Source organism: Rhinichthys klamathensis, unplaced genomic scaffold (genome assembly GCF_029890125.1).
Source record: "Rhinichthys klamathensis goyatoka isolate OS25496 unplaced genomic scaffold, OSU_Roscu_1.1 h1tg000651l_1, whole genome shotgun sequence".
Lineage (NCBI taxonomy): Eukaryota > Metazoa > Chordata > Actinopteri > Cypriniformes > Leuciscidae > Rhinichthys > Rhinichthys klamathensis.
Window position 1 is genome coordinate 69,145 of NW_026607095.1, and position 70,268 is coordinate 139,412.

General features: G+C 39.8%; 2 protein-coding genes and 1 long non-coding RNA gene across 4 annotated transcripts; 1 reads left to right on the plus strand and 2 right to left on the minus strand.

Annotated features, from left to right (window-relative positions):
• Positions 1-963: 963 nt before the first annotated feature.
• Positions 964-11,521, minus strand: LOC130076437 (uncharacterized). Its single transcript, XR_008805648.1, has 4 exons — positions 11,440-11,521; positions 11,185-11,213; positions 1,369-1,437; positions 964-1,225 (listed from the first exon to the last, which is right to left on the minus strand). It is a non-coding gene; the product is annotated as an uncharacterized LOC130076437 (long non-coding RNA).
• Positions 11,522-15,891: 4,370 nt separating this feature from the next.
• On the minus strand, positions 15,892-27,431 carry LOC130076436 (uncharacterized). Of its 2 annotated transcripts, none has more exons than XM_056241514.1 (4): positions 27,242-27,431; positions 17,070-17,396; positions 16,623-16,973; positions 15,892-16,132 (listed from the first exon to the last, which is right to left on the minus strand). In XM_056241514.1, the coding sequence occupies exons 1-4, from the start codon at positions 27,300-27,302 to the stop codon at positions 16,035-16,037; spliced, it is 837 nt and encodes a 278-aa protein (XP_056097489.1). In that variant the 5' UTR covers positions 27,303-27,431; the 3' UTR covers positions 15,892-16,034. The 2 variants fall into 2 exon arrangements, with proteins under 2 accessions (XP_056097489.1, XP_056097488.1); XM_056241513.1 differs by having other exon boundaries at positions 15,893-16,162; positions 27,242-27,430.
• Positions 27,432-41,898: 14,467 nt separating this feature from the next.
• Positions 41,899-54,176, plus strand: LOC130076439 (zinc finger protein 239-like). The gene is made up of 2 exons (XM_056241517.1): positions 41,899-42,847; positions 53,657-54,176. The coding sequence occupies exon 1, from the start codon at positions 41,902-41,904 to the stop codon at positions 42,817-42,819; it is 918 nt and encodes a 305-aa protein (XP_056097492.1). The 5' UTR covers positions 41,899-41,901; the 3' UTR covers positions 42,820-42,847; positions 53,657-54,176.
• Positions 54,177-70,268: the final 16,092 nt, after the last annotated feature.

The window sequence follows — 70,268 nt, forward strand, 5'->3', positions numbered from 1 at the left end:
TGATTAATATAATATAATATTACAAGCATTGCTGAAAGCCATGAATTAATAATAAAGACATATTATTTCCCCTTATTTCAAATCTTTTTGTGAACAGTGTGTTTGAAAACTCTATCAATAGAGTTTTTAAGGGTAGATAATCATTTTACTAGGAAAATGCACAAGAAAAATGGGCTCTTTGTAAACAATGTTTTATGACTTCTTTTTTTATTTTGGTCCATAGGGTTAGAAAAAAACAAAAGCTCAAAACAAACTGTAGGCCTATATATATTCATCTAATATAAGTGATCAGGACAACTCGCAGTGACCCAAAAGGAGTAGACAGAAGCGATTGCTTATTACTCATACTGTACATTTCTCACAATTTCAATATTTATGTTCATTCAGCTTCAATTCAGTCTTTTTTCCCACCCATTATCATATTAAACAACAGAATACGGCCATTCAACAGTCTCCTATCAACGGCCTCTTAACAAATAATTATTTTAACAAAATGTAAAGAATAGCATTAATTGGGCATTAAAAAGACATGTTAAGGAATAAATAAAGCATCTGCAATATATGGAAGTTAATTAATTTACTCTTGCGATATTAATAGGGTTATTAATGCGATAATGTACAAATACCTAGCATCAAATAAAAGGTACCAGACGAATACTTGTATTTATCCATTAAATAAGTTATTTTAGTTTTACCAGGTTCAGATCAAACTGGGTTCAGAGATGATCAGTTCTGTGTGAGTAAAGATGTCAGTTCCTCTTCTTTCTTTTTTCTTTAACCACACGTGTTTCTCTAATAGCATGTGTGGTTAAACTAACTGAGTTCTCACACTCATCAGTAACATGTTCCCAAACCTCAACAGTGAGTTCATCGCTCTGAAAATACTGCTGAAAATGTGAAGTCACACTAGTTCCACATTGCTAAATTAAAACTAGACCAAAGGTTATTAAAACAGCACTAGAACTCAAAGCCAGAACACCAAGAGGACAAAAGACAACAATCCATTACAATTTGTTTGTTAACATGTAAAAGACATTGAAAGTATTAACAATGAATGAACCCATTAGTTATATTAGATTGATATTGCTCTGCTCATGTGTGTTTTGTATAATTATTTGACTGATGTGTTCTTGTTCACAGAGGCATAAAGTTCACTGCAGTTCTCCTGAGCTCCAGCTTTTGCTCCTCTGATGGAAGCATACGTCACTCTATCATCACAGCGAACCTGAATGAACATCACAGTTGTTTCAACCCACAATTATTACAGCATGTTGTCTGAGCTCAATTCATGAAGAACTGCATATAAGAAGAAAACACAAACTATCATGTTGAGTGAAGCTGGACAACATCAAGGAAGCGTTTGCTCACCTTGTTCTTTTTGCCTCGTTTTTTACTGTACGCAGTGACTTCAGTATAAGTCACATCATCTGTCTGCTCCTAAACATCAATGGAAATATGGAAAAAATCAATATTCATCCATCAATAATATTTTACTCAGGTTCTGCAAATGTTCAGGTAATATATGTGTGAAATGTGTGTCCTGGCAATTTCCCATAAATGTTTTGTGAAAATCTATTATACAGACATAATGTTATGATGACAGATCCTATTGTAACATGACAGGATGTTTGACTTGACCCACACAACAGGAACAACACATGATGAAATCCAGGGCAATTAGTAACTGTAGCACAACACACTCGTACGTTTACACGACAACAATATGCTTAAAAAGAAGAAGTCTTTCCATTGAATTTTCCGCGTACAGACGACACTATTGTCAAAATTATCCCCATTCACACAGATCCACAAAAACAACTAAAAACACTGTATTCTTCTGCCAGGCCACTAGATGGCGATGAAACACTATAGACTGAACACGTAATACGCATGTGCATCGCCTTATCTCTTCGCGTTTTTGTTGTTTACACAGAGATCGTTTTTAAAAACTTGCACTTTGAAACCCGTTTTCAAACTTTGTGATTTCAGGCACGCAAAACGCCGTTGTCGTGTAAAATGAACGGCCAAAACGCATAAAAAGTTTTATGTTTTTGGTTGAAAACGGTGTCGAGTAAACAGCCCCTGAATTACAACGAACTGGCAATACATGAGGGAAAGAAAACACAATGGCTGCATTCGAAAACGTAGGCAGTGACTAGGTGCCTCGCTGTCCTATCAGACAATGACTTTGCAGGCAGCATTTGCACACGAGAGTTCCTTGTAGCGACAACGAGAATGCAACCCACACGAGTGAAGCGTTCGTACATAATCAAACACAAAGGGGCTGCATATTCCAGATCACCCGAGGCTATGAGCCAAGAAGACCTTTTGTCGTTTAACTAAAGGAAGGATGTTGTCAATGTTTTATAACTTGGCAAGAACAGATCTGTTCAGAAATGGTGAAACAAGAGGCCCTAACAAGAAGTCACCTGACCCCTGCGACTAAACAGACTGAACCATTCAGGGTCCCGAGCTAGTTTTCCCCTCATCAATTATTATATCTCCTTAAGGCTGAAAAAGTGGACTTGCATACAAAATACCCTTTGTCTTGAAGACAACCATTTGCAAACTAAACCCTCACGTGGTACACACCACGGATGAGACAAATGCTGCCCATAAGGATACACACACACACACACACACACACACACACACACACACACACATAAGGACTTTCCTCCAATTCTCCAATACCAATAAAACTCATCCCAGAACAAATCTTGACTGACCCATAATCAAAATCATGTAACATAACATAATTATATATTGTGTTTACAACCCCTGTATGTGTCTATTCTGCTTAGATCACATCTAAGTCATGTAATTGTTTTAAATATTAGAGATACTGGAATGAAAGTGTCGTGTTTCCTATCATTATGCTCGTATGTGTTTAATTCAAAAGATGGCTCGATTGAAATCTGTGTAAAAATGTTTATGTTCTTAAAATGGAAATTATGTCTAAACTGAATCCTATGTTCAAGCTGATGACTAAGCAGACCACAGAGAACACATGATTCACGAAGAGAGAGGGGGGGGGGGGGGGATAGGAAAGACCCCCTTCTCAAATAACCATATAGTATCTTATTGTCCGAATTCCAAATTCCTCCAGGAGGCGGGAAAAAACATTTTGAGTTTAAAATCTTAGACCCGAACACAGAATCCTGCTCTTGTGATCCGCTCTCTTGTGATGCTCTTGCCCTCTGCTCTCTTGTGATGCTCTCTTTCGGCAGAACAAGCCGGGTGGAGCCGACGATGGTTATAGTAACCATGTAGACGCAGAGACAAATGACCCAAATCAAGATATGGGTTAAAACAGATTTAATTCAAGCCATCTCGTCACACTTTTCTTTCTTTTCTTAGTTTGTTTCTTTTCCGTTAAAAGTCTCGGTTCTAAGTTAAGTGTTGCTGCAAAGTTTAGTTTAAAACGTTTCAACTGCAAAACCAGCTTCCAACTTCAAAGACTTTCATCCATCCGCCAACACACCACGTGACTGGCTGCCCAAGATCTATCAAGCACGAGGAGACCGCCAGCCAAACCACGGACCCGGGAACCCCCGTCACGACAAAAGGGAACCCCAAAGCAAGGACAAGCAAGTACCTCCAGACTTTTAGCTGAAACTGCAGGTGCATTTTAATATCAAATTGAATTACCCGCCTAAGAAACGATACAAGGGTGAAATTAATTATTGATGGTTCGTTCAGGTCATGTCTTTTAAGTGCATATAGAAACTTGGGATCTCACCATCTAACTCCTAAAACTCATTCTTCCTCACTCTCTGTCTTTCTTCAACTTGTATGAATGCGTGTGCGTGTGTTTGTGTTATATTAGTTTTATGTGTGTTAGTCATAGGCTTATAATCAATCAAGTATTATTTGTATTTGAAAAGAGAAGCATTACTTGTGTTATGTGCTTACAGATTTATTGTCTTGAACTTCGATCTAAGTTACCTATGCTTTGACCCTTGATTTATTTCTTAATTTAGCTGTTAGCTGGGAATTATTCTTTCTTGGCCAAGAAGATATTATATTTCCTAGAATTAATAATTGTTTATGCTTTCCGTTCATTGGATGAACTGATAAACTGATTATACTATTGATTTTGCTACAGTAAATTCTGAAAATAATTCAATTATTAATTATTGATCATAATCCGTTATGAATAATAATTAATTATATTTATACGTGCGTATAATCGCTACATCCTCACGAAACTGATTTCAGACTTCTGCTATGGTTTAATGATCTACAGAAAAATAGAGCGAGCTTTGGTGAAAACTAAGTGAATATTTAATGACTACAATACTAATTTCTCGCTAGAAATGACATCACAAGTGGAAACCGTTGATCAAAAATTTACATTTACACACAAACAGCCGCAACTTTCAGACGCCATCTTAATTAGTCTAGCTCAACTGTCACAGAATGGAAAGCACAGGATTGTGGGATATCAAAGGCAGTGAAGGATAGATCTGTGCTGCCTTCAAAACTCGATCGTCGATCGGCTGAGTCTGATCCTATACCCTAGTGCGTCACACATCGACAGCGGCTGAGTCTAATCCTATACCCTAGTGCGTCTACACATCGACGGCGGCTGAGTCTGATCCTATACTCTAGTGCGTCTTCACATCGACGGCGGCTGAGTCTAATCCTATACCCTAGTGCGTCTACACATCGACAGCGGCTGAGTCTAATCCTATACCCTAGTGCGTCTACACATCGACAGCGGCTGAGTCTAATCCTATACCCTAGTGCGTCTACACATCGACAGCGGCTGAGTCTAATCCTATACCCTAGTGCGTCTTCACATCGACGGCGGCTGAGTCTAATCCTATACCCTAGTGCGTCTACACATCGACAGCGGCTGAGTCTAATCCTATACCCTAGTGCGTCACACATCGACAGCGGCTGAGTCTAATCCTATACCCTAGTGCGTCTACACATCGACGGCGGCTGAGTCTAATCCTATACCCTAGTGCGTCTACACATCGACGGCGGCTGAGTCTAATCCTATACCCTAGTGAGTCTACACAACGACGGCGGCTGAGTCTGATCCTATACCCTAGTGCGTCTTCACATCGACGGCGGCTGAGTCTAATCCTATACCCTAGTGCGTCTACACATCGACAGCGGCTGAGTCTAATCCTATACCCTAGTGCGTCTACACATCGACGGCGGCTGAGTCTAATCCTATACCCTAGTGCGTCTACACATCGACGGCGGCTGAGTCTAATCCTATACCCTAGTGAGTCTACACAACGACGGCGGCTGAGTCTGATCCTATACCCTAGTGCGTCTTCACATCGACGGCGGCTGAGTCTGATCCTATACCCTAGTGCGTCTACACATCGACGGCGGCTGAGTCTAATCCTATACCCTAGTGCGTCTACACATCGATAGTGGCTGAGTCTGATCCTATACCCTAGTGCGTCTTCACATCGACGGCGGCTGAGTCTAATCCTATACCCTAGTGAGTCTACACATTGACGGCGGCTGAGTCTAATCCTATACCCTAGTGCGTCTACACATCAACGGCGGCTGAGTCTAATCCTATACCCTAGTGCGTCTACACATCGATGGCGGCTGAGTCTAATCCTATACCCTAGTGCGTCTACACATCAATGGTGGCTGAGTCTAATCCTATACCCTAGTGCGTCTACACATCGACGGCTGAGTCTAATCCTATACCCTAGTGCGTCTACACATCAACGGCTGAGTCTAATCCTATACCCTAGTGCGTCTACACATCAACGGCTGAGTCTAATCCTATACCCTAGTGCGTCTACACATCAACGGCGGCTGAGTCTAATCCTATACCCTAGTGCGTCTACACATCGATGGCGGCTGAGTCTAATCCTATACCCTAGTGCGTCTACACATCAATGGTGGCTGAGTCTAATCCTATACCCTAGTGCGTCTACACATCGACGGCTGAGTCTAATCCTATACCCTAGTGCGTCTACACATCGATGGCAGCTGAGTCTAATCCTATACCCTAGTGCCTCCACACATCGACGGCTGAGTCTAATCCTATACCCTAGTGCGTCTACACATCGACGGCGGCTGAGTCTAATCCTATACCCTAGTGCGTCACACATCGACAGCGGCTGAGTCTAATCCTATACCCTAGTGCGTCTACACATCGACGGCGGCTGAGTCTAATCCTATACCCTAGTGCGTCTACACATCGACGGCGGCTGAGTCTAATCCTATACCCTAGTGCATCTACACATCGATGGCAGCTGAGTCTGATCCTATACCCTAGTGCATCTACACATCGACGGCGGCTGAGTCTGATCCTATACCCTAGTGCGTCTACACATCGACGGCGGCTGAGTCTAATCCTATACCCTAGTGCATCTACACATCGATGGCAGCTGAGTCTGATCCTATACCCTAGTGCATCTACACATCGACGGCGGCTGAGTCTGATCCTATACCCTAGTGCGTCTACACATCGACGGCGGCTGAGTCTAATCCTATACCCTAGTGCGTCTACACATCGACGGCGGCTGAGTCTAATCCTATACCCTAGTGCGTCTACACATCGACGGCGGCTGAGTCTAATCCTATACCCTAGTGCATCTACACATCGATGGCAGCTGAGTCTGATCCTATACCCTAGTGCATCTACACATCGACGGCGGCTGAGTCTGATCCTATACCCTAGTGCATCTACACATCGATGGCAGCTGAGTCTGATCCTATACCCTAGTGCGTCAACACATCGACGGCGGCTGAGTCTGATCCTATACCCTAGTGCGTCTACACATCGATGGCGGCTGAGTCTAATCCTATACTCTAGTGCGTCTACACATCGATGGCGGCTGAGTCTGATCCTATACCCTAGTGCGTCTACACATCGATGGCGGCTGAGTCTGATCCTATACCCTAGTGCGTCTACACATCGATGGCGGCTGAGTCTGATCCTATACCCTAGTGCGTCTACACATCGATGGCGGCTGAGTCTGATCCTATACCCTAGTACGTCTACACATCGATGGCGGCTGAGTCTAATCCTATACCCTAGTGCGTCTACACATCGATGGCGGCTGAGTCTGATCCTATACCCTAGTGCGTCTACACATCGACGGCGGCTGAGTCTGATCCTATACCCTAGTGTGTCTACACATCGACGGCGGCTGAGTCTGATCCTATACCCTAGTGCGTCTACACATCGATGGCGGCTGAGTCTAATCCTATACCCTAGTGCGTCTACACATCGACGGCGGCTGAGTCTAATCCTATACCCTAGTGCGTCTACACATCGATGGCGGCTGAGTCTGATCCTATACCCTAGTGCGTCTACACATCGACGGTGGCTGAGTCTGATCCTATACCCTAGTGCATCTACACATCGACGGTGGCTGAGTCTGATCCTATACCCTAGTGCATCTACACATCGATTGCGGCTGAGTCTGATCCTATACCCTAGTGCGTCTACACATTGACGGTGGCTGAGTCTAATCCTATACCCTAGTGCGTCTACACATCGATGGCGGCTGAGTCTGATCCTATACCCTAGTGCGTCTACACATCGATGGCGGCTGAGTCTGATCCTATACCCTAGTACGTCTACACATCGATGGCGGCTGAGTCTAATCCTATACCCTAGTGCGTCTACACATCGACGGCGGCTGAGTCTAATCCTATACCCTAGTACGCTGAAGCGCCCAGCGTTTTTTACTAGTCTGATCCTATACCCTAGTGTGTCTACACATCGACGGCGGCTGAGTCTGATCCTATACCCTAGTGCGTCTACACATCGATGGCGGCTGAGTCTAATCCTATACCCTAGTGCGTCTACACATCGATGGCGGCTGAGTCTAATCCTATACCCTAGTGCGTCTACACATCGACGGCGGCTGAGTCTAATCCTATACCCTAGTGCGTCTACACATCGATGGCGGCTGAGTCTGATCCTATACCCTAGTGCATCTACACATCGACGGTGGCTGAGTCTGATCCTATACCCTAGTTCGTCTACACATCGATGGCGGCTGAGTCTAATCCTATACCCTAGTGCGTCTACACATCGACGGCGGCTGAGTCTAATCCTATACCCTAGTGCGTCTACACATCGATGGCGGCTGAGTCTAATCCTATACCCTAGTGCGTCTACACATCGACGGCGGCTGAGTCTAATCCTATACCCTAGTGCGTCTACACATCGATGGCGGCTGAGTCTGATCCTATACCCTAGTGCATCTACACATCGACGGTGGCTGAGTCTGATCCTATACCCTAGTGCATCTACACATCGATGGCGGCTGAGTCTGATCCTATACCCTAGTGCGTCTACACATTGACGGTGGCTGAGTCTAATCCTATACCCTAGTGCGTCTACACATCAATGGCGGCTGAGTCACGGCTAAGGCCGTGTGTCCACCATAGCGTTTTTTCACGCAGATGGCATATTTTTTCAATTGTTTTCAATGGGAGCGCCCCGTTTTTTAAACGCCATGAGCGTAACGAGGCGCTGATCTTTTTTTTCACGCTGAAGCGCCCAGCGTTTTTTACTAGTCGCCGAGAGTTGAAGAAGTTTCAACTTTGGGTAAAACGCAGTGCTCATCACTGTCACTTTTTACCCAGCCGTCCAATCACAATGGAGGAGGGGCGGTACAAATACCACACTGACCAACCGCCACATTCTGCTTGTACAACGTCAACAGATGACAACAACAAGCACAAAAACGGAACCAAATATTTTAAAACAAGAAATATGTGTGAAATTAGATACTAGTAAGTAGTAACACTCTCAAGCGCCCATAGCTAGGCATTTTCAGCAGAGCGCCTAGTGTTTTCAGCTGGCTAAAAACGCTTTGCTGGATACGCGGCCTAATGCTCTACTTTACTTTTTACTTTACTTTATCAACTTTATTAATCCCACAAGGGGCAATTAGTTAAGAGCAGCATGTATACAACAGTACATAACACAGATCACACACATTTCTCACAACATACAAGCAGTCTATATGTCCACTTTTAAAAACCCCAAAGAACCCTACACAGAGTTTAAAAGTTTGATCGCAGAAGGGTTGAAAGATTTGGAGTGGCGGTTTGTCTTACACACAGGAAGCGCATAACGACGCCCAGAAGGCAACAGAGAAAATTCACCTGCCAAAGCATGTCCCGGAGAGGCTAAGATACTCGCTGCCTTCCGAACTATTTGTTGGTTACAGAAGACATTACGGTATCTCTGTTTCACACCGATAATTTTAGAACAGATTTTTACAATGTTGTTCAGGCTATTCCTGTCTTTAACTGTCAGATTGTGAAACCAACAGATAGAAGAAAAACTTAAAAGACTCTCAATAAAAGACTGGTAAAATCTACACAGGATGACCGGCGTGACAGAAGGAGTTTAGTTTGCGGAGGAGATAAATTCTCTGTTGCCCCCGCTTCACGATGGCAGTGCTGTTTATATCAAACTTAAGATGGTCATCAAAAACAGTGCCCAAATATTTATATGATGAAACAATTTCCACCTTTACATTATGTATGATGCTCTCTGAAGCAGTATCTCTATTTCACCCAAAGTCAATAATTAATTATTTGGTTTTAGATACATTTAAGTCAAGGAAATGGTTATCACACCATGAGATACAGTCAATCAGAGCATTCCCATGGTCAGATACTGGATCTTGGAGGAGTGACAACAACGCAGTGTCATCGGAAAACTTGACCAAATAGCTGCTCTCCTGGGCGCTTCTGCATCCATTTGTGTACATGATAAAAAAAAGCGGTGAAAGGACACACCCCTGAGGTGATCCTGTAGAGAGCAATAAGGGGTCTGATAAATGACCATTTACAGATACCCTCTGCTCTCTAACAGTTAAAAAATATAAAATCCATAAAACAAGTTGGTGAGGCAAGTTAAAATCACACAGCAGCTTGTCTATTAAAATATGTGGTTGCAATGTATTAAAAGCTGAAGAAAAGTCTGCAAACAGAACTATACCCCAGTCGCCCACTGCTATACCCCAACACGTCTCGCCGGCTGTGTCCTGATACTTGTTCCCCTAACTAACTTGCTTCCCTATCTAACTTGCTGCGCAGCAATAATAAACAAACACACTTCAGCAAATGTCCTTTGAATGCTTTAATCACGGCCCAGAGATCTTCCTGAGCAGTTCTCCGAGATTAATCTGTGAGTCTAGCGATCTACTACTGGTGCGTCCATCCGCTCGTGAGCGGTTCGTCTCAGTGGACTGCGGGGCAAATGCTCCCCAGACAACGTTGTGAGACTGCACTGTTTGTTCTGCTGTCATTTTTTTTATATGTCCCTTCTGATTTGTTTTTCTTTTGGTTGTTTTGTATTTGTAGATAGCTTTACACTAATGCTGGTGTCTAGGTGTAGAGTGGCTAATCTCAGAGCTGTCACTTAACGTGAGACGTGCTGTTAATGGTGTACATTAGCCCCACCTTTTGTTATATCGCCACCAGCAGTTTGTTTGCACTGTTTGTGTTTTTACTGGCAATTTGGTGTAAACCTCTTGGGCTACACCAGTCTATCTAACTTCTGTGGCCAGTAACTCGCCAATTGTTGACCTTCTTTATGGTTTGAACTTGTTCTATTATAATTTGTTGATAAATGTGTGTCTGTTGGCTAATTGCGAAATATATAGTGTTTTTGTTTCAGGAGCTGAAGGCCCCCGGTGTAGGGAAGCTAGCTGTCCTTGCCCTTTTTCTGTGGTGTTTCCTTCACCGAGTGTTTTGCCGTTGGCACCTGCGTTTCCCTCACTTGTGTGTTTTACAGTTATATACAATTGTGTGAGTGTGAGTGTGTTTGTGTAGAGTATAATTGGGTGAGTGGTGTGGTCTTAGGATACTCACTGCTCAGCTAGTGGTAAGCTAAAAAACCTACTGGTAAGCCTCAGCCTGAAATGTTTTTTTTTTCTTCTTTATTTTCATTTTTGGTCTGGTGCACACTGAAGTCAACAGCTTTTAAAAAAAAAAAACATTTTATATGGTTATTGTTTTGAAAATAAAAGTGTTTTGTATTCAAATCCACGTCTCCTGTCTTCCGTGGAAGCGAACCTGTGTGCCTTGTGAAATTTCCCCGTTCACGTAAATGGGGTGGTGTAGTCTGCTCTTTATCTTGCTCCATTTTGTACATTAGTGTAATTTTTGCCCTTCCCCGCCATATGAACATTAATAACTCATGGTTAAACCTGCAATACTTACCACAGAGTCACCAGTCCCTCTTCTGTTGCCTGAAACATAATGTCACGTTAAAGTTTATGATCAAACAGTCTCTTAATGCAGATGACAATCAGTTTTTAAAAGAGTCAAAATAGTTTTTAAATGAATGGAGACATTATTTTTGTTAACTCGTGGATTTCTCTTCACTTTTAGAGAAATAAATTTGTCCAAATTACATAATTGTTTTATCAGATGTTTTTGTCTGTAAAAAAAATAAAAAAAATATGAAAGACTCACCTGCTCTTTTTTTACGAATCACCCAGAGAAAAAGAGCCAGAAGGAGAACAGCGAATGAAGCGGCAACAGCAATCCCACCCACAAGCCCTGAGTCTGAGAGAGAGAGAGTAAACAGAGAGACACCATTAGCAGGACTATATTACTGTTTAACCAAATACATAAAAACAACAACATTTAATAGCATAATTATCCTTATTTATCATGAAGTAAATTGATGCTTGTGATGATGATTTCATATATAGTTCAGTAAGTTTCTGTCAGAGATTATTACAGTGATGGTCCTCTGAGATACTGTTGTCACTTCATAGTTCAGCAGCTATAAAGTGTTTATTATATTAAAGCTTCAACTAAAAATACAGCAACGACACAAACAATATCAGTATATATAGATGCTCTCTGCACACACAAGATCTCTCGCTCACTTTCCCTCTCGCGGTTTGGAGCACAGTCTCTGTCTCGCTCTAGATTCCCGGAGATTTTAACTAATTTGCGGCATGACTAGTCGATCACGAGTGGCTCAACACGTAGATATATAGATAAAATCATCTTTCAGGCATTTGACCGACCAGGTTGACACTTCAGCGTGAGAAATCGTGGCGTGTGAGCGTGTGAAACCAATCAAATGAGTGTGTCTCACGGCCAATGCGTGAGAGTTGGCAGCTCTGTTATTTTAGAGAGTCAATTATAGAGAGTCTGGGCCAGATGTACTAACGCTTTTGCGCCCACTTCAGGCGTATTTCAGTGCGCATAAAACCATGGCGAGGTGTGTACGAACGGGACGCACCGAGATGAAAGCGCAGACTGCCTGTCTCGGGAACTGAAAATGGCAAAATGTGCTTTTCGTGTCATGCACATGCATTCATGGGATGGTCAAGGGGAAAGTGGGAGAGTCACATAAAGAGATGGGATGGGAAGCGTAAACTGCGGCTAATTATGTATTCCGCGTTATCTTCAGAAAAAGTCAGTGAAAGCGCGCCTCTATTTTGCGCTGAAAATTCTCCGCCTCTTAAAAGCAGGTGTAACTTAGGAAGCGGGTTTATGGCGTACGCCTCCTGGTGGCTGCAGTAATCCGAGCCAGACGAAGACAGAGGCGAAGGAGACGAGCTGAGAAGATTTTTGCCACAAGAATCACACTTTTTCAGTTGAGTGAAAACGAAATCATTAAGCGCTACAGATTAAGCAGCTACGCAATATTACAGTTACTGGAAGAAATCAAAGATGACATTGAATCTCCGACTCAGCGTTTACATTCCCTTCCAGCAGTTGTTAAACTCCTCGCTACATTACAATTATTGGCATCAGGATCATTTCAAACAGCCATAGCATCAGCAGTGAGAGGAGGAGACCCATTCAATTGTGCGTTTAACCCTCTGGGGACCAGAGTGTTTTTGGGGCCCTTGGGATGTTTTGACATGCACTGACATTTGTGCTTTTTTCAGTTATTTATAAACATGTTAATGGCAAAGGTGTAAATTCACTCTATATAGCACAAACTTGGCTACCATGATGAGTGAGCAACATGTATGTACATGTTTGTATTTTTAATAGAATAATGTTTATGCGTGGTTATTGAAAAAAATAAAAATGAAAGTTGCTGAAATAAGACCACAAAACACATATTGATTATTTCTTCACAAGACTTTTGAAAATTGTATCACATAGCCTAGAATATTTGCTCCAAAACTATGTGAGAATCATCCTGACTACTCATTCAGATAAGTCAATAAAGTCTTTTACATTTTTAATGACGTGTTTTGTTTGAGAAAGCTTTATGCAGGAGGCGTGGTCTCTCATTAATATGTGTGGAATTTCACACCTGAGAAAGACAAAGACCCTCCCCATAATGGCCCTATTAGGTGCTATCAGGCCATATCATTACAGGAGCCTTGCACAAAGAATGAGGAGATTTAAAAAAGAATGGCTTTTAGATTGTTTGGATTTATATAAGGAAAATACAGGGTGCATACGTCTGGACACTTCTATCACACACCCTTCACCATATAGACATGGTTTTATTTCAGTTCAAAGTTCAAAGTTAGAGTTGGAAACATCTTGAAAAGAAAATTGTCTTTCTCCATAAATGTCTTAGTTTGATCATACATATTTCAAAGTTGAGGATTCATTATTTTGATATAGCTTGAACAAACACTATAACATCTTAGTTGATTAGTTTATTGACAAAACATACTATATATTTAACATATGAGCAGAAACTCCTAAAAAAAGCTTATTTGATGTCTATTTTAGAGTAAAAACTTTATCCAAAACGAGTCAACGAAATGTTATTTAGTCTGTAACAGTGCGTATCTGTGCGTTCATTCATTCATTCACACACACACACACACACACACACACACACACACACACACACACACACACACACAAACATGATTCACATTTAACAGTACGCTATTTTTCCGTTTACAGACACTAACGTTATTCTATATCGCGATTAGAACAAAGCACTTGCAAAAAACACTTACTTCTCAGCTGAATCTGTTCATCCTCGCAGTGAAAATAAACCCAGTGGTAAATGTCCCAGGATTGTTCCTCATATAGCCGCGCAAGACGACAGTAGATTAATCTGACTAAAAAATAATGTGTGTTTTCAGAGTTTATGGGCGTTAACGCGTCTCAATGTGTTGCTTCACATATTTGCGTTTGAATAGCGCGTGCTCTCCGTGGGCGTGTCACATTACCAGTGATAATCAGCTGAGAGAACGATAATGAGACGGGCTGACACGTCTCTCTTTTTATATAGATGACATAAACGGAGAATATTAATTTTAGTTTTGAATCGGATCATTTAAAAGTACAAACTCAAACGATTTAAAAGATATATTGCTTATGGCTGGGTGAATAGTATTAGCTGAGTTGTGTTGAAGATTAGAGACGTGCTCTAGAAAAAAAGTTCACGGTGACTGAGAGGCAGAACGCACACCCTGTTTATTTTCTTTATTTTACAAAAGCACAATATTTTATTTCGATTGTATGTGGGCACATAAAAAAGTAGACATTTAACAGATTATTTTCTCATATTTCTTAACTCTATATGAACAGAAATGATGGTAGTACTTTAAGTCTATTTTTCTGCTATGTGAAAAAAAACGACCAAAACGCGCCCGCGCGTTTCTGGTCCCCAGAGGGTTAAATACACTCAGTTTACGGTATAGTGTGTGTGGACAGGCGCTGATTACCTGATGAACTGCAGGTTTGGTACATAACACACACGCTGCGGTTTCACATCAAGAGCTTTCTGCGTCTTGGCCATGGCGCTATTAACGCTGCGTTCGCAAATATACGTACATCTGGCCCTCTGTGCGCTACAGTACTCTGTTTATGGTTGCACTTGCACTTATTAAGACTTAATAAGAAAATACTGTTATTTATTTTTGTTATTTATACTGTTTTTATTTCATCTTCAATCAGAAGATCTGGAAGCTCATAAATGTACAGGAAGATCTGAAGAGACTCATGTTAAATCATACAGGAGAAAAGCCAGTTTGTGATAAAACCTTTTGCAGTCCTTGTTGGCTTTCAATGCATATGATAATTCAGAAAGTAGAACCGAAATGACATTCATTAGAAGAATATTAGTTTAAACATTTTAATGCACCTGCACACTATTTTTTCCATTCATGATTTTTTTCATTGAGTGTTTCCATAAAATATTGTTCTCGTGAGACTCAGCCGCCTAATCTCGTGTCTCGTCTCGTCCCGTGAGATAAGTGTCTCGTCACTCCCCTATTGTTTAGGATTGTCTGGATGAGAATGATGTATCTTTGATATTTAATGACAATCAATATTTGTGATCAGCTGTTTGAACAACTCCAGAGAGGATTCAGATACTGATTCTATAAACTCTATGAGTCGATCAAATGAGGATGATGTTCATACACACCTGGACTCAGAGAGTTTGCTGTGGTGTCTGGAGTCAGTGCTGTTACTGTGGTTGATGTAGTTGTAGTTACAACTATTAAAAACAAGATGGAAATAGAAATATGTCATATTTTAATTCATGAACAGAATGCCAAGGCATTTCTTTTACAAAAATAAATCCTCACTATGATTTTATTAATTTATCATGGGATGGCATGAGATACACTATCGGTATAATATTTATAATTAATTTGCATCAGACAACAGAAAGTACAAGTCATATGTATGTATCAAAATGTCATAGACTCACTGACAAATCTGACTAAAGAGCTACTTTTTGTAGATAATATTTGTGATGATAAACCAGTCTGTGAGAGCCAGTGCAAACCACTGAAGCGAGAGACTGATGATGTGTGATCAGAAACTGATTCTAGAAAACTCCAAACTCGGGGTGATGAGGATGATGTTCATACACACCTGGATTCAGAGAGTTTGGTGTGGTGTCTGGAGTCAGTGCTGTTACTGTAGTTGATGTAGTTGTAGTTACAACTGTTAAAAACAAGATGGAAATAGAAATATATCATATTTTAATGCATGAACACAATATTTCCTTTAGAGGTTTCAATACTGAATTCATGGATTGATCAGGCTGATTTTACTGTGGTGTGATCAAACCACTGAAGCGAGAGTGATGATGTGTGCCAGTGGTCATGTGATCATGAACCTTGTGTAGAAGCTGTTGCTGTAGTTCGGCTTGATGTCTTCTCAGAGTTTGATCTGCTGACTGGAGTCAGTGTTGTTGAAGAGACTGGAGCTGCAGAAGATGAATGTTCAGACGCATCACCTGTAGGACATTAACATCATATCTTCACATTGATCATGACATGCAGTTTGTGTTCAATCATCACAGCTTACAGTGACAGTAGTTGAGAAGAGAGATGTTACTGTATCATTTATTACTGGTTTATATGAGAGTGAAACACAGTTGAGCTGCTTCCCATAAACCTTCAGCTTTCCTGAATGAAGGACATTATTAAGCCTTATAATTCCTAAAGCTGACCTCCTACATGGGTCATAGGCTTTAATAGATTTATGTAATATTTCATGTGTGACCCATGTAGGAGGTCAATATTGGGAATTATAAGTTTTTTAAATGCAGTTTATGACTTTGATAATATTATTAATAATAAATATTATGACTAATATTTTACAATTCCAAAATGTATGAATTCAAAGTCATCATAAAGAGTAGAGCCAGTCTGTGAAAGTTTTCACAAATCTGTCTTCTAACAGTGTTTTCTCACCTGAATACTTGACAGTGTATCTGACTGAGGTCTTGAGTTGATTTCTGAGAGTAAGCTGACATCTCCACTCTCTGTTGGCATCTTCATTCAGGAGTGTTGTAGTCAGAGTGATGATGATACAGCGATATTGATCTGATGATGATGATAATATCTGATATCTGGAGTCTGTCTTCAGATCAACACCAGTCTGATTCACCCACAACAGCTCAACTCCCTCAGAACGAGCCCAATCATCACAGGGGGATCCAGAATACAACTGACAGGAGAGAGTCACAGAGCGGCCTGGACTGATCTCAGTCTGTGAGGATGAAGATGATGATGATGATGATGATGATGATGGAGACACGGAAACTGAACACAAGACACAAATCACAGACTCTTCAATCATCATCTGAGTTTAATAAAGAATCTGCCCTTTTTATATTGACCATATAATCATAAACTTACCATGAAGAACATGCAGAAGAACACGTGCATCAGTTCCATGTTTCTGTCCGTTCTCATATTGTCTGCAACTGTATAATCCAGAATCTTCTTCTTCTGTGACGTTCTTGATGTTCAGAGAGCAGTCAGACTCCAGACTCAGTCTCTCATGTCTCTCTGTGTATTTCTTCTTTATCCCTAAAGTAATCAGTTCAACTGTCCCTGAGTGTCTGAATCTGTTAGAGTAGATCCATGTAGTTGATTTGCAGCCAGAAAGAGCTTTATTACAGGACAGACGGACATTTCCACCAGAACTGATGAACACATGATCATAATCCACTCCACTGGTGCCTGAAACACAGTAGATCTCAGTGATCATTATGATATTTAATAATAAATTAAACCATAAACCATACCAGCATAACAAGCAGAAGATTCAAATCATACAGTCTTTTTCCGGTAACGCTTTACAATAAGGGTATATGAATAATCATGCACTAATACCTGAATTAATACTTAATTCAACATGATCTAATGATAATTAAAAGCAGAGGTGTAAAGTCCAGGTTCAGAAAGTAAAAGTCCTCCTCAGTATTTTGTTCAATCACCTGGATTTGCTAATTAGCAGTTTTCCAGCCGGAGAGAGAACTAATTAGTGGAATAAACATATGGCAGGACTTTTACTTTCTGACCCCTGGACTTTACATCTCTGATTAAAAGCCTGAACTAATCATGAACCAATGAAGAGTTATCCTGAACTACGACTGGAGTCATTATGGATTCACACATGAATAACGGCAGCCTTCACTACATGTTATACATGTTTGATAATTAATGCATTCATTAACATTCATGGATAAACCAAATCTATGGAAGTAAAATAATGCCATATGTTTTTTAAATAAAAAAAAGCTTGTTGAATTGCACTACTAAAATATGCATTGCATTAACCCTGCTTGCATTTTAATGGATTGTATTTTTAGGGCTTGCATTTTTATGGGTTGAAATTCAACATGGTTGAATATTTAAGCTGTGAATATTTCAATTCAAAACATTTCAAACACATTTTCATAATTAAAAATTCAATAATCCATATTCACCTTTCGTATTTCACTTCCAAAATATATACTGACCCAGATAATCATCACAAAAACTTAATGCATGCTAAATTGCTGTAAATTAGTTTTTATGAATGAATGGCTCTAACTGTTCCTCTGGTCTTCGTCAACAACACGCGCTTGCACCCCCTGCTGGTGAGGATGACTAACAGCAGATGGAGATAATGCTCTGTAATCTACTGCTTTTCCTGCAGCTCCTGGATGTCAAACGTTGAATTTACTGTCGAATTTGAACCACTGAATTTGTGGAAGCGAATTTGCAAAGCCAAATAAAATGGACCGAAAATTGCCTGTTGGATATTATAGGTTGTATTTTTGAACAGTTTGAATATTTTGGAAATGAAATATGAAAGGTGAATATGGATTATTGAATTTTTAATAATGAAAATGTGTCAGAAATGTTTTGAATTAATATATATTCAAAGCTTAAATATTCAACCATGCTGAATTTCAGCCCATAAAAATGCAATGCATTAAAATGCATGCATCGATGCATCCAATGGTTATTGCAATGCATTTTTTTTTTTTTTTCAAGTAGTGCAATTCAACAGACTTTTTTGTTTCAAAACAATTTGGCATTATTTTACTACCATACAAATCAAACTGCCTCTTTTAGTAAGGAATAAGAAGTACCCTGATTTTGAAACAAATGTAAATAGTTTATAGTTTAATATCATATGCAGCTTTGTCATAAACATTACTGGACGGCACAGGATTAGTTGATCCTCCTCTTCAACCGTAGAAAATACACTAATACCTGTCATTAACAGGGTTGCCAACTTTGGGACTTTGGCTGGAGTGAGACTGATTTAAAAAATGTCAGTCCTTGTTTAGCTACTTAGTATAAACCCTGATTTATGCAACAAAACAAACAAAAAAAACTAATAGAATGGAAACGCTTTTTCAAAATGTACAATTAATTTATTGATTGCAGTATAAAAAAATAAAGATAAAAAAAATAGATTAAGAAAGCCGCCGCTGGTCACATATTAGATTGATTTGTTTTGTTTAGATGATCATAGGCGTAATTTGCGGGTGAGACGGATGGGACATGGCCCATGCATATATCAACTGTCACTAAAAATCAGTGGTAAAACGTGAGGAAATGCTAGATTTTTTATAGCTTTTTTATTAAGTCTAATGAAATACACTGACATCTTATTTTTGTCCTTTCAAAAGTTACTGAATGCCCTGCCTATATTAGCCTACAGTAATCGTAATTCTATTTAAAACATATTAATGTACATATATATTTTATAATGACATTATAATTGCACATTTGTTTATATACACACTATAAATGCATATATTTGAAAATAATTAATTTTAAGTGATTATAAAGATATATTGCTCTTTAAGATATATTGATCTTATTGATATAAGATATATTGGGTGAATAGTATTCGCTGAGTTTTTGTTTAAAGGTCCCATGACATTTTTTAACATTAATATGAGTTCCCCTAGCCTGTATATGGTCTCCCAGTGTCTACAAATTTCAATCGGTGTAACCCGAGCTTTGGCTATCTTTCTCTGCCTTTGAGAAAATGAAAGCTCAGACGGGCTGATCTTGAATCTCCTGCGTATGACGTCATACGGAGGAAAGGTTACCTCCCCCTTCTCTGCTTTGCCCATCCAGAGAATTTGTCTCGCCCATGAGAAAATGAGCTAGGAAGTACGAACGCGCGAGCACGATTTGAGTTTTTCCTCGAGAGATATCATGTCTTGCAAACGAGCGAAGCATGGCAGTTGATCAGTGTTCGGATGTACAAATGAACACAGAAGTATTTTTTAGTTCCTTCATCCGAGCCTCTGAAGAAACAATGGGTTAATTTTATTTTCTCTGGAAATGCGCCGACACAACTTCCCAAAGTTTTGTATGGTCCAAACATTTCACCGACGACTGTTTCCTCAACTTGGGCCAATACAGAGCTGGCCTCGATGAACGTCTGAAAATAAATCATCGAGCTACCAGGCAACAATTTCTGATGTGTAATTGTTCAAGTTCACACATGTAATCTTTCTCTCAAAATTGTTCAATACTGTTTATGCATAAGTCAAGCCAGTGACTAAAATATCAACTTCACATCTTTTCTTAGTAGGATGAAAATAATCTTATTTAAATTGTGAACAAATTATATACGAAGAACAATCTTTCCACACAGCGCAAGTTTATTTGGACAACTCGTTATGAAATCAATGACGCTCGTTACACTGCACAACGAAGCTCTTACTGTATGTACATCATCGTGTTTGCATTGGTGAAAGCAGAGAGAGTGCAGAAACTGCGTTGCAATGATAAGATCTTCATTCTCGCGATCAACACACAGTCATCTGCTCAATGCTCATCACGGCTACATTTTATGTGATGGGATTAGATCTAAATACTTTAAAAACTTCTCACGATTAGTTAATCTCGATAACTGTGATAGTAAAAACGTATAATAGCTGTAGTAAAAGTATTCGAGAGAGTTTCACATGTAATATGTAGCTATTTCATATGCAAGCATGTCAGCCAATCACAGCAGTGGGCGGTTACACTGAATCCCACACAGACACGCCCCTTCAAATCAGAGCGTTCAAATCCGAGGCTAAAATCAGGCTAGGAAAAATGCCTTTTATTTCTAAATTATGACTATTTTTGATCTAAAAAAACATACTAATATTATAAGGGCAACCCAGGAAACATTATAAAATAATAAAATAACCCCAATGTCAGGGGACCTTTAAGTTTATAGACGTGCTCCAGAAAAAAAGTTCATGGAGACGGAGAGGCAGAAAGCACATCCTGTTTATTTTCTTTATTTTATAAAAGCACAAAGTTTTGTTTCGATTGTAAGTGGACACATAAAAAAGTAGACATTTAACAGTTTATTTTTTCATATTTCTTAAGTCTTTCTGACCAAAAATGCTGCTATGTGAAAAAAATCCAGCAAAACGCGCCGGCGCGTTTGTCGACCCCAGAGGTTTAACAAAACTAAGGCAAGTAAAACGGTCAGGGTTACATTTTAGACACACACACACACACACACACACCTCTGAAGGGATAGAAAAGTCCTCGGGACTTGGTACCGCATCACTCGCAAGACGCAACCTGGATTGGTGAACAAGGCCGAAGTCCACCATTCTCCAGTTCTCGAAGCTCTCTCGCTATACACACACATAGTTAAGATGTGTCCGTGGTTGATGGCCAAACCAACCACCCGCGGCCAGAGTCTAGCCCTGGCAGCATCGCGGGGAAAGATAACTTTTGCTCATCTACCGCGCGATATCACAGTTTGACATGTCATTGGAAAGATCCACGTGGTGTCATGAATTATTAAGAGACAGTGTCGTCTCATAGGATAAGAAAACTCAGTCTCATGAATAATTAAGAGACACCGATGAGTCATCAAAGCACTCACAGTGCACTGCCGACACGATGAAGATTTTAAACCCGGAAGACAAAAATAGCGAAAAAAACCCCTCAAATTTAACCATTTTCCCCCTACTATTAAATCGAACAGATGCTAACATTGTCTACAATTGTGTTCAACACACATACCTCTGTTAAAATCTCAGAAAATTGGGTTTAGGGTTTCATGACCCTTTAATGGTAGTCTAGTCATCAACAGAATATTAACGGATTGAGAGGGGAGAAAAATGGATTTTGGCGTGACATTTCTTGCGTGTGCGTGAGATCGATGCTGAAAGTGCGAGTGTCACGCCAGATGCGTGAGAGTTGGCAACCCTGCATTAAAAGCTCTTTATCTGTTCTGTGTTTCTCTCTTTCCTTCAAAACCCACAGAGAATATGTGTGGAACAGTTCCCAAAGGAACGAGCAAAACTGGGAACATGGTGAGGGAAGGTTTGCTGGGATCAGTAGTTCACTCTCCACTACTGGGGGAACCACATGCCGAGAGCACCTAAAGTGCGCCACTAATAAGCGTCTCACCAGAAACAAACCCTACATACTGTAGTTCCAGGAAGAAAAGCGAAGAAAGAAACGTTTATTTAGCTGTGCATAAGTCACAGCGGGGTGAGTTTGAAGGAAAGATGAGCTATGATTCAAGCTATAATGATATTCAATTATTTAAATGTGTTTCAAAGTCAGGGTACTTGTAATGATTTCCATTACACGAGACACTGTAAAAACAAACCTATAGAATCTACCCAATAAAATTGAGGTAACAATTTGCACTCACTTTGTTTGGGTAGATTTCATCCCATATTTTTGAATAAAGTGTACCTACATTTAATGGCTATGACATACTAAACAAAATTAGGTAAAGTCTACCTAATATTTTTCAATACGATACACAGCTAATTACTGAGTAACAATTACTCTATTGTTAGCAGGCAAAAGTCCATCTACTTAATTTTTATTAATAATAATAAGTCAATAGAAATAATTAAACATTACTTATTCAGAGATGGTTAAATTTACCTAAAAATGGCCAGACACAGGATATCTCATGTATTACTTTTTATTGACCAAAAAACAAACATTTCAAACTAACAAAGGAACTACAAAAGAGTCCTCTTACATTAATATGACTCACATTACATACAACTTCTTCAACACTGTCCATTTAAAAATAATGGGAAGTCAGAATATACATTAAAAGCAACAGTCTTAAATTTCTCACACATTTTGTTATTTCAAACACAAAGAAATACACAATTTGATGTAATGTGTGGTGGTGGATCTGAAATAAGAGCAGAGGCTGATCTCATTTACCTCAAAGGACTGACATGCTATATGGATACAAACAAACATTTAATTTTTTTATAAACTTAACACAAATTAATAAAAAATAACCATTATTCAACATTAAATTTTAAGCGACATACAACTTAATATCACTCACGTGATAACACTTTACAATAAGGTTTCATTAGTTAACATGGTTAAATGGTTAGTTCACCCAAAAATTAAAATTCTGTCATCACTTAGGCTACTCACCTTCATGTTGTTCCAAACCCATAATAATTTCATTCAAAAATAAAGATCTTTTTGATGAAATCTGAGATATTTCTGTCCCTCCATTTGCAGTCTACACAACTACTGTACCACTTTGAAGCTTCAAAAAGTTCATAAAGAGATCGTAAAAATGTTCTGAAGAAAGACAATCACTTGTGATGAACAGATTACATTTAGGCTTTTATTAACATATTAACATTAATCAACTCCCACATCAGTTATGGTAAACGGAAGCTAAAACATGTTCCCTTGATCTGCGAGAACCAATGAGGTTAATTCTCGTGTTACGCAGCATGTTTGAGCTTCAGCAAGAACCAATGAGCTTCTGTTTGTTCGCTGATCAATGTTTATGTGAATAAAAGCCTAAATGTAATATGTTTGTCATATAAAATGATTGTCTATCTTCAGACAATTTGAACTAAACCGCTTAATGTGTCAATGGAGGGAGAGAGAAATCTCTCAGATTTTATTAAAAATATCTTTATTTGTGTTCTGAAGATAAAAGAAGGTCTTACAGGTTTAAAACGACATGAATGTGAGTAATTTATGTCATAACTTTCATTTTTGGGTGAACTATCACTCTAACTACTTTAGTTAACATGAACGAAGAATGAACAACACTTCTACAGCATTTACCAATAAATTATTATAATAAAAAGTTTTAATTTTTAACATTAGTTAATGCACTGAGAACTAATATGAACAATGAATGACTGTAGATTAGTAAAGATTAATAAATACTGTATTGCTCATTAATAGTCCATCTTAATTAATGCATTAACTAATGCTAACAAATGAAACCTTATTGTAAAGTTTTACCACTTAGCCTACGTTATAAAACTTCTTCAACACTTCCCATTCAAAATAAACGCCTTCATGGGATGAAACATTCTGTGGTTGAACTTATAATTCTTCTTGCACGGTCTTCAAATGTTTTCATGAAGATCTTTCTGTGGAAGAAAAAAAGTAAGACATTTTTTAATTATACATTTTTGATTATAGATTTAATCAAGACATAAATTAACTGCATTTAGGCTTAAATCAATGTAAGCTTGCTTAAAAAACAACAAGACTGCTTTTACATGATGCACAATTACATCTGCATGATGCAAAATCAAAAGAGGAGAGCAGCAGTTAAAGTTAGGTGATATGCTAGCATAATATATGAACAATTTTGTGTACGTTAAATATTTGTAAAGGAGGATATGGATAACAAATTAAGCACATCGCGAAACCATGCATACGAAAAAAATTAACAAATTACCCAAATATATTAACACCAAACCGTTTTTGACATAGGGCCAACATTAAATGAAAGAACCCAACAGAAAGGCACACAATAATTATCATATCCGTCAATAATAAACAAAAACAAAAGTAGGCCTACTTTATAATTTGATCCCTTCTAACACACATATCATCATATAAATGCAAGGAAACCACATTAACGTTAACAGTTTTACTGCTATTATTATTTTCTCTACGTTAACGTTACCCTGTCCTCAGAACGTCAACAGTCTCTCTCTGTAACTTACAGACGCATTGCGCGCTGCGACTCTGTTGTGTTCACTAATTTCAGCCATGTACATAACACTAATGGCATATGGAAGCGAATATTTTACTCATGAATGTAGATTTTTACTCGCATTTGCAGGTGTATAAGACCCTGTAACTTAGCTATCAACGCGAAATCGACCAACCTCAGACTAACGTTAACGTTAGATATCATCAGCTTTGGGTGTGGCGCCGAAAGGATAACAGAACACAGAAGCGAGCAAATTACAAATCTTTTGGTAAATTTTACTATTAAATAAGTTAACATTTGCGTTATATTATATCAACACGATAAACAACAACAAACAAACAAAATAAACTTACCTAGAGCTCAACACTTCGTCGTCTCGCTGGAAGACGTTGAATTTGAATTCCGTGATTCCCGCATGGACGTTGAAGTTGGCGCATGCGCAATTTGTGACCACTGAACTAATATAATGGGGTATGTTTTACTCATTCTTTTAAGGTTGCAGATATTACTTTTAATAAATAGGTAGTGTAGTTAGAATGTACTCATTTTTATATATTTTACTTGCTAACTAATATACTTAAGTAAAATATAACTGATTTGCACAGGTTGTATTTAACACCCTCCTGCATAATTTTTTACAGTGAGATATTAAACCTCATGCTGATTTGTACCCGGCTTTCGCCAAGATAAGCACAAACTAAGACGTAGCTTTACAGTAACCTATGCTTCTCTTTCTTTCCATCTCTCCATCCATTTACGCTTCTTTCCATATGGTGATGTGAATCTGCATGTTGTGTCCGGAGGAAACTATGGATATCTCACTTAGCTGAAGTCATTTCAGAGGCCACAGACTCACGGAGCGATTGGGATTTCACAACTCACACTTTATTCCCCCCTCCTGTAACTGTCTGTCAGACACGATCGTCCGTCCACAGCGTTACTAACTAAACAAAATAACTTAAAGCTGCAGTCGCAGTTTTTCCTCTTTGTCGCCATCTCTGTTCGAAATCTGCAATTATTCGCAGAATTATCAACTTTACGTGAGTTGTGCCTCGGCACGGCACAGCGCGGATGAACACAATGTTTTGAGGAGACTGTGAGGCTGTCAGTCACCGCGCCGGTGTGGATACTGGCATTCGCAATCACAGATGATACTTTTTGGAAGTTTGACCAACATAATAATTTTCACCCTAAAATGTCATCTGAACAAGTGAGTAACATTCACTTGTTTTCCAGACCAAACTGGAAAAAAAAGCATTGCAGTAAATAGTGCTGATTAAATCTAACGATCGATTATTATATCACGTCCGTAAAATTATATTATCATAACCTTACAAATTATACTTTGTTCTCAAATTGTTAATGGATAACTAAACCCCTGGTCAGAGCCTGACTCCACCCACTAGCAATATTTGAAAAATGCTGCACTAGCCACCGTTCAACCTGAAGAGGGCAGCACTCAGGCGTTTTTACACCATATTGTAGAATTAAAACACTTTATATCCAAATGTCCAAAAAATTACTTGAATCAATGAACAGCATTAATAAAGCCCCAGTATTACAGATCATTAACTAAAAAAAGTTGTTTTAGGGTTTAGTTACCCTTTAATGTTAACAACGTCAGCATTGGGTGACTACATTTAAAGCCCTTCAGATATTTATCCTTGTTTTCGCAGGGGCCGGTTGCAGTCTCTTTTTCCAAACTCTCAGTCCAAAGTCTTTTGCATTTTACAGCGGGTGAGTCTCTAGTTGTCACTGATGATCGTCGTTTGAACCTTTCTGGATCCGCCATCAAATTGATAAGTTTAATTAAATCAAGTGCTGTGAGAAAAGGCTATAAATCTCCACCTCCAGCATCGTCCAGCAAATTTTTTTTTCATCACACTCTGCACGTATGTTTTAAAAAACATAATTTAACATTTAAATAGTCCTAACACTTTTTAAATAGCCCACTTTAAGTGTTCATTACAAATAAATAAATGACTAAATGCTTAAAATGAACAAATGTAATAAAATGAAAATTTGCGTTACATTTACAATCCTGTGAAAACAGTTCTTCCCGTGTCTCTGGTTTGATTTGGTTTATCCATAAATGTTAACGAATGCCGTTTACTATCAAACATGTACTAACATGTAGTGAAGGCTGCCGTTATTCATGCGTGAATCCATAATTTGTAGTTCAGGATAACTCTTCATTGGTTCATGATTAGTTTGTGCTATCATTAGTTCACGTTGAATTTAGTATTAATTCAGGTATTAGTACATGATTATTCATATACTCTTATTGTAAAGTGTTACCCTTTTTTCTTCACTTAAAGCAAACAACACACTCTCCAGAATAAACTATTAGTCTTTATCAGAGAGCTGTTCAAATCACTGACACACTCTTAATATGAAGATCATTCTTCATCATCAGATGTTTGAGTGACACTATGTCCAGTATCAGGAATAATACAGTATGATCTGTGTGTATCAATACACAACTCTGAGATCACAACGTGAATGTGTGCAAGAATAAACTGAGCATGTTCAAATGAACTCTTTCCAGACTAATTCCACTAAATGTGTTTAGAGAAAATACAGATTTCTTTACCTGTGAGAAGTGAAGAGAGAATGATCAGTCCCAGCAGACACAGATCACACTTATCAGACATTTCTGTTTCTGTCAGTCTTCCTCTTCATTAGATATAGTTACAGCTCTTTCTCTTCATTATATACAGTTACAGCTCCTCCTTTAAACATCATCAGCTCCTCCTGTGGTTGGTAACTTCCTCTGATCTCATCAACTGAGTGTTTAGTCCTGACTCTATGATACAGCTGAAGAAGCGATCAGAAAGATCTCTGGTGTGAAACTGTGTTGACTTTGTGCCGTTACACGAGTCGTTTGTGTTTCAAATTGCTTGAGTAATTTTTATGTGTCCATTTTTTTTTTGTGTGTGTGCGTGAGAGTGAGTGAGTGAGAGAGAGAGAGAGAGAGAGAGAGAGAGAGAGAGAGAGAGAGAGAGAGAGAGAGAGAGAGAGAGAGAGAGAGAGAGAGAGAGAGAGAGAGAGAGAGAGAGAGAGACATACATTTGCACTTTGTGAACACAGAGCATGACATAGTATAAGGGAGAGTAAACAATAAATTACTGTATAACATCAGGTTGATCAGAGATGCATCAGTCCAAGGGAGATTGATGGCATCAAATACAGTATTTTACATTACAGTATGTATGCCATGTGATACTGCAAACAGATTACCATGGTAGAGACATTACTGTAACTCACCCTTCATCTGTAAAGGTCAACTACAGTATAGATTCAGTCGTATGGTACAGTGAGAACATTTACTGAATTGGCCTTCCCACATATCAATGTTTGTCTGGCACAGCGCGGTCCACAAAGCCCCTTTTCCCTCGGTCCTCATGCCCCAAAGAATGACTAGACAAGGATTAAAGATAAGGGCCACACATGGGCCATAACTGGCTGACAGGATTCATGCCATTGCTGACATCAGGCCAGCATGAGGTCACATTCAGGCCAAGACCGCTTGCTATGTGTGTGTACTATGAAGTTTGTGCATGTGAAACCACAAATGCACAACCCCCAGAAGTGTTGCACTGACAGATGCGTCAAGATCACACTTCATATATATATACACAGCAAAAACTCCAGTGTTATATTAACTCTCCTGGGAATTTATTTTAGACCATTAGTTATCACTTCTGATTGGTTCTTTTACAGCCATTATCATGTTGTCAATAATATTGTTGTCACTATAGTCTGTAATGTACAAACAACATGATGCATCCCAACATTTTCCACACTCCTCCTTTCTCAGCAGTTAACATGTCTAACCGTTATCTACAGTGGTTAATTTGTAAAGTGGGAGGTCCCGGAGCGTAGAGGGGGGGTGGATCCGGCGACTCAAAACGGGGGTTGGAGGTAACGAAAAATAAATAAATAAAAAATATATGGGTGTTGTTCATAATCTGACGTAATGTTTGCCTCTATAAAGTATGCTTTATTAATAGGGTAGGCCTATATTATTGTGTACTAAATTTGGTGCTTCAATATCACTCACATTAAGCGTCTTAAATGCGGAAGAATGCTTGATTATGCTGCCGTTGTCTGTTTTAGCAGAATACTGCCATCTAGTGATAGCAGCTTTTCTCAGACAGCTGTGTGTGGATCATGCAAGGCGAAACCCGCGAAATGAAAGTCTCAAAATCCAAATGAATCAAATAGGATCGACTCAGAAACGAGTCAATGAATGCACGCGTGTCACCTGATCCACACATGCACGTCTTCTGTGTTGCATGTGCAAATTATGATACACTAATACAAAGGAAAACATTTGTATTCACAAAAATGTCTCTATTTGTACAAATTGCTTCACATTCATTCAATTTTGAATTTTGCACACGCAAGTTTAAAGGCATGGATAAAACATTTCTGCAACATGTATCAAGTTCATTGATAAGTGTGCTTGCACGTGTTAATCATTTTGATACTATAATCATCCCATACACGTGAAACTGCGATCTTCCGACCTTTTACTATCGTGTCAATTGATTAATATGCGCGAGAGAGAGAGCAAAACAGCGCTCGTGTTGTTTGAAGACGTGAGAGTGCGCGCGCGCGCGCGCGGTCGGGACGCTCTCTCTCTCTGCTCGTTATGCAAGCGCAGCAGTCATTCTATTCTACATCACTCACCGATCAAAAAAGGCTTTGGCGGGACAAAAAATTGCTTTGGTGACCGCCAAAAAAATTAAATGCTGGAAAACCCCTGTTATTATGTCGAAATAACGAGAATCTCACCTGAAAATCCGATAACATCAGCAATTTTAATTCAAGCAACTGATTTCTGTAAATGAATGTAAAACTAAATGTATATTGCATGCAGCACAGGGTGAAGTCAAACAGTATTTACATTAACAACGCCGAATGGCGCTGCCGGTGTGTGTAGAGAATAATGTGTTAGAATTTTAAAGACTTGGCGCTGCGCTTCTCGTCCGCTGTGCGACCCACTTAACCCTGAAAATTCACCTCAAAAACGCATCGAAACAGCAAACACAAGATTTTTGTGGAACTTCAATGGGGAATAAAGACTAACAAGACAGATAACAACATTGAACACTACACAAACAGTAATTATTAATTTGCCATAGTGACACAGGAGGTGCCGGATCCAACGTCGGAGGTGCCGGAACATGTTCCGGCGTGTTCCGGCTCAAATTAAGCCCTGGTTATCTATTCTTTATAACATCATCTGATTTGTTTAATTTCATCATCACCCATTGTCAAAGCATTCTCAGTGCTGTTTGCTATTGTTAACGTATGTTAAAGTCGGCATGAAATCAAATTTGACAAATCTTCTTTTTATGTGTAATATTGTAGTGTTTATTATAAATGATTTATCTGTGCACTTCATTATTTTTTAATCAAATACATTACCCTTCCCTCCCCCCTCGAAACGATCACTCTTCTCTTTCGGTCACGTGCAATGGCGAAAGGGTGCGGCCAGAGCCGATGAGGGTGCGGCTATCGGTGCAACGCCTCTCGGAGAAGATACATTCAAATCTGCCTCCATTTTGTTTGCAACGCCCAACCTCCATCGATCCAATAAATTCCCGAAGGACGAAATCAAGCCCCGCCCTACATTTTTTTTTTAATTTCAGAAGCCGCTTCACTCGGATAAACGTCACAACAAGGAAAAAATGACAATCTCAACTTCCGTTTCATGCCGACTTTAACAATAGCATATATGGTATGCTATAGTAATAGTAATATGGTACGTATGTTACCATAACACTGTTTCCAAATACAATACAATTTACAGTGTGGATATATTTACCTAAACATTTGTTTCTTATTTCTCATCTTTTTCACATATTGTCAGAAAAACAAATAGCAATTTAAGCCCTTTTTTGATGAGTGTTCATCTTCGGCTGCCTCTTCTCAGTCTTTTCCAAGCTGAGGTCACATTTTACAGCCATTTCCTCAACCTCTTTCCACATAGCCTCAAAATAGGCCTCACTCCTGTATTGCTCTAATGTGTCCAGCAATGATTCTACAAGAGTGACTGCTGCTGCTAGATCCAGTGGGCGGGACTGTAACATGTCCGACAAAAAATTGGACTGTCCCAGGACTTTGTTGAATGTCACTAGAACACCAATGAAACTAAGATCAAGTTGAGCTAATAAACCATGAGCATCTGTTGCCCGATCACCGTCCTTTTCCTGCCCAATTCGCTGAAGAACACGGTACACTGCTGGAAGTCTATCAAGCATATTGCGACAAGCTGAAATTCTGCAAGCCCACCTGGTGTCACTTAATGAAGGCATTTCACGGGGTTGACCACCATACATCTCTTTCTGTATGTCATGCCATTTTGTGTGCACGTAAGATCCTGATAGGAAATTATGTCATTTCTGCATGAGTGAAAAAAAGCAACCTGCCTCAGTCACCGATTTAACACTATCCACAATCACAAGATTTAAACAGTGAGCCTTACAATGCACATAAAAGGCATATTTTGCTACCTCCTGAATTCTTGTGCAAACGCCAGAGTGCTTGCCACTCATGACGGCAGCTCCATCGTAGCCCTATCCAATGAGGTTGCTACGATACTCCAGCCCATGTTTTTCCAAGCATTTTATAATCAGTCTACTTAGACCTGCTGCATCAAGCTGTTCGGCATTCACAAAGTCAAGAAAGCTCTCATTGATGGTACCATCAGGCCCGCCGACAGGGGGGGACAAACGGGTCTGTTGTCCCGGGCCCAGGGTAGGGAGGGGGGCCCAGAACTGGGCCCTCATAAAATTATGGAATAATTGTTAAAAAAAATAAAAAAAAAATAGGCATATTTGTTGAAAAAATATCTAATATTTGAGTTAAATAAAAGCTTTTTATTTGTTTTCTTCCTAATTGTCCTTGAAATAGTGGTCAAGAACCCACCCCCACCCCCAAAACAAAAATGGTTTGGCCACTGATCAAAATATGATGTTGTCATTTGATTTGAAGTTCAGTAGGCTAACGTTACGCTCAAAATGTCCGGTCAGCACAAGTCCGGTGCTCAGAAAAGAAAAGAAAAGGAAAGAAAAGAGAAGAAAAAAATAGAGGCCTTCGAGATGTCCTAAACAAATATTTTTAAAAAGGTGGTGACGGTGAAGCTGGAACTAACGTTAGTAAAGTCAACGTAGAGCAAGGTAAGAAACAGCGCAGCCAACGTTTATGAGTGTTGTCAAAGACCCGGCACCTCGGTACCAAGTCGGTACAAATTTCTTTCTTAACGTCACGCCACGGTACCAGGTTTTCTCAAACCCGGGATGCGCGTGCATGCCCAAAGCGCGTGCAGTTGCGTCCTCTTCATAAAAGCGCTGAGACATGGCGACCGGCGGTGCTGCTGCTGTGGTGGCTGTATGCTGTAAATCCACTTGTTGATAAGAAAGGAGGAAAGAGCCACATATGGAAATATTTTGGATATTAGCTCATAATAGCGACGCGGCGCGCTCGTTTTTACAGGCGCGCCTAAGTTCATTGTTGCATAGCAACGACAGACGCCACGGGAGAGCACGCGCTTGTGGAAAGGAGAAAGCGGTGCGAACTGCGCTCTCCATGATGACGAGGAAGTATTAGCAAAGAATTCTTTGATTTCTAGCCCTTGGATTAGCTTTACTACTATTTATGGAGATGAGAAATAAAAAGCCGGCTGAAATGCATCACTGTCATCATCGGTGAACAGATAATGGGTCAGATCCGAGTCTATTTTTGCTGTGCTGCTCATGCTTAAAAGTGAAAGCACACTTTTGATGGACAAAAAATAAATATGATTTCACACAAAAAGTGCCCAAAATGCACAGATTATGCATGTCTAGTGTGTTTTAACAAGTAGGCTATGTCAGAAAAGAAAATGAAGACATTTATAGAAAATGTAGGCCTACCCATTTAAACGTGTTTTTATTATTCATTTTGGGTAAAAGTATATGGTGTTTTATAAAAAAAAAAAAAAATCGAGGTTGGGGGGGGGCGGGGGCATCTAAGATTATGGGGCCCATCTAAGATTATCTTGTCCCGGGCCCAGGCAAGACTGTCAGCTGGCCTGAGGCCAGATTTATTGTAACTGATTGTTTCATACGTTATATTTTTTATAATTATGACTTTAAGTCCCCCTGTGATGGACACATGAATGTTTCATTGAGTATTTTCTTTCTTTAAGTGGTTTTCTTTACGTTGATGTTATCGTTTATCTTTCTCAGCGTCGTGCATTACTGCTCTCAGAGCTGCTCGAGTCTCATTATCTTTTTGTTACTCCAGATGAAATAAAGGAGGATTACACTGTGTGAAAAATCATTATAAAAACACTCAGACAATATAGAAACTCTTTAAATCCCAACAGAACATTAAACACTAACAGATCTCTCAATATCTCAGCAGAAATCACCAAAATCTGCCTTATGATTGGAAACATATATATATATATATATATATATATATATATATATATATAAACTGAAAGAAATAAATCAGAATAAAAGCTGTAGGTACAAATTTCATAATAATAATAATCATCATCATCATTATCATCATCATCTCAAGTAAATCAACATACAAAACTACTGAAAGCTTCAGACATTAAGCAGTCATGTTGAAAATGACAAGTAAAGCAGGAGAGATTCATTTAAATGTGCTCTTAATTTTCACTAATTATAACACATTGATTTTACACACTATTGAAGGAGGATGATGATGTTTTTTCTTCACTATCAGGTACACATAATACATTTTTTAAATAAATAAAGTATTTTCTAAAGAAATCCATATGAAGGCACAAACTAATTTAAGCGTTTTAGCAGAAGCCTCTACCAGCATAAATTATTTTTAAGATCATGAGCAACATAAATTCTGTCAAATGTGTCCAAAACTGATACTGTAAGTTTGCAGAGATTTTAAATGGGACATATTAAACGATGTGCCTTGCCAGAATTGACTTGAAGAGAGTAAAACAATGCACATACCGCTCGATATAACTGGAATCACAGTCACACAAATGAACATAAGCAGGTCCATGTTCAGCTGAAGTTATGATCATCTCTCTGGATCCTCAGAGTGAAATCTGTAAATGATCTGACGCATGAAGTGTGTTTAAACTTGTGTTGCTTTCTTCCTTGTGTTTGACAAAGAAATTAAAAACCGCAGCTCATCCAGATAAACCGGTTCTGATTCAATGGAAAAACATCATGAAGAAAGTGAAAGTTAAAAAAGCTTCTGTAAAGGTGTCACGGAGCGCTCAATTACGCCTCCCTCTGGTCTCATCCGCTCCCTCTCCCCGGAATTTTAGAACTGCACTTCCCATCTCTCCCTCTGGCCATTATCAATCTCCATCCCTGCCTGGTTTATCTGATCATCCTCTTCACCGTCACCTGTTCATCATTATCTCCCCTTTATCTGGACTGTCCCTTTCATTGTTACTTTGCGAAGTCTTGTTCTGCCCTTCAGACATTACCAAGAGTTATTCCCTGTCTCCCGTTATTATCTGTTCCTTAGATCTTTGCCTGGACTCTGGACTCTGTGAACCTTTGCTGCCTCCCTCGACCTTTGCCTGTGTTTTATTACGAGTACTGGATTGTCCCTTTATCTGAGCCTGTTTCAGTTCATGTCTGCTTATCTCTGCTTTATTGCATGTGTGAATAAATTACTGCAAATGGATCTAAACGCCTCTGACTCACCATTACAAAAGGGAGTATAATTTAAAACTGCACGTTTTTTTTTTTTAAAGATCAAGAAATGAGCAGATATTTTACCTTAAATTAAAAATGTCATATGTGTTAGTTTAATGAAATAATGTTACATTATTCTGCTGACTGGATGCTTACTTTGAAAGGTGCTGTTCTGTCTGCAAAGACGACTCGTACTTGAGCTTTACTTTACATTTTATTGTTCTCGTCGACTTCTTTCGCATCACTGAAGTATGTGAAAACATTCAAGTGTCAGCGTCACTTTCCGTTCCAAACCCTCAAAGTAATCGCCATTCGGTCTATCTTATTAGTGTAACACACACACATTACTTCTACTTTATTATTTATATATATATATATATATATATATATATATATATAAAGTAATAGAGTTCACAAGTTGCTCAATGTCTTTTTCCAACCCTGGCCACCATACAAGATCCTTAGTTCCTTCCGCCAGATGGCCCTCATGTGCCACGGCCAGCACTCGTCCTCTAAGTTTACCAGGGATAATGACACAGTGTCCACGAGCCAGGCATGTATCAATCCAGCATGAATACTCATGATTCACTCGGGCGTATGCCTGGATTTCAGTTATGACTTGAGCTGGCCAGCCATTCAGGAGATACATCTCTCCCTGACGTGTACTGTACGGTGAAGTCATAGTGCTGGAGACGGTCAGCCCAGCGGTACATGGGGTTTGAGTAAGATCCTTGCTGATGTGTACTGTATGGAGAAGTCATAGTGCTGGAGACGGTCATGGGTTTAGTGGCCAGAGCCAGAAGGAGACATAATGCAGTGAGTGCAAGTGGGCTAACACAGGGGGCTCGCCTACAGTTCCTCGAGTCTGCGTACGGCATCCCAACAAGCCCAACACCAGGTGCAAGGAGCGTCATTTTAGCAACTGGTGGAGAGGGTGGTAATAGTGGAATACTGAGGAAGGAAACGCATATACTATGTTGTCATCCCCAGAAACGATGTGACTTGCGCTGCAGGCGAAGGGTCTAGCACCTGATGTATAGCCTCAGTATTGGAGTGTAATGGCGAAAGGCCCTCAGCTGAAACATGAAAGCCAACAAAGTCAACCTCTGGTACCGCAAAATAAGCACTTCACCACATTAAGTGTCAGATTATGTTGACCAAGGGCAGCAAAAGTCGCTTTCAATAAATTGATGTTTTCAATAAAACATCCACATCTAAGCCATCTAAGAGAACATCTAATTCTCAATGAGAACTTCTGCTGAGATCTTGGGAGATTTATTGTCTTCTTTTATCTTCAGTTGTAGTTGTTGTGTTTGTGATTTTCTGAGATTTCAAGCATAATGTTGAACCAGCATCACATTGTAACATTTATTCAATGTCATTACCATTGGTTTTTTTTTGTTTTGTTTTTTAAATTTCAAAACATTTTTAACATTGCAGGTGCAAACGTGATGTTGATTCAATGCACTAAGTGCACCCAGTTGTGATAATATTTTAATTCTCGGGGATTGTAATATTCATGTGTGCTGTCTGAATAAGCCTATGGTCTCTGAGTTCATACAATTGGTAGACTCTTTTTTTAATTTCATACAGTCTGTTTCGAGTCCTAGCCATGAAAAAGGCCATATCTTGGATTTGGTCTTGTCTCTGGGGCTTCCAATTTGTAATATTGATGTTTGTAATGATGTTTTGTCTGATCATATGCCTGTTATTTTTAATGCCTGTTTGCCATGCAAACCAATTTTGCCGCAGACAGATGTGATTTGTTCTCGCCTCATTACGTCATCAACGGCTGTAGAATTTTCTGAGGTGTATATCTCTCTTCATTTGTGAATGTGATTGAGTCTCCTTCTCTTTCTGTGGGCCCAGATGAGCTGTTGGTACTCTTTAATTCTGTTTGCTCAGATATTTTGGATGTAGTGGCCCCATATAAAGTTAGGAAACCAAAGATTAATTCAAAACCCTGGCTTAATAATTATACTAGGCAGGAATGCAGAAAGGCTGAATGAAAATGGAGAAAGGATAAGCTACAGCTTTCTCTTCAAATTATGAGGCAGTGTTTTTCAGACAATCAGGCTGCTGTGAGAACTGCGAGGCACTTTTTCGCAATGATAAATTGACTGCTAAAACCAATTGGCTGTTCTGCTTTGACACCTTCATTGGAAACATGTGACAGGTTTCAAACATTTTGTATAGAAAAAGTGAAGAAGATTAGATCTAGTCTTCCTCTATTGCCGGTTGAGACTGTTGTTGAAAGCTAGTGTCAAGAGTTTTGACCTCTTTGAGCAGGTGTCAATGGCGCAAGTTAAGGACATCATTATTCATTTGAAGCGTACATCTGATGATTGCAATGTGACTCCTTTACGCCTTCTCAAGGAATTGGTGGATGTTGTTGGACCAAGTATTGCCTCTATTATTAATAGCAGTCTTCATAATGGGATTGTTCCAACGGCCCTCAAGCAAGCGGTTATTCAGCCGTTTCTTAAAAAGCATAACTTAGACCCATTTGAATTGAAGAATTATCGGCCTATTTCAAAACTTCCATGCTTGTCAAAGGTTTTAGAGAAGGTGGTTTAAGCACAGCCGATGTCATTTTTAAGTAAACATGAGATAAATTTCAGTCCGGTTTTAGGGCAGGTTATAGTACGGAATCAGCACTCTTGAGAGTTGTTAATGACCTATGTTTAATCCAGTGGTTCTCAAACTTTTTCGGTCATTCCCCACTTTGGACAAGGGGGAATTTTCAAGCCCCACTGCCCCCATCGCACCGACACAATGCTAATGAAATATGTAACAAGCTTAAAATGTTCCAATTTATTGAAGTAACAAGTAGTATCAGTATAGTAACAAGTTGTATCTAAATACAAACTAACTATCTACATCAAATAACAGCCAACCAAAAAAAAAAAAGTCAACCTTCAAATAATTATGTTCAGTTATGCACTCAATACTTGGTCGGGAATCCTTTTGCAGAAATGACTCCTTCAATGCGGCGTGGCATGGAGGCAATCAGCCTGTGGCACTGCTGAGGTGTTATGGAGGCCCAGGATGCTTCGATAGCGGCCTTAAGCTCATCCAGAGTGTTGGGTCTTGCGTCTCTCAACTTTCTCTTCACAATATCCCACAGATTCTCTATGGGGTTCAGGTCAGGAGAGTTGGCAGGCCAATTGAGCACAGTAATACCATGGTCAGTAAACCATTTACCAGTGGTTTTGGCACTGTGAGCAGGTGCCAGGTCATGCTGAAAAATGAAATATTCATCTCCATAAAGCTTTTCAGCAGATGGAAGCATGAAGTGCTCCAAAATCTCCTGATAGCTAGCTGCATTGACCCTGCCCTTGATAAAACACAGTGCACCAACACCAGCAGCTGACATGGCACCCCAGACCATCACTGACTGTGGGTACTTGACACTGGACTTCAGGCATTTTGGCATTTCCTTCTCCCCAGTCTTCCTCCAGACTCTGGCACCTTGATTTCCGAATGACATGCAAAACTGAGCAACAGTCCAGTGCTGCTTCTCTGTAGCCCAGGTCAGGCGCTTCTGCCGCTGTTTCTGGTTCAAAAGTGGCTTGACCTGGGGAATGCGGCACCTGTAGCCCATTTCCTGCACACGCCTGTGCACGGTGGCTCTGGATGTTTCTACTCCAGACTCAGTCCACTGCTTCCGCAGGTCCCCCAAGGTCTGGAATCGGTCCTTATCCACAATCTTCCTCAGGGTCCGGTCACCTCTTCTCATTGTGCAGCGTTTTTTGACACACTTTTTCCTTCCCACAGACTTCCCACTGAGGTGCCTTGATACAGCACTCTGGGAACAGCCTATTTGTTCAGAAATTTCTTTCTGTCTTACCCTCTTGCTTGAGGGTGTCAATGATGGCCTTCTGGACAGCAGTCAGGTCGGCAGTCTTACCCATGATTGCGGTTTTGAGTACACTCAAAAAAATGCTGGGTTGTTTCTGTAAACAAATTGTTGGGTTGATTGTGCTGGGTCAAAATGCTGGGTTGTTTGGGGCACTGTAAACACATTATTGGGTTGCTCATGCTGGGTCAAATGAGTTGTAAGGGGGTAATTCACAAATAAACAGCTGGTTGGGTTATTTTGACCCAGCAACCGGTTTATTCTTTGCGGAACTTTCTGGATTCTTCACTTCTGACTCGAGGAGGACTTCACTCGGAGGTCGGAGCAGGCAGTGTTTTATGGTAAGTTAATATGTTTACCAATATTTTTAACAATAATAATTTCACTGTTCAGCATACAGTCTTTGATATGGAAGTGTGAGGGGTATAACGTATTTATTCTGTAAAACATTAGTAACAGCTAGCCGGTTAGATTTTTTGACAAAATGCCACGTTGTAAACCAGCTATATCAGCAGCCTTAATGAAATATGCAGTTTAAATTGTAATTTCATTACGTAAATATCGTATTTATTGTGGACGTTTAGTAATTAAAAGCGAGGAAAGCGTTTTGAATGAACCCGTGCACGCGCATTATGTTTATGTCCGTTTATGTCCCTAGGGCTCGTACGTAAAAACTGCGGGAAAAAAGTCTAGTCTGTGTGGAAAGTCTGCTGGCACATTTAAGAAATTCTCGTCAGAGGAAGCGACGGGGGTAAGTTCCAGCACAGTCTGCGTGTTTCTTCTGTAATGTCTATGTCGGAACCAGGATCGTTTTTACCAAAAAAATAAAATAATAATTGTATGACGTCTGACGTGCAATCTTTACAAACGGCGACTGAGGTAATGAGAAATAAATCGATTTCATATTAAGCATGTTCTCGCCCTGAACCCATTACAAGTTGTTAGGACCTAGGCCTACTAAGAATAGTTTAGTAACGTTACTACTAAGACAGTGGTCATGGATCAAGTGTGCGCGATGTTTGAGGCCAATAAATAGTTTTTGCTATTGTCACAACAGCGCCATTTTAAACACCAGGGCAGAAAAGTCAGAAATGCTACTTTAGAAATATGAATTGTTATATACAGCATACTATTTAAATGTTAATGCAACTTTATGTATTATGCTCATATTGTTTAGGTGCTGGCTTTAAAGGTCCTGCAAACTCTGCTTCCTCCATCCATCTAACGTTACAGGAGAGGAGGAGAGGGCTTCAGACCCACCACAGAGGCTCAGAGGTCCTTGACATGCAACCTGTAAGTTGCTTTAGTGTTTCTACTTCAATAAGGGTAGACGTTTGATATGCTTGATAACTATGAAATTAATTTAGGTTTAGAATATGTAAAGGTGCAATATCTGTTTGCAACATAAAATAGCATTTTTTTTTTTATAGATTTTTGTTAATTTTTAAAGCTGCAGTCCATAACTTTTTTTGTGTTCAAAATTTACAAAATGTTTATAATGAGCGAGTACATCATGAATCCATTTTCCAAATCGTGTTTTTGTCTTATCCTGAATCCCATTAGACTGCTAAATGTCTATTTAGATGTGTAAATATACATTTTGTTTGTTTTTCACATTTGGCCATATTTGGTAATGTTTGCAATAAAAAAATATAAATACTTTCACAAAAAACTTGCATGTCAGTTATATTGCAACACTCTAAGTGATTGTGTCTAATCAACAGTTGGGGACCAACATGGATGAATATTTACAAAATGACTGGAGCATCAGGGATGCGACGAGGGGGACACGTCAGACCGTTGCCATTGTTCCAGGCCACGTCATCGAGACCGAGTCTTTGCTGGAGGCTGGTGATCTTGGTTTCAAAGTTTTATTTTGTTTTTCATGTTAATTACACGAAGGAGTGTATCAAATTAATGGAAAAGAATCGTCCTCTGTCAAATTTGAGGAAAACTCTGTGATATTTAGTCGCATTGTAAATGTTTGTAGCTATTCTTAATAAATCAACACATCTTAATAAATAAAATCGTATAAGAGTTCAAATGAGTTGCTTATTGACTTTTAAAGGTGCATTGTGTAATACTGTATTTAGGAGGATCTGTTAACAGAAATACAATATCATATACATAACTATGTTTTCAGTGGTGTATAAAGACCTTACTTAATGAACTGTTATGTTATTTTTTTTATCTTAGAATGAGTATACATTGTATAATTGTAATAATTGTTTACAAAAAAATATTAAAGATGTATTAAAATTGTAAAAAAAAAAAAAAAAAAAAATTTTAAATCACATACACAGTCGCCTCTCTGGTTTATTGTATTACAGAGACAATCATTATTTTACATTAGTAATATAAAAAATATTTGTTACTAATTTTAATAAGGCAATGATACAGGAAATAACCCAGCACATGAGTAAGACTTAACCCAGCGAGATGGTCAATTTCACCCACTGGTTGGGTCAAATTAATGACCCAACCATATGGGTTAAATGGAAAAACCCAGCACTTGGGTCAAACCAACCCAGCGCGTGTTCTGTCCTATAGTGACCCAGCGGCGTGGTTAAGGTTGGGTTATTTTTTAACCCTGCATTTTTTAGAGTGTAATGAAACAGGCTGGGAGTTTTTAAAAGCCTCAGGAATCTTTTGCAGGGTTTTAGAGTTAATTAGTTGATTCAGATGATTCTGTTAATAGCTCGTTTAGAGCCCCTTTTCATGATATGCTAATTTTTTGAGACAGGAATTTTGGGTTTTCATGAGCTGTATGCCAAAATCATCAGTATTAAAACAATAAAAGACCTGAAATATTTCAGGTGGTGTGCAATGAATCTAAAATATATGAAAGTTTAATTTGTTATCATTACATTATGGAAAATAATGAACTTTTTTAATTTTTCAACTGCTAATTTTTTTAGAAGGACCTGTAATTGGACAAACAGATTAAATCACAGAAAACAAGTCCAAAGATAGTTAACCGACTGCTGGTGGCAATATGACAAAGGGTGGGGCTAGTGTGCAGAATTACCAGCATGTCACACTTTAAAGGGACATTATGCAGTTTTTAGCTTAACTGAACAGCTTCAGAGTTATTGAAATGGTTATACGACTTCTTTCTGGTTGAATGGTGGGCGTAAGATGGAAGGTTACACCAGAACAGACAGCCTGCACCCAAAAGCAAGGTCGCACCAATCCTAGCCAAAACCTAGCTAGGGTTAGAAGCGATCGTGGCAATAATGCATACACTGCATGCCTTAAATAGGCCAGGGACGGCTGCCAATAGGCTGTCACATCCATCACTCTTGATGGCCACAAATAATAGGGCGGGATCTAACCCGTCACAATAAGAAACCCTTCTCCGTTTTAAGTGTATCGTTGTTGTATAAACGTACCCTGAGATGTCTCAAGCCCAAATGCCGGCACGCTGGAAAAGTCTTCTTATCAGGCCGCTGGTCACAAATAATCCTCAGCAACTGTCACTCAACTCCACCCTGCAATCACACACACACACACATACAATCACAAATGCACACACTAAATGAAACCGGAAGGAACTCCGGGTTGGAACATATATTGTAAACTTTTTACTTTTTATTGGAAACTTTCAGGGAAGGATAATTTCACTTCACAGTTCTCTCTTTGAGTTCTTTTGATGCACTGAAAATTAAATTAAAGAAAAACATTTTTTCTTTCATGTCAGACCTGATGGAAGAGAGCGAGGAGAGTGAAGAACTGATTGAAGTGGAGGAGGAGAGTGAAGAACTGAGAGAAGTGGAGGAGGAACATCATGTCAACCCTGGAGGAAAACATTTGAGTCGCTCAAAGACTAAAAAGACATTTTTAAAGAAAAGAAGAGCCAATAAATCTACGACCTGCACTCAGTGTGGAAAGAGTTTCACAACCAAACAAAGTCTTGTTCACATGCGAATTCATACAGTCGAGAAGCCATATGTATGCCATCAATGTGGGAAGAGTTTCTGTAATTCATCACAACTTAAGGGACACATGTGGATCCACACAGGAGAGAAGCCGTTCACATGTGATCAGTGTGGGAAGAGTTTCCCACAGAAATCAAGTTTTAAAATTCACACGAGGATCCACAGCGGAGAGAGGCCGTTCACATGTGATCGATGCGGCAAAACATTCCTTTTCCAACATCACCTGAAGAGACACCTGACAGTTCATTCAAAGGAGAAGCCGTATTCATGTTCTGTGTGTGGAAAGAGTTTTTCTTGGCTGCAATATGTACAAACGCATGAGAAAACTCACACTGGTGTGAAAGAGTACTTGTGCTTTGAGTGTGAGAAGACTTTTACTACAGCAAGCCATTTAAAACAACACCAGAGAATTCACACTGGAGAAAAACCTTACAAGTGTTCACACTGCGACAAGAGATTCAATCAGTTGACAGATCTGAAAAGACATGAGAGGATCCTCACTGGAGAAAAACCTTACAAGTGTTCACACTGTGACAAGAGATTCAGTGTGTCAGCAACTCTGAAAAAACATGAGAGGATCCACACTGGAGAGAAGACACACACGTGTGATCAGTGCGGGAAAAGTTTCTCTATTAAAACTAACCTGAAGCGACACCTGAAGATCCACACATAGGAGAAACCAGATCAATGCAGTCTGAATGGTAAGTAGTTCATCTTTAGCCCTGTTCGGACGGGATTAGTTTTACAAGGGTAGATGGAGTAATGGAATTTTACCACAGAACGTCTATAGTATTAAGAAATCTCAGTAAAACGTCATGTGTGTGTTATGTTGCTTCCTGATTTCATGTGTGCAAACACGTAAAACCTATATTTATATATATAAAACAGTTAGGTCTGGTTGACGATTTATTAATTAAATACTTCTTGGATCATGATGGTAATGGGTAATTACATAATGCAAAAGTTTCGTGCCTCTAACAAGTGCTTTCAGACGTCTTTTTGATCTGAATAGTATGCGGAAAACACTTGAGTTTTGAGTAACACTTTTCTTGAAGGGGTGTGGATAAGACTGACTGTGGTTGGCTTTGACATTGGCTGTCATGAGGCAATTATAACTGTGTCATGAATATTTTTCGTGACCGCAACTACAGTGGTACACATTGAATTTGTCATTAAAATGTTATAATGGCCTCATGACAGCCAATGTCAAAACCAACAACCTGACAGTTTAATGAAAGCTAAGTGCTTTCTTAAGTTTGATAATTAATCTGCTATGTCATGTTTATGACAGGTTGTGTTGTCTTAGTAATGTTAAGTTGTCATGACAAAGACACTGACAGGTTATGATGTATTGGTTTATGTCAAGGAGTCATAACAAAAACATCTCAAACAATGTCATATTTGCATTAAAAATGTCATAACTGAGCGAATGACACTTAATGACAGTTGTCATAAACATGCATGAAACCTCCTTCATATTCATAACATGCCACAGACTTGACGTCCCACCACCTAGAACGCAACTTGAAGGCTTTTTCAAGCACCTCCATACTTGAAAATAACACGGGAAAATACTTTTAAACAGAAAAATGATTAAATGTTTACATGCGTATTTATAGGGGGTCTATTTGCACGGGATTAGTGTCGCCGTAATCATTACTGACATTGTTCGTAATGATCACTGAGATAGCACATTTCAGACGGGAATAAAATCACTGAGAAGCTCTGGTAATAATTACTTTACCCCAACTCTCCATGTTTAACTAATCCTGTTTGAATAGGGGGCTAGTCTCTTCTGTGTCAGTTAGTTTCCTAACAACCACAATGAGTGGCAGGACAGTTACAGTTGCTGTTTTCATAGAAGTACATTAACTTGCTTTACATGTGTTACGGCCAGCTCGTTTTGACCGCACATAAAGGGATACAAGTACAAGAAAATTACTTGCAAGAAGTTTTATTAGCTTACAAAAAGTGTAAATAACTTAAGTTAACAAAGTCTAGGGTTCACAATCATAAGGGGACAAAATCATAATCCAGATGGGGAATAAGAAAAGGTTGGTATGGTCTGTAAACAAATATAAATGTCGCAAAACAAGTGACTCCTCCAGAGGCTGCCAATCCCCTGGACGAAGTGGTGTGGAGAGGGTAGGATCCAAGGTTTTATCCTCTCCACAATCAAACCGAAAGCAGGTAACAGGAGTGTGCAATCTCCCACGCCCTCCTGAAGAACACCGCCCCCAGCAGGCGAGCAAGGGAAACGCAGGGTCGTAACACCTCCCTACAAAAAAAAAAGATTCGGCAACGAATCTAAAACAAAAACAAAGGGAAAAGACAGTTAAGCACTACCCAGAACAAACACAATAAAAGTTCTGGTGCTCTAGAGGTATGTCGTCTTCTCTTCATTCCTCAACACCTCTGGGCCCTAGAGATGCAAAGAAAAGAACGGACAATACAAAAATTATGTTACACTCTAGACAGTGCGTCAGCTATAACGTTGTCTTTTCCTCGAATATGTTTGATCTCGAGATGGAAAGGTTGTAAGATAAGACTCCATCGCATGAGTCGCTGATTTCTATTTCTCATCCGATTCAAAAAGACCAAAGGATTATGATCCGTATAGATAATAATCGGTGCAGAAATTGATCCTAGATATATTTCAAAATGTTGAACAGCCAACACTAGAGCAAGAGCTTCTTTCTCAATGGTAGAATATACCTGTTGATGTTGGTTAAGTTTCTTAGAAAAATAACTTACAGGATGTTGAACCTGGTTCGAGTCCTCCTGCAGGAGAACAGCACCCGTACCACAAGCACTTGCATCTATTGCAAGAATAAAAGGCTTGGCAAAGTTTGGAGCTGTTAAAACAGGGGCACATGCCAGCAAAGCCTTGCAATTTTCGAAAGCTTGCTGACAAGGTTCAGTCCACTGGAAAGACAACTTCGGACTCAATAAATCAGTAAGAGGTGAAACTACATTGGCAAAATTTTCGCAAAAACTCCGATAATATCCCACCATTCCAAGGAACCGTCGGAGTTCACGACGAGTGGTGGGAGCGGGAAAATTACAGATAGCTTCGACCTTAGTCTCAATGGGTCTTACACAACCATTTCCCACTATCTTACCTAAATAGGTAACGGTTGCCTTCGCGAATTCGGACTTAGCGAGATTAACCGTAAGATTAGCTTTGGCTAAACGAGAAAACAGTTCTTTGATCTGGTCAAGATGTTCAGACCAAGATGAACTATACAACACAATGTCGTCAAGATATGCCTCACATCCTGACATTCCATACAGTATACGGTTTACGAGTCGCTGAAAAGTCGCAGGTGCATTTCGAACCCCGAAAGGCATAACCGTATACTGTAGGAAAGCATCAGGCGTAACGAAAGCAGATAATTCTTTCGCCCGACTAGTCAAAGGCACCTGCCAATACCCCTTCAAGAGGTCGAATTTGCTGACATAACAGGCAGAGCCAACATGATCGACGCAATCATCAATTCGAGGTAACGGGAAGCAGTCCGGCTTTGTCACAGAGTTGAGTTTTCGATAATCTGTGCAGAAGCGATATGATCCATCAGGTTTATTTACTAAAACACAAGGGGAACTCCACGAACTAAAACTACATTCAGCCAGATCATGAGCAAGTAGATAGTTCACCTCTTGTTTCAGCAAATCTCTTTTAAAAGGATTGACTCGATATGCGTTCTGTTTAACAGGACACGAGGCTCCTACGTCGATATCATGTTCTATGATAGAAGTACGACCAGGAACATCACTGAAAAGAGAGGGAAATGACATCACCAACTCAGTGACATCACTCCTCTCCTTCTCTGTCAGATAAGAAAGATGAGAGGACAGATTAAGAAGAATCTCAGAGTTCTTAAGTCGCCCGTCAACTTTTCCTCGAGAAAGAAAACCCTCGTCCTCATCAGCATTCTCCAAAGAATCTCCACTCGTTTTGTGTGAGAGAGGAGATGATTCTGAAAGAGTCACAAAGGTTTACCACATTGACAGAACGAACAGGAGCTGTATACAATTTCAACAGGTTACTGTGACAAACTTGTACTTTTTTTCTCCGGTCAGGAGTATTCAACAGATAATTGTTATCAGAAAGACGTTTAACTACACTGTAGGGGCCTGTAAATTTAGCTTGAAACGGATTAGCAGGTAGGGACAGCAAAGCAAGTACTTGATCACCCACCTGAAATTCTCTTAACTTAGCTTTCCTGTCAAAGCGTTGTCGCATCTTTAGTTGAGTCTTACTCAACTTCTTTTTAGCGAGAGCTCTTGCCTCATATAATCTACGCCGAAATCCGCTCACATAATCCGAAAGGTTTTCAGACAGTTTAGGTAAACGCCACTCCTCAGCTAACACAGCCGTAGGTCCTCTCACCACATGTCCGAACACTAATTCATTTGGGCTAAACCCAAGACTTTCTTGAATTACCTCACGTATCGCTAACAACATCCATGGCAGACCTTCCTCCCAATCTGCATCGAGTTCCACACAATATGACCTTAAAAGGGACTTCAGGGTTTGATGAAACCTCTCAAGGACTCCTTGACTCTGCGGATGATAAGCGCTAGAAATATTGTGATTTACTCGAAGTTGACGCAGGGCTTTTGAGAACTGTTTCGACATGAAGTTCGAACCTTGATCGGACTGAATGACTTTAGGAATTCCAAAGGTCGACATGAAATTAGTGAGAGCCTTCAAGACAGATTTTGTGGTGATGGACCTTAACGGATAAGCAGCCGGATAACGAGTAGTCTGACACATAACGGTTAAAAGGTATTGGTGACCAGTCTTAGACCGAGGCAAAGGACCAACACAGTCAACTACCAAATGTTCAAAAGGAGTGGACACGACGGAAATAGGTTGCAACGGAGCAACAGGAACTTTTTGGTTTGGCTTACCGGTGATCTGGCATGTATGACAAGATCGAATATGTTTTGCCACATCCCGTTTCACCTTAGGCCAATAGAACTGTCGCAAGACTCGATCGCACGTTTTACGAACTCCTGTATGACCAGAAAGTCCTTGATGAGCCAAATGCAACACAGAATCCCTCATTATAAAAGGAACCACAATCTGACTTTTAGGTTCTTGAAAAACATCTTTATGCAGGACCACTTTCCGACAAAGCAGACCATCATCAAGAAAGTACGAAGAGGAGAGAGGATCAGAACATTTCTTAAGCTCTACTTCAGAGAATAAAGTTTTAAGACTGTCGTCGCTCTGTTGAGCTCTAATCAAATCCTCTCGAGACATCTGGAACAAAGAAGTCAGAGAACAATCATCAACATCAGAGAGATCAACATTGGTTTTCTCAAGAGTGGACAGAACCTCTGATGTATCGTTAGATTCATGTCGCAACACTGTCGACTCTCTCTGGTCAGAAGACAACGAAGAACAGGACTTCAGATCTCTCGGCTCAGGACATTTAGACACATCTGATCCGGAATCACCTGTATGAACAGTATAGAAGAAGGTATCATGCAGTGGAACTTCAACTTGACTTTCAGATAATGGTTTAGCCATTGATCGAGTAACTGCACATGCTGGAAACAAATCAGGAAATTCTTTGCCATTTCCAACATCAGATTTCCTAGGTGTAGATGCTATTATGGGTGGAGCTGCCACATCACTCCGTCCCCAAACATTCCCACCAGCTAAATCATTTCCCAGAATGAATGTAATCCCAGGCACTGGCAGTCTAGCACGAACACCAACTACTACTTCACCAGATACAACGGCAGATGAAAGATGGATGCGATGCAAAGGCACTTCAACGAACCTCATCTCAAAACCTCGCACTAGTACATGAGTTCCAGTAGCGGTTTCAGAAGTCAAGGGTAAAATTCCCTCTAACAGAAATGACTGCGCAGCCCCTGTATCTCGAAGAAGACGCACTGGCACCGTTTCATTTGAACCAGGCAATGACACATTTCCCTCAGTGATAAAGGGTGTATAATCAACAGAAGTTATACCCTGATTAACAAATTTATCACTAGAACCAGATAAATGACAATCTTTCTCATCACAAATGTCAACAATAACTGGTAAGGTAGAAACCAAAGCAACAGATTTCGACAATCTCTCTTTCTTCTTGAGTATCAGACAGTCAGATATTTTATGACCAGGCTTTTTACAATAAAAGCAAACCATGTCTCGTGAGAGTACAGGTTTACTAAAATATTCAGCATCTGTCGACTTAATATTCCTACTCAACACAGGAGACTTTGTCTTAGGTTGAAAACAAGACTTAGACTTACTCATATTGTTGGTTTTAAGACCGACTGAACTGAATGACCCATGATGGGTTAACACAAATTCATCAGCCAAGATAGCGGCTTCAGAAAGTGTATTCACTTTGTGTTCAGTGAGATGTGTAGCGACAACATGAGGAACACAATGTTTGAACTCCTCTAAGAGTACTAATTCCCTTAACTGCTCTTTAGTTGTAACTTTCATTGAAGTGCACCAACGATCAAATAAGTTCTCTTTTTCTCTGGCAAATTCAACATGAGTACATTCATCAGCTTTACTCAAAGTCCTAAATTTCTGACGATATGCCTCAGGCACGAGTTCATATGCATGTAACACAGCAGATTTCACAACATCATACTCACCACTCTGTTCCAATGAGAGTGCTGAATAAACTTCCTGAGCTTTACCTGTGAACACACACTGTAATAATAAAGTCCAAAAGCTTTTCGGCCATTTCATGGATAAAGCAACACGTTCAAAGTGATAGAAATATTTATCCACTTCCTTTTCAGAAAATGGCGGCACTAACCTCATATTTCTGTGAACATCAAACACAGGTTCACCTGCATTCGCATGCTGTTGTGGAACAGGAGGCACATTCGCTTGTGAAGCTTCAGCTGTCTTTGCTGCTAATTCTAACTCCAACTTTTTTATCTCAAATGCTCTCTCGTCACGTTCCCTCTCTAACTGAAGCGTTCTCTCTTCTAAATCAAGCTCCATTCTTCGCATAGCTAACTGATGATTTAATTTTCTCTCTTCGAATTCTCTCTCTACCGCTCGCTCTTTCATAGCGCGATCATCACGTTCAGCACGAATTTTCGCGGCATCTAAACACAATTGCTTCTCTTGCAAAGACAATTCTGGAAATTTCGTCTCACTTTCACTATAAACCTCAGCAGGAGTAGACACAAACGATTCACTAGGAGTAATTAACTCAGTGCTTACCTCTATAACTCCTCTATCAACAAGTGACCGCTTCAGAGTAGTCACCATTGTTTCCTTCAGCCTCTTCTCTTGAGAAGTAAAATCGACACTGAAGCGTTCGGCGATTTGCACCAACTGCTCCTTTGTACAACTCTCAAGCAAAGCTTCTGATGGACACGCAAAGAAATCTTCTATCACCGAAGACATTTTGTTCGTATATGTATACGCACAATCACAAAACGAGACCACTAACTACCACACGTGAAACGCTGTTTACCCGAAATACAACTCCCATAAGCCACTACTTCAAAACACTACGTCACTGTATTACGCAACGCATGCTCATTCAAAAAACTTCTAAAGACTTCCCACAAGTCAAAACACAGTGTACGCGCGAAAATAAACCGCACTATACACAAAAGCGACAATTTATCCTCATTTATTTTTGCAAAATGGATTTACCATTTATAATATGAGAAAACTCCAGCTCCTAACTCAGAAAAACACTAACTAAATCCTACCTGGTCTTCAGAGATGTACCGGGCTCGAGGCGACATTAAACGCTGAACTCCGCGACAATCAGTCAAACTGAAAGTCCGGAAGCGTACCCCCTACAGAGAGTTAATCTCCACCCAGGATAACCTCCAAAAACAAAAAAGGCAAAATAACAAAACAAAACAACAAACAGTGCTCCGACGGAAGGATTGTATACACAATCCAGCTGGAAACACTCTAACTTACCAGAGTTCTCATTTATAAAGGTAACCATTCACAAAAACATACACACATACAACCCATACTTACCAACGTTTCCTACCCCCATAGGATCGCGGACGAGACACCCAATTTATGTTACGGCCAGCTCGTTTTGACCGCACATAAAGGGATACAAGTACAAGAAAATTACTTGCAAGAAGTTTTATTAGCTTACAAAAAGTGTAAATAACTTAAGTTAACAAAGTCTAGGGTTCACAATCATAAGGGGACAAAATCATAATCCAGATGGGGAATAAGAAAAGGTTGGTATGGTCTGTAAACAAATATAAATGTCGCAAAACAAGTGACTCCTCCAGAGGCTGCCAATCCCCTGGACGAAGTGGTGTGGAGAGGGTAGGATCCAAGGTTTTATCCTCTCCACAATCAAACCGAAAGCAGGTAACAGGAGTGTGCAATCTCCCACGCCCTCCTGAAGAACACCGCCCCCAGCAGGCGAGCAAGGGAAACGCAGGGTCGTAACACATGTAGAATTTGAAACTTACATTTAGGGTCTAACAACAAATTTACATTTTAGTCAGAGTCTTTGAGCTTGATGTGCTGGAACTCCTTGTCATGATTCTGCCTTAGTATTCTTGATTTTCCTAGTCGTGAGGCAGGATCATGACAGAATCATGTTTTATGTACAAGCGCATGGTCTGTTATTTGGACCATGTGCTTGTGTTGTCTCGTCTCGTTACCCCGCCCCCTTGTTATCCTCGTCTTGTGATTATTGTCTAGTCAGTTTCACCTGTCCTCGTCATTAGTGTTCCCTATTTAATCCTCTTGTATCTGCTGTCTTTTGTCGGTTCATTGTGATTGTTACCTGAGTGTTAATCCTTGTCAAACCTTTGTCAGAGTCTGTGAGTATCTTGTCAAGAGTTTTAGTCCTGTTGCGCTATTGCCTGTAAAGGTTATTTGTGTCCCTATAGTTATCTGTCTCAGTCTAGTTAGTCTTCATAGTCCTGTCTTGTTTTGCCCCCTCGTGGGCTTTGTTTTCCCTTTTTGTTCATAATAAACCGTGTGCTGTGACTACTGTCTGCGATTGGGTTCATTCCCTTCTTCACCCTTCCAACATCATAACAGAATGAACCGACCAAGAACGAACCCAGCAGACAGTATGTCCTCCCGACCCCGGCTACAACCGGAACAATGGTGGTTATCGGCTCCCATCGATGAAGAGAGGGTAGATTGTCCAGTCCCATCCCAGGGTGAGTGGATCCTGAAGAATTATGCCCGACTCTGGGATCATTACTCCCGGGAGGGTCCGCTGTCTTCTTCCTCGGGGTCTCCACCCTCTGCCTGTCTGCCAGTGATCCCGGAGGGTCGTGTTTTGGCCGTCATCTCTCAAGGGGATCATGCTCTCTCCGTTTCTTCTCCCGAGGTTTCATCCACACCCGCAAGTCTCCGTGGAAAACGAGGGAGACGGATTTCCTGGGAGTCTGCTTCGGAGTCTTCAGCGACGGAGTCTTCCCTGCCTGAGACAGCCCTCCCACTTCCAGTCATGGACCCTGCTGCGCTTCTCCTGCCGATCACCAGTCCAGCTGTGACATCAGCTCCGCGTCCCAGAAGGAAGAGGAGGAGGAAGGGACCCTCTTGTCCTCCGTCTCTGTCTTCCCATGAGCCCGCTCCAGCAAGCGCCGTCCATGAGCCCGCTCCAGCAAGCGCCCCCCTAGAGGCCGCTCCAGCAAGCGCTGTCCCAGAGCCCGCCTCAGCAAGCGCTGTCCCAGAGCCCGCCTCAGCAAGCGCTGTCCCAGAGCCCGCTGAGAGAGTTGCGGCCGATCTTGCCGCTAAGGAGGTTCTGCGAGCAGTTTCAGCTCGTCAGGAGATGCCCGTCATCATTGCGGCCAAGACCCTTTCCGATTACCTGTCTCGTCTCGTCGCTATTCTTGAACCCCCTGTCTGTCCTGCCTTGTCCTCAGCTCCCAAGCCTGTCTCTGTGAGCGCTGCACCTGATCCTATCCCTGTGAGCGCTGCACCCGAGCCTGCCACTGTTATTGCTGCACCCTGTCCTGCCCCTTTGCCTGCTATGTCTCACGTCAGGAGTCCCGGTTCCGCATCCTCTGTGTCCTCGTCTGAATCTGTTGCTGCTAATTCCCGGTCTGTTTCCCCGTTCGTCCCTGTCTCCACCAGCCCCCGGACTGTTTCCCCATCTGTCCCTGTTTCCACTAGCCCCCGGACTGTTTCCCCGTTTGTCCCTGTCTCCACTAGTCCCCGGACTGTTTCACCGTTCGTTCCTGTCTCCACTTGTCCCCGGACTGTTTCTCCCAAGACCTCTACTCATGTGTCCCCGTCCAAGCCTGCCCGGAGTTCTCGTCCTCAGCCCTCCTCCCGTGGACCCAAGACCCCCAGTCCTCCCATCCACCCTGGACCTCCCCCCATGAACTCTGTGTTTCCTCCACCTCCTTTGCCTTGTATGTTGTTTTTGATTTTTCACCCGAACCCTGTTATTGTTTATTCCTGTTTGCCATTGTTAGTGTTTTCCATGTTTTGTTGGTTCGTGTCTTTGTCACAGTCTGTCATGTCCCGTGTTTAATGTCCCCTTGAGGAGCGTCTGGTAGCCGCTCCTTAAGGTGGGGGTTCTGTCATGATTCTGCCTTAGTATTCTTGATTTTCCTAGTCGTGAGGCAGGATCATGACAGAATCATGTTTTATGTACAAGCGCATGGTCTGTTATTTGGACCATGTGCTTGTGTTGTCTCGTCTCGATACCCCGCCCCCTTGTTATCCTCGTCTTGTGATTATTGTCTAGTCAGTTTCACCTGTCCTCGTCATTAGTGTTCCCTATTTAATCCTCTTGTATCTGCTGTCTTTTGTCGGTTCATTGTGATTGTTACCTGAGTGTTAATCCTTGTCAAACCTTTGTCAGAGTCTGTGAGTATCTTGTCAAGAGTTTTAGTCCTGTTGCGCTATTGCCTGTAAAGGTTATTTGTGTCCCTATAGTTATCTGTCTCAGTCTAGTTAGTCTTCATAGTCCTGTCTTGTTTTGCCCCCTCGTGGGCTTTGTTTTCCCGGTTATTTGTTTAATAAATCGTGTTGCCTTGACTACTGTCTGCTATTGGGTTCATCCTTCCTCATCCTCATAACACTCCTTCTGTAAAGTTAAACAGAAACTGACTCGCTCTCAGGACAAGGATTAAAGCACAATGGAAAAACTTACATGACTTTTACAGATAAGGATATAACCCAGGGATAGGCAGTGTCGGTCCTGGAGAGCCTCAGTCCTGCAGAGGTTTGCTCCAACCCTGATTTAAAACTCTCCTGCCTGTATGTTTCTAGTAACCCTTCAGACCTTGATTAGCTGGTTCTGGTGTGTTTGATGAGGGTTGGAGCAAAACTGTGGCTCTCCAGGACCAACGTTGGCCACCCCTAATATAACCGTTAAATTCAATGTCAGTCATGCAATGGGAAAAACGGAAAACTGTATTAAACTGTGCGCTTATGAGTTTATTTGAAGCTCTTAATGTGAAGCAGTTTCATGTTTAGGACAGCTTGGCTTGTGTGCTCACCATGTGATTGGTTGTCTCTCATTTGAAAATTCACGTTTTAATGTTTCTTTTAGACGTGAACAAGAATGGAAAAACTGAAGCCAAAAAATCTGTCTCCTGCCCTCAGTAAAAAACACTTCACATGTAAATCAAGTCTGAAGATTCACGTGAGAGTTCACACTGGGAAGAAGCGGCTCAAGCTTTTGCTCTGAAATCACATCAGCTTCTCATTCTGAAGAAAGAGCATTTAACTGTGATCAGTGCGGGAAACAGTTTCATTGGGCTTCATTTCCATAATGACCAAAGCAATCTGTCAGTTAGCGTCTGGTTTAAGACCTGCTTTTTTTGGGGTGGTAAATAATGGCGCAAACACCAGAACATTGACAAGCACAAACCATAGTAAATCACCTTGCCTGATTCATTTAAATACTCTCCTCCCATAATTGTTGCGTCTGAAAGGGAAACTCCTACAAATGCATATGCAATAAGGTCAGCCGCAAAAATAACTGTGTCCAAGCCCTTTCAGCGCTAATTTTTCACTGTTTGTCTTCAGTAAATCCTGACAGTAGTTTTTTAATGGCAGAAGAGGGTTTGTGCTGGCACAAGCTGTTAGTTAATCTGGCCCTTAGTTTCTATTTTACTTCTACTCTTTCATGCAAATGCAAGATATACTTTCATAGCTTTGAAATGGGAGACTTCTCTTGGTTCTTATAAGTCAGTAAGGAAAGAGATCCGTCTCATTCGCTTTTACTTTTACTTAATGTTTGTATTTGCTTCAATGATTGATTAAATGAATTTGATCAACAATTCATTGTTATTGTCCATTTTTATTTTATTCTCATTCTGCTTGGATCAGGAATAATTTTAGTCATGAAGTATCATATTATGGTGGCTTTTTAAACCTTCATGTTGTCAATTTATAAATAGAGCTTTTAAATACCTAATAAAATATATTTAACCACACACATGAGAGACATTGAATGAGATTGCTGTCTGTCTAAATTATTAAAGGGATAGTTCACCCCAAAATATATATTAGCCCATGATTTACTCACCCTCAAGTCATCATAGGTGTATATAACATTCTTCTTTCAGGTGAATACAATCGGAGGTATAATAAAACATATTTTATCCGGTAAAACATTTATGTAGCCTTTGCAATCATTTAAGATCATTATTTTATCATGTATTTTATTATTTTCTTTATTTTTACCCCCTAAAGGTAATTTTTACGCTAGATCAAAACATTGCACAAACCATAAGGCGAAACCTATCCTGTTTGGTATCGTTGGACTCGACAAGGATTCAGGAATCTAAGGTGTCGTGTCATGTGACACACAGGGATGTGTACTTCCATTTTTAAACCCCCTGGACGAAGAGCAAAAGGTACCAAACAGGCTTGAGATTAACATGGACGATTTGCTTGTAGTCAGTCTTCAAAAGAAACGAAACAAAGAAGAGAAGAAAGAAGCCAAGAAAAGAAGACAGAAGATGGGAAGGTCCTTATCAAGAGACAACCATCTCCAAAGCAAGAGAGATGATTTGAATAATTAGACAACAAGAGCGATTAAATAAAATATTGATGAAACTTTTAAAACAGTCAATTGGGGGGAAACATTTTGAGGAAAGTTATTTGAAATATAAAGTGGACAAACTGGCAGAGGGCGTGGAACTCGACACCGCCTGTTGAGTGTGTTTCTGTTAAGGAAATAAGTCTGATGTGTAACTCATATATGAGTTTTAAACGGTTCGAAGCCGAACCTTGTGGTGAAGACTACTCCTATTTTTTATGTTGATTTTCATTCTTTACTTTGTTATTAAAACGAAAAAAATTGAATGTGGTAATTCATAAACTTCTCTAATAAAAAAACTATTATCTGTACCTGGATAATAATCCCATCGAGCCTCAAGAGCACCCGAATCCAGACTGAGTTTGGCACGGACTCCCCCTGAAATTTCTGTAACTATATGCTAATGCCTTCATAAAATGCAGTATTTTACCACGAAATTCCAAATGGCCGAAGCCCATCCTGCATGTGCGTTTGAGGGTTCGAAGTATCAAGTACAGAGTCCTACCCTTCGAGTGCTCCATAGCCAGTTGAGTCTTCAGGTCAACTGGGAAAGAGTAATGTCGCCCATGGGCTGAGTATCTCTTTTTCAGTATGGAGATAGACTCGATCCAACATGCCTCTTCAAGAAGACAACGTGTTTGGTCAGTGCTAGACAGAAGTGAGAAAGGGTCCCACTGAAAAAATTTCAGAGGCTCCTGGAGCATATGGCAGATGCAGCCGCATGGCTTCCTCCATATGGAGACTACTTCAGGACTGGCTTAAGGTCGAGTCCCAAGGTGACTGTGGTAGAGCGGCATGCCCGGTGTGACAACAGATCACCCCGGCCTGCCGCCAAACCCTCAGTCCGTAATCAGTCCTTTTGTTTCTCCGGGAAAACAGCCCCGAGAACGAGGTCCATTAACACCGGCTGAGGGGCCACGTACAAAGGGCATGCTTTAACGGAGGCCTGGGCGACCGTTGTGCTGAGCTTCCCTCGCATGTCACAACTCACCCATCACCTCCTCCTTGGAGTCAGAAGCTTCTGAGGTCGCTTCATTCCACTATTTCTTTCGGCCTGCTCAAATCGTGCCGCCGCCGAGCCTCGACAGCTATGGCCAGGTAGAGTGGCGACTCCATCTCCAGGCGTCCAGAAGCGGACGCAGAAACACATAACCCCAGTGAGCCTTCTAAAAAGCGACTAGACAATTCATTATTGCTTGGCGTCCACTAAAGTTCAGTGATTCTCATCACACCCAGGTGTTGAGCAGAGATTCTCCTGAAGCTCAGTGATCTTCACACCGGGCATAGTGTCGCATGGCACTAAAACTATGAAATCTTCTGATAAATGCCTCACATTACCTTTTATCAATGATTTATGTATCTCAGAACAGACTGATCAGACTGATAAAATTGAAATATTTATGGACGATCTTTTAGTTGACCGACTCCAAAAGGACCACGCTAGAAAACTGCATGAAGCCAGAAGAAAAGAGAAGAAGAAGAAAGAAGAAGCAATTGATAATGCAGAGAAAAGATCTCATCTGTCAGATGACAAAGACCATCAAACAGATGGAAAAGCTTAATAAACGATTGTTGTGTACCGCAAATACGTTAATAAGGGAAAAACAATTTACATGTCCTAATTGTGAAATGTCAAACTTGCAGAAGAAGCTTGCATTGTTGAATGCATAATGCAAGCTTCCTCTGCCAACTGAAATGTTACTATTTCCTTTGTTCTTTCTGCATAAGCATTAAAGGGGGTTAAGCAGGTGTTGAAACTACGCCTGTGCCTGGTCCTGTAACCTTTAACATAGAAGAGACCAGGGCTTCTGAGAGGCCATTGAGAGGCCAGGGGCAGGATGTGGTTTTAACACCTGTAGGTGAAATAACGGGTAAATGTTTAGTAAGCTTGTTGAGCATAGATTCTAGAGTAGTAGGCATCTTTGTGTGTGGAACAAGAACTGTGAAAGTTTCCTGATAAGGAATTGTTTCTTCAAGGGGACTGCCCCCAAACTCTTAAAGACGGCCCCAATTAAACCATATAAATGTTTGGTTTTCCTGTCTTTCGGGGCCGCATTCCGAGGTGAAGACCTATACGCTTTTCTGTTATTTTTATTTTTTGAATTTATTGTCTTTGTATTATTCTGAACATTTTTGAGTAAAACGAAACCATAATTTTTGGTGATTCGAAAACCTTTCTAAATAAGTCTCAGAGTGATTTCTCCTGAATATATCTTGACTTAAACAGTTAAATAATTTTACTAAGCAAAAGCCCAGTGAAACGGATCCTAGACTGAGCTGGATGGGACACCGCCGAGGACCCTATCACAACTTCAACTGCCCTTTAGAGCATCGGGTGAGTAATATATAATATAAATATGTGATATATGGGTTGAGAAGTTCTGGTATAGGAGTTACAGCGGTATAAAAATACAACAAATAGTAATGCTTTATCTGCTTTAATCGCCGAGCTATTACACAATGTTAAATGTATACAATTGAGTTACGTCAGCTTCAGATCGCAAATGGACGCTGGCGAGTGTATAACGTGGAAAGAGGTTGGCGCAACGGGGTAATATTGTGATCAAGTTGTCCCATATGTTTCCAGGGTCAATAAATACAGTCGTTTTCAAGCCATCCTGCTATCTGTGGTGGAATTCCTTATGTACAGAACTGGATCTGCTACACTAGCATGATGACTAATTAGCGATTAGCAAGCTAATAATATAATACACATTCATTCATGAATATGAGTGTGATTTTTTTAATGTTTAATCTTCAGTGATGCTGAACTTGCTCAGCCAGCTACCTCATCGAGTTGTGTGTGTCATCATCTTACCCAAACATTGGAGTGTCCATGTTCAACTTAGAGCTTAGATTGGGCCCAAAAATCAAGACCGACCCTACCCGAGCCCGTTGTGTCCCGGCCCGACACATTAAAGGAGAACTCTGGCGCAAAATGAACCTTTGGTCTAATAAAACATTGATACCTGTCAACCGTTCTCTGAGATATATATTCTTCCCGTCTCATCCGCAAAGCGACCACAATTGCGAGCGATGAAAGTCATCCAGCTCACAATTTGTTCAACCTCCTGCCATCTGGGAAGAGGTACAGAAGCCTCCACTCCCGCACTACCAGACTCAACAACAGTTTCTTCCACCAGGCTGTTAGGATGCTGAACTCTCTCAACCACCAGGCCGTCAAGAAGATGAGATGACATACCCCACCCCCAGGTCGTTAAGAAGATGACCCCCCCCCCCCCCCCCCCCCCCTCCATGATGTTCTTGCACTACCATGTCATTTGCACACTTGATGCTGCTATGACTGAACTGTCCTTGCACTACAATGCCATTTGCACACTTCATATGCTGCTTTCGATGAACTGTCTTTGCACTACCATGTCATTTGCACACTTCTGATGTTTGCTATGACCGAAACTGTCTTGCACTATCATGTCACTTGCAGATTTAATTTTAAATGTCTATTTATTGATGCCCATACATAGTGATAGTATAGGTTTAACTACATGTTTAATTACTTTTTTTTTCTTTTCTTTTTTCTCTCTGTCTTCACCGTGGGATGGAGGGAAACGTAATTTCGATTATAGTCGTAGTCATAGTCAGCTTTATTGTCGATTCTTCACATGCTCCAGACATACAAATGAGATTTGTTTTCATGATAATCGAATGTAAAGAGTTTTATCTCTAAAAACTGTTTAGCGTATAACGCTAGTAATGGGGGGATCTATTCGTGGTTTGACTAGTCGAGACTGTTTTCCAAAGATGGCTCCTGTCTGTATACACGAAGTGGAATGTCTTCATAAAATATCTTCTTATTAAACGGTCTGTACACTTACAAAGTTCTCAATGCTTCGTTTTGCATGTAGGGACCCTCATTATGTTACTGTGTTAGTGTGGGGCTATTTTGAGTCTTGTTAGTGGTATAAACTAGCGATTTCTTTTTACTTATTAAATGCCCCCATTACTAGCGTTATACGCTAAACAGTTTTTAGAGATAAAACTCTTTACATTCGATTATCATGAAAACAAATCTCAGAGAACGGTTGACTAGGTACCAATGTTTTATTAGACCAAAGGTTCATTTTGCGCCGGAGTTCTCCTTTAACTGTAATTATGAGCCCGAGCCCGATTTAAACCCGACCATTTTTTAATATGTGGGTCATTATTATAACTGACGTTCTCAACTACTTTCTATGTTACTTTCTCCCAGCGGCAACATTTATGTTTTGTCCCGCTCCCGCCCGCAAATAGACTTTTTTTCTGTACCTCCAAATACTTTCAAGTAAGTCTACGTGTCGCGATCATACACATCAGCATAAATGCTCCTGATAAATTATTTGTTATTAAAGCATTAACACACAAACCACACTGTTATAACATAAAAGCAAGCTACTGCGAGTATGGTCTGGCATGACTGAATGTGCGCAAAGTGCGCTCCCTTAATAATTCCTAAAAAGCTGACATCAGTTCATCGCAATCTCATCTCTGTTATTATCAATGAATCTTTCATAATATCCACACTTTGTTTGTTATAATCAGAGGATTTGCTAGCATACAGAATTCAGCACTGAACAAAAAGTCTGTTTAGAGCGGTGAGGGGAGTCTATCTTAAATGCTTCTGATTGGCCATTGCGTTCAAGAAATCAACACATATGTCTGTGATTGGCTACATCGCTCAACGCTGCAAACATGTTATGAATAGAAACTCTGGCCTGTAAATCGTTTCTATTTTGTTTTAGTTGTTCTTGTTGCTTTTCTGCAACAGATGAATAAAAATGTATTAGTTTTTCTATGTTTTATTAATAGATATTTCTAGTTTGCAGGAGTCCCGCGAATCATTTTATTATGCCGCAACCCGCACACTCAGAGGATAGTGACGGAAAATATCGGCGGGACGGGTCGGGTCAAGTTCGGGCTTGAGAATCTAAGCTCTAGCTTAACTAAAGCAGAGTTGTATCTATCTATCTAGGTGAACCGAACAATGGTGTAATGATTCAGTTCGACTCCCAAGACAAGAAGATGCTCACCCGACTGGCCAATAGGAACGTGGCCCCGACAATTTTCACAGTGAAAGCAAAATCCTGACTCGAGAGCAAGACATTGCATCGAGAGAAAAGAAAAGCGTTTTGAGAGAAACACTTTTTTTTTAGAGAAAAAGTTTTCACACTGATAGCAAAAAAATATATATTTGAGATTTTTTTTTGAGAGATTTTTTTTTCTTCTCAGAAATAATTTTAAAAATTTCAAATTTATATTTTTTAATGTTCTATGAAAAAATACTTTCAAAACTTTTTTAGTCTCAAATATTATTATTTTTGCTATTGGTATGACAACTTTTTCTCTCAAATACTTTTTTTTTTTTTTTATGAAATGCTTTTTTGCTATCAGAGTGATAACTTTTTCTCTCAAACTTTTTTTTCCTCTCAGATCATTTATTTTCTCGCATGTAATAAAGACAATTCTAGCTCCATAGAAAAGACGCACAAGTAGAGACGCACAAAAGTGCCCGATGAAAACAATACAGAAATGAGTCTGTCGCTTAATCAAACTGTATAAAGTGTGTGTGATGGTTGTGTAAATGTGAGAAATACCGTGAACTGCTCTCCTCACCTCAGAAGACTCGACGCTGAAACTCAATGAGGGAAGAGGCGGCGTGAGCGAGCGGTGACGTCATCGGGATCCAACGCACGTGCGTACGGGACACCCCCGCAGCCAATCAGGGCCATGCCATAGTATGGACATACAGTAGTTTCTCTTTTGATTACGGAGTAGGTACATGTTTATTCAATTCACTACTTAGTTATTGTAAAATGAATGGGGCAGACAGAAGCATGTGTGACCTACCACTTGGTTTGGAGGAAGTCACTGAAGCCATTAATTGTCTTAAACTTGAGAAATCTCCAGGAGTGGATACTTGTCTTCAGAATTCTACCAATTATATGCAAAACAAATAGCTCCATTTCTTTTGCAAGTTTTCAGAGAAAGTATTTTAAAAGGCATTTATTAAATATCCATAAATTTGAACTCTTTTCAATCAAAAAAGTGTTTAACAAACATAAGGGATCCCAGTGAAAGATAAAGTTACTTATTTAGGTATAGTCGTTTCTAAGGATATGAAGAACAGATGTGTTAACTTTTCTCAGATTATGAAAAAAAAAAAAAACTCTGTCTCTTGCAGGGTCTGGACCCATCAGACACACACTAATTATTCATTACAAAGGTTTATGAAACACCACAACTAACATCCCAAATGAAACGAACACTAGGGCTGAAACGGTGTGGTGTTACAGGGCTGAGAAAGAGATTTTACCACATGCGCAACAGAGAGACAATGAGAAGACAAACAATCTTTAATAGAGACTTTGCTGCATTAATCATTGACTAACTGATCTATAAATGAACATGCATAAAACTGTGAAAAAAACAGTGTAAATGGTTTACTGTCTTGTGTACTATTATGTATATATTATGGTATGCACCTTGTAGGGATGTAACGATTCACTCAACTCACGATGCAATACGATACTGATTTCACGATACGATTTTTGAGAGAGATTTAAGAAATTATAAATGAAAAAGTGTCCCTTTTATTATTTCTTAGGAAAAATGCTGCACATTTCTTTTTAATTTTAAAATATATTTGTCAAATAAAAAAAAACTACATTAAGATTTTAATTTTTGTTATAATTTGTATCATTACACTAGAGTTAAAAAAAAAAACACATTTAGAAGAATATGCCATAACCATCAATATTTTTTTTATTTTTTTTTAATTCATGTACACATTTAGAGAAAGAGATAGTAGGCTAAATACACGAATACACTGATGGACCTTGTGATCTCCGTGGCTCTCGCACTTTACATGAAAAAGGAGGTGACTGGTGCTTCTCACGGTGGTGATTATTATTAGTCTACGGAAAGTCAAAATGCCGCCACACCTCCGATTTGATTGAGTCAACGTCAACATTGTCATCGCCTTATTTGACGGCGAGTGCACACCAGTCTATATGCCACACACTGGTGCGGCGCGAGCGGAGCAAACCAAGCGTTTTCAGTTCATTCCTATGGCAGACTGATCTCATGAAATGGCGTATACTGTATGACACGCCAATTCGTATTTCCAGCGTGTTTATCAACGCCGTTGACTTAACGTTACATTACTGTATATATAAATATATGACCTACCCCAACCCCGTCCCTAAACCTACCCGTCACTGGGGTTAATACCATTTATGAGTCTTCCCCTACCATCCTAGGAAAAGAAATATCGCTCCCCAGATGTAGATCTACAATTTTGCTTCGTTTCGCTCGGACATTTAACGGCGTACACATACACGCGGAATCACTCGGACATTTAACGGCGTGTACATACACGCAAAAGATGACGGTTCGTTTTGGCGTGGACATACACGCGGACAGCTCAAAATGTGTATAGATAACACGCCACTTGACTTGAAAGTGGCGTGTATGTTTACGCAAAGTCATAATGTCATGTTGCCTATGGAAGTTGAGCTTGGCTCACACAAGCTCAAGTTACATGAATGAAGTGAAAACACTCGCTAGCTTCGCGTCAGTGTGTGCTCGCTGCTTTTGTGCCTGTAAAGCGAGGTTCACAACTACACAGTAGGCTATACAGTAGCAGGGGCGTTTACTGTATAGCCTACTGTGAAGATGTGAACCTCGCTTTACAGGCACAATAGCAGCGACCTGCTGTTTAAAACGTGTAGCGCGATTCATTTAACATTCCAACCGACTTGAATCGTTACACATTTTTATTGATTTTCAACCGTTTGCGAGTGAATCGTTACATCCCTAGTACCTTGGTGTACAAGCAACTAACGATCAATATAACCTCACCTGTATCATGCCTCCTACCTAATTAATCCTCATTTAATGACTCAGTTTGATGTCCATCACCTTCTTCTAGAATGCAGTGTGGATGTGTTATATCTATCTGAGCATTAATGAAGGTATAACCACGCTTGGGACAAAGACTCGTAAATTAACTAGGGCACCCCTCCCACTCGGACATTTCACCTTGCGTATTGGTCCAGTCAACCCTGAGGGGTTGGATCTTTCTCAGGCTTTATTAGAGACAGTCCACAGTGACCTCCCTCTCTTAGTTTCTTTTGGAACCAGGACTCCATCCAACAACAACTCCAATCACCCACTCTTCCGACTTCCCCACTTCTCCTGGGTGCTCGGCGTGGCCTCAACAGGGCCCAGGGCCCCAGGCCTTGACCAAACCTGCTATGTGCTCATGGAGAAAGATAACTTTCAAACAACTTCCACTTGCCACTGCCGGAACCCTCAACGACTTCAATTTTCCACAACTTCAAGAATTGTTCACTGCAAATGCAAGTATTCAATTCAATGAAATGTGAAAATGAAATGCTGTTGGTTCTTCTCATAGTTAGATGGATCTTCTCCATCGTTACATCATTCCATCCCTCACTCCTTTTTCCTACACATGTATTTATGTATGTTTGTTTAGTTTATTCATGTTTATGATTTAGTTAATAAAACTTGTGCACTTTATGTATTTGGTTCTGATTCACTGCTTGCAAACAAAGTCTCTTTTACGATCTTGATCTTGCTACTTGCTCAAAGCGCTATACATGCTAAGAAATAATTATTCTTCTGTGGCCATGGAAGATACCCTTTTCTTAGAATAAATGAATAATCAAAAGAGTTTGTTGGACGAACTGATTAATTGATTGTAATATTAATTTAGCCATGTCAAGTTAATCCAATTAACTGACCCAAATATTCGTAATTAATCATAACAAGTTATTATTGATTATTAATATTTCCTACAGCTGAGTTCCTTACACTCTCAAGGGTAGAATTTTACTTTCCAAAGCAGAGGGTCTTTTACGCATACTCTGCTACTCTTTACGCGTACTCTGCTACATCTCTTTATATTGATGCTCAGACTTTCAAGATAGTTCACCAATGTTTATTTAATTTCTTATGGAAAAATAAGAAACACTAAATTATAAAATCTGTAGTTATAAATTATTTTGAAAAAGGTAGACTTAAAGGGATACTTGACCGATTAGCATTAAGCTTTGTATCAGTTTTGTATCAGTAGAAACCCGGAAGTATTTTTGAATGACCGTGCTTCCCTCCCTCATGTCCCCCTGAGACGAGAGATTTATGTATTTTTTGTATGGAAAAAATCCTACGATGACACAAAAATCGTCATTTAGCGTCATCGGAGGCTTATTTGGCCAGAGGCTAAAAACTACAGCCAGTAATAAGAGCAAGTTCCGCATGTTTTCAATCTGCCCATAGAGGGTGGGATCTCACTCACAGAATGCACAAATAGTGTCAGACATCTTTTTTTTTGAATGACCATGCTTCCCTCTGAGTCTGGTCTCCCTCTGAGACTGAGTCTGGTTTCTCCCAAGGTTTTTTTCTCCATTCTGTCACCTGATGGAGTTTTGGTTCCTTGCCACTGTTGCCTTGGCTTTTGGCTTGCTTAGTTGGGGACATTTAATATTCAATAATATTATTGATCTGCCTTACTTAGGTGGACGTTGATGCAATTTTCTTTTAGAAACAAACTTTGTTATATTGTTATCAGGGACGTGCACAGGGGGGTTGCTCAGGTTGCCCGGGCAACTGCCCATATGCCCTTCTCACTCAAGTTGCCCTTCTCACTCAAGTTGCCCTTCCGAGAAAAAAATTAAATCGTACAATGGATGCAGAATTTCACGTAGGCCTAGATTAAAAAAAAAATCGCAAAGCCTCATTCACTTCCATTCGGCACCGAAAGTGAAAGTCAGTATGAAGGGCAAACGCTGCACGCGACCATAGACTGCACGCGACCGGCGTAGGGCCACGCAAATTACTTAAGGCCACGCCTCCATCTCGTGTCATAGTCATAGCGCGCCGTCAAATGTGTAGCTACAACATCCACGACAAAATGAAGCGAAACTATCCTTCTGGTCACGAAAAGAGGAAGAAGAAAAAAACCATGAGAGTGAATTGCGGGAACAACAATCAGGTAAACTTGTGTTCTCTCCACTCTAAGTTTGATGTCAGCAAAGTTTGATGTTTTTCGGTCTTGCTAACCTAGCTGGGCAGGCAGTGCATCTCTTGCATCACTTTGTGGCTGACAAAAGTGAGAGTAAAATACAATTATGTATTACGTTTGATTTTGATAAACGACAAAGTGCAACGGTGTTTGTTTACTGCAGCTCGGAAAACATAACCGCGTCGCGTGTGTTATCCTGCGTTCATATGCGCGTGCAAGAAATGAAACTCGCATTTTTCAAGCAGAAATATGTGGAGACCAGACATACTGTACAATACATGCACGTGAATGATGGCACTCCCAATCAAAGTACACATTATACTTTTAAAACAAGACACTGATTATCTAGTCTCAGTGTAGTTAAAAACTCTAAACAACTGCACTAATTATGCAAGATAGAAAGCAATGTATTGACAATTTGACATTGATTGACTATTGATTTATAGGCTATATTGAATTTAAAATGTTGATTAGCTGGACATACTGGTCAAAATGGATGCACATCCCTCAGTAAATAATAACCATAAATCAAGAATTGCTTCAACATGCATAATAAAAAATTAAAAAATCATACTGATGCCGAAAATACCCAGGCTGTAGAGAGAACCAAAGTTAATCCCAAAAGCCAAAGCTCAGGGTTATAATTTATTATTTTCTTCTTATTTATGTTTACGTTAATATTCACTTACTTAATAATATTCACTTATTATCTTAACATTCTATAGAAAATACTCTATTCAATAAATATTGTGTGTTTGAACCTCATTCTGTTCTATATTGTTGTACTTATTCTTTGACTGTTTTGTTTAAAGGAGGGAGGATTGTATGGGAGCGCTGAAGTGTCAGGTGTGACTGTGGCAATGGCAAATGGTTTACATAGCTCACGACATCACAGGTCAGGTAGAGGGCCCCTTAGCAGAATTTTGCTTAGGGCCCCAGGGAGGTCAGGATCGGCACTGGGTGTAGCAGTCGATTCTGTTCCTTACCGGAATTCCTGTTCCCTTTTACGCAATCATACTACAAATCATGCGTAGTTGCCCAGATGAGCAAAAAGCACAATTGAATGTACGGGAAGCCAAAAGGTTAAAAAAGGATTGTATTTTTTCCGAAATCTAAGCGTTTTTTTTTTTTTTTTTTTATTAGAAGCGAGTTTTTCCCCATCTGTCAATTCAATCCAGATTATTTATTTAAAAATAATAATAATAATTAAAAAACAATAAACAATAATATGAGGAACTCTTTTTCTCATGTGTATTTTGGTGACATTTAACATATTGTTAATACATTTTGTATACTGTTTACAAAGTTGTATATCATAAACCTGTCATCTTTGACGTTTGCAATCTTTATAAATAATAATAAGACCATAATATGAGGCATTGCGTTTGGACATAAACACAATCAGATAAGGCAATTTGTATGGGCAAAATTCAACTGAATATATTCCTTCATATAGCCCGTGAGTTTTGGGGGTAGTGCCCTTTTTTCAGGTCAGAGCAACTGCCCCACAAAATTCCTGTGCACGTCCCTGATTGTTATATTGTTTTTGTTATATTGTTTTCATGTTATCACTGTGAAGCGCTTTGATACAATCTGTATTGTAAAAAGCGCTATATAAATAAAGGTGAATTGAATTGAATTGAATTTTGTTCAAGCAAGCTAAAAGGCTCTTGCTCTGAGGAGAAAGCTGAGTAGTAGGGCAGGCTAACCACGATGGCGGAATGTAGTTTTGAAGCTGATATGGGAGAAGGGGATTTCAAAGATCTGGTGCGAGAATTCGATTCTCCTGTACAAGCCGCAACACAGCGAGGAACAGTTGCGGATGATGGAGGAACAAGAGGCGGCCGGAGCAGAGGAGCAAGACCAGGAGGAAGAGCCCGGGAAGACTCGACTGGCGGTGTCAGTGCTCCCACTGTGCGCCTTTGGACATTCGATATCCATGAATCACTGGATCTTTGCTGAGAGGAACACAACATCGAGTCTGATAATCGTTTGTTTTACCAGCGTTATCATAAAAATGAATAGTTTGTCTCAAGTAACTGATGAATCTCATGTTGATGAGGTTCAGAATCAGGTGTTTGTATTGACATGATTTGTTCTTTTTAGAAACAATTAAACATGTTTCTATTTTTAAAAGCAAAACCCCAGCTATAGGAGTTGAACTGGAAAAAGTTCCTTCTACTAAAATAGAAAAGAATAAAGTCTGTGTGTTTACAGCAGCATGTGCGAATCAAGTAGTGTATGTATCGTACATTTCAAGTATCTGATGCTTCAATCATTGATATTGCTGAGGACATTTTCAGTAAGATTAAAATAGTTCATCTTTTGTTTTGCCTTTTGTTTCAGACATACCAGAGGTTTAATATTTAAATTTCATATTTGATGTTGTTAATGTTGTTTTGGATGATCTTGTGACTTCAGCTCAGAAATATTTGACTTGCTTTGTTATAAATTTAATTTATCTTCTTGGAAAATGTTATACATAAATGTAAGTTTACTATTAACAAACCAATTTTTTCTGTGTTTTTGAAAGAATTTAAAATACATCTTACTACAATTTTGCCTAGGCTACATCTTCAGTGAATATGAAAGCAAGTAGCCTATTTGTAAGAATTTTAATGTAATGAAATTTTAATATCTTACCCTCATGTTCATTCTCTTATCTTCTTTTTTTTTCATTTTTTTTTTCATTTTCAGATAATCAGTTAACTTCTCATTTGTATTTTGATGGCAGTGAACACATAGGCCTATTTTATGTACAAAGTTGTATAGCATAAACATGTTATCTCTGTACTTTATTGAATTTTTTTTTTAAATGCTTGCTTCCTCATTATCATAATGCATAGATACTATATGATCATCATGCATCACATGAAAAAGGGAGTAAAATGAGTCTATGATCCAAAACCTACAATAGATGGCGCTAATTCCAGCCGCCAATAAAGAAGAAGAAGAAGAGTCTTCTGAGGCGAGGAGAGGAGAGCAGTTCACGGTATTTCTCGTATTCACACAACCATCTCACACACTTTATACAGTTTGATTAAGCGACAGACTCATTTCTGTATTGTTTTCATCGATCACAGCGATACTTGTGCGTCTTTTCTGGCGTCTTCCTCCTGAAATACACATTTAGTGCAGCAGCAGCAAGCCTGAGGAGAATATGTGGAGTTCATTCAGACCTGAGAGATTTTGTGTTCGTTTGTGTGATTGTCTCGATGTTTGGAGTGAGAACTGTTACTGAATGCCAAGACAAAAGTCAACGTTTGAGATCTGTGAGGGGAATCGATGCTGCTGTCGTTTAATTTTATCTTTAACATAACAAATTTGTTACTTGCTTCACATTGTCAAAAATATACTGGAACAGATACGGCTAAAACTTCAAATTGAGCTTATAATCAGTGTAGAAGCAACAGTATTTTCTTTCAATTGACCAGTTTTAGTCTTTTATCATGTACCCTGACTCAAATAATTTGTTTCTAACAGCAAACACTCAGAATAAAGTGAGATGATCTGCTGATGATCCTGAATGGCTTGTTGAATGAGTGTTGATAGTCTGAGGATCATCAATATTAACAGATCTGCTGAAAACACTCTTTATTTCATGACAAAAGTTCCTGTTTTCTCCTCTATTATGCTGATATGTTCAGATCTCCTATAAATTGACATTTAAAGAGCATATTGCAGGTTAAAAAAAAAATCAAAATTAATATATAACCTTGTATGAAAATACCATATGAAAAGGTAATGCAGGATTTAAAATGTTTTAAAACGACATAAGGGCACAAATTTAGTAGATAAAGTGAGCATTTCTTTGACTGCTCGTAAAAACCGTTTTTTTTTTCAACATCGCGTCATTTTACGCCACGAGAGGGAGGGAGCCTCAGCAGCGCAGATAGGTTTGTATGTACGAGCGGGTAAATTTGCTTTTTTATACTCAGAATGACAATTTGGAATGTAAAGAACAACATATTATACAGTTATTTGTTTTATTAGGAAAATACCATATACATAAAAAGAATTGGGCTTTTTTCACATTTTATAAATGACTTCACATTATATGTACATCCAGTGGCGGATTTAGCAAATTGGGGGCCCAAGGCGAAGGTAGTATGGGGCCCCCCATCTGATCTTTAAAAGAGAACGAAAAAAAAATGTTTTTCCAGAATAAAAAAATAATAAAAAAAACATTAAATGGCACTTTCTGGAGAGTTTTGTGCAAAGAAATATAGAAAAAAAAGTAGGTCTAGCAAGTCTTATATTTCTGTAATTCACACAGATCAAACACAAATATGCTGACTGAATAGATTGCTAGTTAAGAAATACTGCTTTAATTAATATTTTTATGATGACTTTGTGAAAGGTTAACTAAACAGCATGAGCCGTCTTCCAGCTGGCTAGTAAGTTATTTGGCAAATTTCATTCATACAGATCTGTATTATGCTATAGTTTCTGATAGTGTTATAAATACATTTCTTACAGATAATCACGATGAACATTGCGTTTGTCTTACCGAATGTGGTAGCTTTATGCAATTAGTTTGTCTATAAGCTTTTTTTTATTAATGCCGACAGTAAAATGTTGCCAGATATTGCTACGAAAACAAGAAAAAAATAATAATAATCCGAAATAATTCGGATTATTGTCTTTTGGAAATAAGATTAATATATCAGTAACCCTAACATGCAACTTACCACTTTAATAACTTCCTAAAGTGTCACATTAAATCAGAAAAACAGGTCCAGAAGACTACTACCACCTGTCCATTAGGTGGATCTGGCAACACTGGATCTGGCACCCGCGCGCGCCCTCACTCACAGCGCGCTGTCCAGCCCCGTTTACTGCGCTAGCTTCTCGCAGCAACATGAATTGCAAACACTCATATGAGGTGGTTTAAACAGCTAATTAATCATTCAGAGAACATTTTATTTTTGAATGTAAAAAATGACAGAGTTCCGGACCTCGGCCACCTCATAGCTGGTTACGGCCATGAACTTGTAACATATCGTTAGCACATACCGGGCATCACAAAAAAGTTTGTTACCTTCTGCAATTTTGCTAAAAACGTTTGCTTTC

Bases quoted from the DNA above. Each gene is read 5' to 3' on its own strand.
- LOC130076436 (XM_056241513.1), bottom strand. From the start codon at position 27,302: ATGTCTGATAAGTGTGATCTGTGTCTGCTGGGACTGATCATTCTCTCT. The intron at 17,397-27,241 runs GTAAAGAAATCT...ACTGTGTTTCAG, and splicing joins TCTCTCTTCACTTCTCACAG to GCACCAGTGGAGTGGATTAT. The intron at 16,163-16,622 runs GTGAGAAAACAC...AATGTCCTACAG, and splicing joins ATACACTGTCAAGTATTCAG to GTGATGCGTCTGAACATTCA.
- LOC130076439 (XM_056241517.1), top strand. From the start codon at position 41,902: ATGTCAGACCTGATGGAAGAGAGCGAGGAGAGTGAAGAACTGATTGAA.